The sequence below is a fragment of the Phalacrocorax carbo genome, chromosome 2 (assembly GCF_963921805.1).
Source record: "Phalacrocorax carbo chromosome 2, bPhaCar2.1, whole genome shotgun sequence".
Taxonomy (NCBI): Eukaryota; Metazoa; Chordata; class Aves; order Suliformes; family Phalacrocoracidae; genus Phalacrocorax; species Phalacrocorax carbo.
In genome coordinates this window covers 48,902,779-48,974,867 of record NC_087514.1, presented here as the reverse complement: position 1 = coordinate 48,974,867, position 72,089 = coordinate 48,902,779, and positions in this window count along the sequence as shown.

The following is a 72,089-nucleotide window of genomic DNA, read 5'->3' as shown; positions in this document are numbered from 1 at the left end:
TAAAGACAGTGTTTTAAGTGATTGGCCTTTATAGTCTTTTTATGAGAGAAAAACAACATTTCCAGGAGTTAAAATGAACCAAATAAGAGACATATTTACACTTATGTTTGGTAAGCATAAAGGCTTAAGAAACTAATAAGAAGCAGACAATTGACAAATCAATGAAGTACATCTTGAGCAGATGTTTCCTTCAATTTGAAATGCCTATTTTATTGCTTATAGTATTGGAAGGTATGTTCCACCACTGGTGATGGATAGGAGCATACATCATGCCGTCCTGTTTCAAGAGTATATAATTATCTCTGTAATATGCATGCTATATTTTCAACATACTGCTTAAGGCTTAAGGTTTTCTTGTTGCAAGATCCACAATAAAATCATCTTAATATTGTCTTTTTTGCTCTAATATACGTAGGAACAATGAAAACATTAGGCTAACCTCAATTAAATGGCCAATGAATTAAGTAGCTGAATAATATTTGCACCCCTGGCTGTGGTATCCAATTAAAATTCCTATCAAATGAAAGAATTGATTAGTCTCTTCAAGCAGAGAGGTTTGCATCATGCAAGCAGTCTAAATAATTTACATTAGAGCTTTCAACACATTTCAAATGCTGTCATCTCTGCCTTATGAAACTCTTTATGGCATCCTAAGACTTGCTTTCATTATATGCACTGATTTTGCAATCAGTGGTGTGCCAGAAGTTCAGAACACAGTCTAAGGTCATAGTTCTGCCATTGAAAATAGTCTGGGAAAAGGTGACCTAATTATTTTGCATTTTATGACGTTTATGGCTATGCTTTGATATGTAGCCATGTGTATGCAATCAAATTAAGCATTAATACTAGCTTTGTAATGAAAACAATCCATTTTTGAACTTAAGATATCACTTTCTTATTTGCAACATCTTTGATTTAAAACAACTAAAAACACAGGACTTTGTCAAGATGACTACACAAAGTCTGAAGCTTATCATTACATTACTAAATTAATGCAGTAGATGACAAAATGAATTTGTGGAAAAATCATTTGCTATAATTATATTGGAGTGTTTTAATTTAAGCAATCACACACATATTTGGAAAGGCTCATTCAGACTCTTTTCCAGTAAACGATACAAAACCAGAGGGTGTAGTATCCTACTTCATAAAGTCCGCAGCAAGCAGAAAGGATCTTATTAAATTCTGACAGTTTTTCAGGAACAATGGAAGCACTGGTATGTTCATGAAGAGTTAAGGGGCCTAATTCCACTGGTAGACTTATAGCAGCTTTTAATGTAACTGGAGTATCTAAATGGAATTTGAGATGAGCAGAGAAGTTTTCACAAAATGAATAATTTATTTTTTGTTGTTCACCTGCACCGAGATTGGTGTAATGATGAGAAATTACTGCCTTTATGAGACTAACTTTCCCTAAGTCATTAAATTTTCAAACTCAAAAAAATACTGTTGTTCAACAACAAAAAATTCAAAACTTATCAGTTTTCACTTGATTTTCATTTATGCAGATATCAGCTGCTTCCCAACCCTCTTTGCATCCAAAAATGTAGAGGTAGTGTGTGGCCAAAATCCTTTGATTTAAGGATATTTGTTGATCCAAGCATGTTGACTTTTCACTGGTGAAGTCAGGCTATTCCAAAAACAAATTTCCTTCAAAATGTTACCAATATATACTAGCTGAATTTCCAGACACCCAACAAGAATTTGCCCTAAAAGTGGCAATTCAGATGAATCACCTGAGAAAATGTCAGAGTTTTTTGCTCCTTGCCCTATCTTATTCTGATGTAATTAACTTTTTTTTTTCTTTTAATGCAGTAAATCAACAACTTCTCTTCATCACTGCCCTGAGAGATAGCTTGTGGGTAGCAGAGGATGAGAGATCAACTTGCTCCAATCTAAAGGAAGTGAAGCAACCTGGGTTAATTGTCCTATATTTGTGTTAGAGTGTCCTTGGTTTTTTAGAAAAGGGTGAGTCCTGCTGTGTCCACTACCCCCAAGGATACTGTTGTGACTATCCCATCACTTGTAGTCTGTATCCCAAATGGGTGGAGGCATCATGACTTCTCCCTGAGGTAGATGGCTACATCCCAGAAGAAAAGCAGGCACAGGTGGACTGCCAGAAGGAGGGCAGAGGGCCTCTCGTCCCCACACCAAGATCAGCTAACTTGGCACATGCGTTAACTCATGCTCTGGCAGCACATTTGTGCAGTGGCTCTGAAAGGACAATGTTATAGCAAATGCATTTCAATGCCAATACACACAAATAAATGTGCACTTGAAATAAACCATTCCTACGTATTACAATATCTGCATCCGCAGAACAATTGTAGCACCTATAGAGCAACATCTGACATCAACGGCATAAGCATAACGCCTGACATCTATGGCAACACAGCAAAGGGACATCAGTTTAACAACAGAGCTCAAAGCACCAGTGCCTCTCAGCAGCTGTTCAGAAAAGCTAACGAGGCACTACATTATAGGAGGCATTAAAAAATGAATATAAAAATAACATTATATTGTCTTTCTATAAATCAGTGACTGCTGAAGTCTCATCCTGGCTACAGTACTGGTCACCTTCTCTCAGAAAACATTGTAAAGGCAGAGGCAGAGACAGCCTGGAGAGGAGTGATGAATCATCAAGGGCATCTTAGAGATTAAGAGAGATTGAGAAGATTAGGACTGTTTACTTTGGAAATAGGAAAGAGGAAGTGATCAAAGTATCTGAAGTACTTCAAGAAGTGTCTAAAAGACAGAACAGTGTGATTGGAAATTACTCTTTTCTATGTCTCAAAGCACAAGACAAGAATCTGCTCAATTAAATTAAAATGAGGGGGAATTAAAACTGACTCTCAGGGACCTGAGGGCACTAACAGGCCCTCGTGGCCCTGCCCAGCCTCCCAGCTACCTCCCACCACCCTTTCCATGGCCCAGAACCCCATTTCAGCTGAGCCTAGGTGCATCACTCCCTGCCCCAGTGACACCCCTAACATCTTTGTCACTGGATTGTTGTTTGTACCTCCTGGGCTGACCCAGACCTACTGCCTTGACCTCCCTGTTGCTCATGGGGCCAGTGGGGCCCATAGCTGTTACCATCCTGCGTTGTTGGCCTCCATTGTGACCCAGTGTCCCATCAAGCTGCAACTACCTTCAGCTCCTGGTCCCATCCCTGAGGGCACTGTCTGCCTGCAGGACACCCTGACAGCCATCTCAGGCCATCTGGAGCTGGGAACCAAGCTCATGGGTCCTGGCCTGCAGGCTGCCCAAAGGCAGCCTCATGGAAGCCCCCCAGGGCCATCAAGCCCCTGGGGGGTGGTCAGCATGCAGAGGCAGAGACCAGCCCTGCTGGTGTCTGCATGTCCCCTCTGCCCACCACAGCCCAGGCTCCCTGCTCCTGATGGGCCACCACACCTTGTGTCCACAGGTTTCAGGGTAGACCTGCCCCCCTTGCTGGGGAGCATCACCATCCTGGTGAGCGTGGGCCTTTTCACCACCGTGGCTCACATTGTCCTGCCCCAGAAATTGCCTACAGGCCCACAGGCTGCCCAACACTTTTTAAAGAACGTGTTTTGATGCCATGGCCATCCTGACAGCATCATTACTGAGCAGGGGTCTTGGTTCACAGCCAGATATTGGAGGGAGCTCATGGACCTCCCCAGGGATCAGCCTGCCTCTCCTTCTCCTAGCCTGCATGGTGGCCACCCTTGGCTCCTGGCTCCCCTTCTCATAGGGAGCAGCCCTGCTCTTGCTGCTCCCTGGCAATACATAAAAAGAAATAACTAGTGCCAAAACATATATTCAATTTGCAGAACTCACTGCCAAATGAAAATGTTGATGTGAAGAATTTAGCAGGTCTCAGAAAAAGGAAAGACATTAATCTGGGTATCCGCACTTAATTAAAAAAAACATTAATTTTTATGGAAGAAACATTAGACCTCCAGGCTTCATCCAGCTTCCATCAGAGGTAGATGGGAAGATGAGATATCTTGAAGGGAGGAGGTTGTCTCACAGCTTGCTGTAGAGGAACTTCTTTGAAGTTTCCAGTACTGGCAACCACCTGATAGAAGATACCAACTAGTAGGTGTGTCACCTCTTATGTTGACAACTACAGAACCAGAAAGTGGACAAAAACTGTAATATAAGTCACCTTCAAATGGTCTATGGTGCCCACATGCCCGTATTTTCAATAAATGAACTACTTGCTGTGCACTGTAGTTTTGTAAGGGTATAGATTTCTGCTGGGAATTCCTGTTGGATTTTTTTTTTTCTTGGGGCAAGCATTCTCCAGTCCAAACGCTGGGGCTGTGTAGGTGCAAATATATTATGTCATGGAAATATGAATTGAAGCTGAAGAAGGTCTAAATCCTCTTCAGGCTACTTCCTCTCTCCACCACTCTTTACTTAGACTATCCTGTAAATCTTGGTCCAGAAATGATCACGTTTTTAAATCTCATGTTATACTATTAAATGCAGGTCTGCATTACTAGCAGACTAAAGACGCTGGAAATGCTTTAACAAAACTCAAGCTTTTATTTGAAAAATCTAGCTTAGTCACCAGAAATCGTACAAGACTCCATGCCTCACTTGATGTGTCAAATTGACATGGCTGTATTTGACTCCAGATGTCCAAGTTACATTGATTAGAATGATCTCAGGTATCCCTCCGCTATACTTTTTATCTAGATGACCTCTAGAGGTCCCTCAACCATTCTGTGATTCCGTGATACATTAAACAATAATAGTTTAAAAACTGAATCCTTTACAGATCAATGACTTTTCTACCTACTCTTTGTTATGAAAACCATTAACCTCTTTGTTTGCAGAATAAAGACTAGGCATTATTTTTACTCCATCTCTGCCCAGGCCACTGCTCTCATGGGACTTCCCTGTTCTTAAAAAGCAGGCCTAGAGGATAGTGTTTCCCAACAGTAGAAAGTTTGCAAAGTGAACAGAAGTTTGTTTCCTCTATTAAAATGCATTGCTTCTGCCCTGTAGGACCTGAGAAACCCTGCAGGACCTTAATAAATTGTTGGAATACTTTATATTTGCACTTTTAGTTTTCAGTCAATTGATATGCTGTGCTTGGTTAAGATTAAGATCTAGTTTTCATTTGTCAGGTTTTGGCTTTCTTTTATGTACCTAACTCCAGTGTTTAAAGTCAAATTTATAGTAAAGTTATTCCAACTGTGAATTGCATTATTTTCCTTCTTATAAAGATGGACTAATTATTAAATTAAAAGGAAGCACATTATTATTGCTGTATATCTTGAGAAGAGGTTTGGATTTTGGTCCTGTAAATCTGGCTGTCACAAAGGTAAGCGATTATTTTGTCAGATCTTAATCAAGTTTCATTTGTATGTCTTCTTCAGGCACATTTCCCTTTTACTTGATGGTATAAAATATGAAGACAGGAGGACAAAGAACTCCATAAGTTTATGTGTAATATACATTACATATAAATGAATTCTACCAGAGTAGACAAACATATGGTACTTGGTTTGCCAGAGCAACGGAAGCATCTCTGAAGGGAGCAGTGAAAAACAATGGTGTAACAGGGAGAAGGAACATGACCTATTTGTATTCCTGCTTGCATTAATTAATACTAGAGGCCTGAGGGGAGATAAGAATCACAGTGAGACTCCTTGAGTTGTCTAAGAAACATTTGGCTTCATAAGCTTAACACGCTTTACCAGGAAGAGGATGTCTGCACATGGAACTTCACCTAAAAAAAATGTGGGAATTAAAGGAAAATAAAACATTTTCTGAAGTCGTTGTATAACTAATATAACTTATTTGATATTCTGTATTTCCCAGATCAGAATGATAACGTATAGGCTTTTGGAGCTCAGCTTTGCTTTTGCTCATATATAGTAAAATTCTACACAACTTACCAAGAACACCCACACAAGTATCTGTTAAATGGCAGTGAGAAAAAGTTCTGAAAATCAGGCTCAAATCCTGACAATTTTGCAACAGCATTTTTCTCCAAGTAATTCTCTTGCATTGAAAGTTTCACTGAAAACAATCACAATAAATGCAAAAGTCAAACTGGAGCTCTAAAAGAACAAATAACAGTAATTATTTAGCACTTTTCATCAAAAGGTCAGTGCAATCAAGACTTGCATATTTTTTCCTCCTTGATTTTTTTTCCCATGACCATGATGAGAAGAGAAGTCCTTTCAGCCTTGGTAAATATACACAGGAAGATGGTTATCTTTTGCAAAAACTTGGCAAACTGGAGCAGGACCTAGTGACCCTGGATGATTAAGTCTTGATGAATCTCTCAATAAAGATGCTTGAAAGGACTCTACTAGGGAATACTCAGAACATGCCTTAGGTGGCCCTAGACCTGAACTAGATTAAATTTCATTTAATATCCTCCTTACCTTGCTTCATTCTCTTATTCTCAGTGTGCCATATTAACAAGGATCAAGGCATAACAAGAATACCTAATACTCTGTAGCATAAAGATTTTACTGATACTATGGAACTTTTGACATACGCGGACATGACTTGGGCAAGCTATGCAAGGTCTTCTACAAGAATTTTTGTATATGTTCCAATAATAGAGACCTTGAATTTAAGTTACAAGAAGCCTTTTCATAAATAATATCTACTGATTGAAGGCCTCTTTTTGTTTGCATGCATTTTTGTCTGAGCCCAAGGCACACAGGAGAAAAAATAAAAAGGTTTGGGGGGGGAAATAGGAGGAAAACAAGACAGAGATGGGGGTGGAGGTATCACAAAGATTTTTGTGAGATTATTCTGATTTCATGCAGTTGTTTTTCAGTTGCACTCAACTAGCCTGTCTGCAAGCTGCTTTAGAGAGCAGGAATGCTTTTCCCCTACTCATGTTTGATTTCTTATGCTGGTTGTACTGTCAAAACATTACATACATTGGAAAACGCCAAGAATAAATGTGATGAAGGATATTACCATGGCAAGAAAAATCACAGTTAACTTCCAAGAATAGTATGGTCTTTGGGGATTGTTTTAGACAACCTGTAGAAATGAGGAAGAGATTGTCCAAATATATGAATTTTTAATATCAAGGTGGGGGTTTTTTGAGTATTTTGATTGTCTCCATTTCAAATGCAGACCATAGGTTATTATTTAAGACCTTTAATTTCACAAAAGCAATACATTACATAACAAATACTTTTCCTTTAATTACCCTCTTACACTGTATAACTATCAAATGCACCCAAAATAAGCCTGCAACCTCTCAAGTCAAAAAATGAGACCATAGCTCTTATGTTTAGTAACACTGCACTCCACAGCCTTATTAAAGAGCATAGTTTCTTGTGGTATTAAAATTTAGTCAGCAGGTGTCAGTTTGCATTAAATATAGTCCCCCTAAAAATCGTATTTGGTAAGGAATTGAGTATGTTCTTAGAGATGTTACCTAAAGGAAGTGCAGCATTTCAAGTTAATGTTTTATTCCTTGAAATATTACAACTACAAATATTAAATTATTTAAGAGTAGTAATTATGAAGTGGGTATTATAAATAACAACATATGGCATCGCTGTGAGTACAAGGCTGAATTAATTCCTGAGGCTCCGATGCCATTCATAAACCTCTCAGAGTTTATGACTGCAGCTGAGTTCTTGAGTGAAATACAGCGTTGTGTTTACTCCAGGGCTATCTATTAAGCTCCATGTTATTCAAATGTATTCTAGTGTTGATCTTCATGCTTTGCCTCTGAATTGTTCTCGCCCAATCATTAACACAAGCTTGTAACTTTTTCCTTTCTTATGAGTCCTCAAATTTTTCATGAGAGAGAACACATCTGAACAGAGACATTGCCTTATTGATGCCACAAATCACATATTCCACCAATTCATAGCATTTCAACATTCATGTGTGGAGTAAAGGAAGCAATTTTATATGGAAAGGAAGATTTAGGGACTTTTAATTCAGTTTTTCAGCTGGATAAGAGAAACCAATTCTGGGTGGCCAGCTGGCTTTCCACGCATCAACATTGATTCATGAGGCCTAAATAATGCTATTATACTGAAATGACCTTCTTGAAATGGCTCTAAACATAAAGCCTCTGGAAAGAAGTTAGCTCATCAGCCTAGCAGAGGCAGCACAAAAAGTTCCTGATATGGGGACTCAGATGGATACTTAAGAATTCATACTGCCCGGACAGAGTTGTGGTACAAATCAGAGCATTAACTAAGTTGTACAAAAAAATGTAATGTGAAATATTGCAGCACTGGCTATCAAGATGGTAAGAACTGAAATACCATTTCTGAAAATTTTTAGTGTCTTCTGAGAACTGTGTTAAGGGTGAATGTGGCTTTGCTAAGGCAACATCTGTCCTGCTTCATATTTATTTCAGAAACATTACAGGAGGCCTACTGTAAACCTAGCAGAAGGAATGTGAATTTTTTCTACTGAACTGAAGGATCTTGGGTTGGGAGAAAATTAACGGAGTGCAAGTTGACCACAGCAGCAACAAGCATTCAATTTCTAGTTTATGAAAAAGTAATTGTTTACTATTGAGCACCAAAAGTTTGCTGAAAGCAATAAAAAAATAAATGAAAGAGTAATTTCCCTGTTCTAGAGTAACTTAAAATCAAGGTGACAGATGAACAGTGACAAGCATTTTTGACTGGCTTCTGAAAGATAATTTAGCATGCTCTGTTCCACTGAAAAATTTCAGTAGGACATGCATGAATACCTAGGCTTTTGATGAATGCTTTCTTACTGCCATTTCCCAGTTTTGAAACTCCAGTTTGAGTATTCTCTCATTATTTTAGCTTCTGACCGTTTTGGCAAATTAAACATTCCTGGGCACATTCCCAGAAATTAAAGCCAACTGGTATCAGATGGCCCACATCTCAGCTAATTCCTCAACCTCCAAAATCTGGGGCCTGAGGCAAATAACTTATGGGAAAGGATAGATCCCTTGTATGCTTTATCTCCCAAACTATATCTGAGCATTATCTGGGATACTGCCAGTTGGCATGGATCAACTGATCTCTCTTATGGTATCAACACACTGTGTCCAGAGCAAAGAAAATATTTACAGGTTTGGGGTGAGAAGGGATTTGATGGATGTAAGTTGTCTGCATCTGCAAAGGCATTTATCCTCCTTGCCCTCTGCACTCCTTACAGTAGTACTTACTGTCTTTCCACTGTAAAAGAACACTCCTAACACACACTCACCCTTAGCATTTCAGGCTGTAGTCCTTCTGGCTTGTCTAGCATCTCACACAGAGCTCTTGGTGTACTTCCCAGCTGTGTGCTCTAACAAGCTGTGTGCTTGTCAAAAAGACCCCCAAACATGTGGGCCATTCTCTACTCTTTTCTGGTTCTGTCCACACTGGTTACCTTCTGTGATAGTGTGTGAGAGGCCTTCCTGTGGCTGTGGAATTCTTTTCAAATCCTGTTATCTACAGGAAAATTCATTTTTTTTCAATCTTTATTCTCTACATGATTTTGGGCCAACTACCCTGTGTAACCTTCAGTAGCATCTGTTAGATTTGGAACACCTCTGAAGTGTGGCAGTAGAGATTGTTCCCTTCATACTGTATCTCCACTGTGTAACTATGTCTACGCATTTGTCATTTGATAGCCTATATATGCATATGGACTCCTGTCTACCTTGGCCTTTCTCATTGAGTACAGAGTGTCTGCTGTAGACCATAGGTGCTTTCCTTGGTCATTCATCCCAGGTTCTGATGCTTTCCTACTGTAAAAATATCTAGACTGCAGCATTTGGTTTCATTGATCAGCTTAGACATTGCTGTATTCCATGACCTGCCCATTAAATAATTTGCATTTCATGTATAACATTTTAACAAGTAAAACTGTGCTCTTAGAAATTCTGTAAACTGTGCTGTTAGAGATCTCACAATGTAAGGAATTTTTTTCTGTACCTCAGCAAAACTTGGCAAAGCAGTCAGCCCTAGAAACAAAACATAGCATGTGTAGTTAATCATTACACTGTTTAAAATAATAGCCTGTGTTCGGGAAAAGGTGATCATCACCTAAAATCCAAAAATTTGTTTTTCTATATGCCTAACAAATCAGTGTCATTTACCACAACACAAAAGGAGAGTCTGTGTTTATTAATCTGGATCTATGCAATAAGTCCTAATAAATAGAAGATGTATCTTGTTAAGAAAGATGAAAAATTTCTCAAACATTTCAGTATTAAAGGAGGCATATGTTTTTCAGGTCTCTGACTATAATGCTAGAGCATTGGGAGATAACTCTGGAATACTGGAAGTCTACAAGCATTGATAATACTATTAGGGTGATGAAGATTTCTTAAAAAGACTTTTAACTAAACTAACAGTTTTTCCAAGAGCAAGGGTCAGAAACTTTATGGAATTACTTTTCTCCTTTGCTAACTTGCAGTGAATAGTAAAATTCTTCCCCTGTATTGTCCTATTTCTATGGCTGGTTGTGAATTGCTGCCCTAAATAATGAACTAAAAATATGAGTTCATTTCTGTGCTGCATTATGAATGTGTTATTGTCACAGCATGTAATTACAATCATTCACAGTGCGAACATGAGGTCTGAATAGTAAATTGTCCTGAAAACAGTCTTCTCCTGTGAATTTATGAATTTCCAAGCTTACTTCTCATGATGATTAATACTGTATCACCATTTAACTCTCAGGTCATTCAGCAGAACAGCCACCATACCTCAGAAGTCATGGACATGAAAAAGCACTTGCTGCACAATGAGAATAAGGTCTTATGACAATGTAATTAATGGATATTATCCCTTTATAGAATGAAGATGCACACAATAAATATAAAAAATCATCAAAAAATCTTCTACTACTGCTGCTAAGAGGAAAATTAAAAATGGGATTGTCAGGGTAAGAAAAAAATGTCTTTATAGTGTCATTTGATACCATTTGTACTGGGAGGAACAGTTTTCCATAGACAGGGAGGAAACATCTACAGAGCAAGAAAAGAATAAATACTGCATTAGCAAGACATTTTTGCACCAGTGGTTGGAAGATTTGTACTTTGCAGCACTGAGCATTCAAGTTTTAAAGAAAAATCTGTTCCTATTAATCTGTAATGACAATGTCTACCTCACAGTGAAAGATGCCTTCAGTGAACTTTGAGGCAGGAAATTTTCTAATTTTTTCCTTGAGCTACTTTGCTATAGTAGTGGTTCTATACAAAAGGTATTCAGTAAAGTGACTTACCTGAATTCTAAACTACATCCTTGATGTTTAAAAGAACATGAAATTGGCTATTGCTACACTTTCTCCAATTTTCAGTGTTAAATTATTTTTCTGATAAAAATATGGGTTTTTTAAAGTTCTTTTCCCCTTTTTGATCCCTCTTGCAAAATACAGATTCTTTTTTTCAGTAACCTATACAGCATCAAACATGCACACACAGAATGAGAAAAGCCATTTTGTATGAAAGCACTTCACAGTGTTTTTTTAAATGGTTCCATTGCAACAGAAAATTTTCAGCTGTCATCCTTTCAGCAGACAAATTTTTTTCCCTGGAGGTTAATAATTGCATGCATAGTTTCTTCTATTTTTGATTTTTTATTAATTTGATGTGGATTTTTAAAAGAGACTTCTGTAAAGGAATGCAAGGAATATGTTTATCTGTTTTCAAATTATGCTATCAGTATGTTTAACCAGAGATTTGCTACTATGTGCTCGTTTGTCTATAGATTTAACAAGAATAGCCTCATAGAATGCTCAAACTGCTGAATCTAAATGAGGTTTTAAAATTACTCTTATTGTATGTCTATACGACTGGGCCTTAGCCCTTGTTTGTTGTGAAATAATAAGATTGTCTGAAGCAGTGAAATAATATAGGTACAGAAATCTGATTAAATATTTTATAGTTGATGTGATTTGCAATCTACATGTTATTTAAATGAAGCCAGTCTTATTAATTCTTCTGTAACTATTACAATCACCAAGCAAGAAAATAATAAGTCAATCTTTTAAGCATAGGGGTCTCTTCTATTTATGCCAGCATGAAGGGAATGAACAACCCTAACTACTGTTGAAATTCTATAATAAAACAATAATGCACACAAAGCTACTTTAGTATCTCACTCTCAGTGACTTCAGTGGGAGTTAGGCACCTAAACTCATTTGTGGGTTTGCCCTGGCGTTATACAGGCAAAAGTACATTAATCTGGGAACCAATATACTCCATTGGGACCTCTGCTTTTGACATCTGACTTTACCTCATTATAAGAAAAAAAATTAAAGACTTGTTCAAAATACATATTTTGAAGCAGTGTTTCTTTCTATGAACCAAGGATCTTGGGTGTTTAATTGCTATGAAAAAAGTAATGCCTCTAAGTCACACTCTCTGACCCGCTTGTAAGATTATGGTATTTTAGTACTTTTATTTCTATTCTTCTCCAAAATTTTGAAATTAAAATTATCATTAAACATATTCACTTAATTGTTTCAAGATTCAGAATCCTTTGATTCAAATTAATCTAAAGAAGACTTGAGTTGTTTCCTTTTTTCTCTAATACTGGATTAGGATTTCCTCCAACACTTCGTCCATTATTCTTGTCTGTTTATGCATGTTGTGCTAATTTTAGCTCTGTCTAGCTTGCTTCTATGCTGAAAAAAATCTCTTAATTCATAATTCAAAGAGCACAAAGACAGCAAATACTAAAGTAACTGTACGTGCAACATCTATGATTAATTATAGTTTATTCTCTCTACAATCTCATGCTATGAAGAATGAGAATTTTTCTCACAAAGAGGAGGTTGCTACAGAGATATTTATTTTGTTTTATTTTTCCTTTGTTTTCTTAATTGATTTGAACAGAGATGGAGGTTTCAGCATGTAATACCACTGCAAATCAAAGGCAAATTCAATAGCAGATACTATTGAAGAGATTCTCTAGAGTATCTGAAGCCTTAACATAAGTGAAATACTGTGACTAGGGCAGAAATGTTAAACAGAGAGGCTACATTTTGGCTTTAGCACAAGTTGTAAGCAGGAATGTCACTCAAGGCCGCTGTGTCTGCCATGGTGCAGTCTCACTTGGGCCATGGAGGAAGCAATCTTCACAACTCCCATGGCACTCCTCTGCTACTTCTCATCATTAGATTGAAGTGATATGGAGGTATTGCCTCAGTTTGTGTTGGCATCATTTCAGCACTAGTTTTCTGTTAGTACCTAGGTAAGTACAGAAGTTCAGAAAGTAACACATGCTGCCACCTCCTTCTGGAATATCAGAACTACATGAAACTGCATCAGCTGGCGGGTTAGCTTAGGATAACATGATGAGAGAGTCCACTTCTTTATAAAACATTATAAAAGAAAGAGTGAAGTGATAAAGCAGCCCTGATTTGTTCTCTTCCTTTAATGAACTTCTAGATCAAAAACGAAGTCAATGTACTTCAAGATCATAAGCTATATAGACAGTAAGTGACAGATTCTACTGCCAGTTGCTATTCACTTTGAGCAGTAACTTTTATCTTAGATAATTCTACTGATGCTGGAATAGTGTTTGAGATACTTAAGGATAACAGAATCCTGTATTAATGCAACACTGTTCCAGATTCAATCTGATCGCTTCTGTTAGTCACATGTAATATTTATGTATCCTCTGTAAGAGATAGTAGGCAACTATAAGGCATGAAAAATCTGATTTCAGTTACACTGTATATGCAGGATAATCTGTAAAGTTTGCAACAGAACAACTTGTTTCCCTTGGGGCCTGACCAAGCCTAGCCAGCCTTATTCAAAAAAGATCCTCCTTTTTATTCTAAAGTGAGGAAGCCTCAGAGCTGCAAGTCCCTAAGCATGTCTGGCAGGCAAAGCATCATCAGAGGGGAAGGAGAATGAAAAAGGCCAGACTGCTCTGGGTAGCTGCGACCAGGAAGATCTACCTCGAAGCAGACTCTAGAGAGAAGGGCTGTAGGCAACAAACACCTCTGTATCATTACTGAATCTGTAAAATTCCCAATGCCTTGTTATTGTCTTTGTCTATTTAAAAATTACTACTGTAGAAAAAGAAACTGGATATGAGGAAAAAAAACCAATGAGACTTAAGATAAATCTTTAATAATCCCATTTAACTAACCCCATTTAGTCATTGGGGTTTTTTAAAATTACATTTGATGCCTGTAAAAGAAGGAAACTAGCTCAGGCTTTTGAGGAGACACTTAAGAAGTGGTGTTCAATAGGTACTTAGATCTTCCTAAGCAATAATCAATAAAGATTTGCAGCTTATGGAACCGTAACCTGTCTAAAATGTCTTTATATCTAATGGAAACCTTTCAAATCCTGCTGCCTAAGTATGGATACCTTCATGTAACAATAAGGTGTGGGAAGGAATGCTTAGCAAAGAAAGCAGTCAAATAAGAAAGTGGATTTATTTCCTTTTCCATAAAGATTTTGACACAAAGTATGTCACATTTATTTTTATTATTTACATACTCTTTGCCATATTGACATATGAGAAAATTTAAGTCATGTAGGATATAGCAACGTAACTTCTAAAGGCTAATTTACTACATTTAGGAAAGAAGCATTCAATCTTTGCTGAAGTGGAAAGTTTCATAGATCTTGAGACAATGTAAAAGTACATATAATTTATTTTTAAAATAAACTTTTAAAATTTAAGACTGCATTTAAAATTTTAAAATAAATGTGAGATTTCATGATGTACTTTCCAGTATTAGAAAAAAAATATTAGATCAGCAATAATTTGGGTACATGAACAGTCATTTAGAAAGCTAAGAGAGCATCACCTAATTAGGACAAGCAAAGCCCTGTTATTCTTTTTTTTATTTCATTATCTATTACTGATGGTGTTGACCTCCCTACAAAAGCCAAAAGCATCATCTACTCGTAGCTCAAAAGCTGACATTGATAGACTTTGGATCAAACATTGTTTGAATTCAGGTTTTAATGGCCATTGGAATTCAATACTTTTTGGTTGTGTTTTGGTTTGGTTTTGGTTTTCTTTTTTTCTTTTTTTCTTTCATCTTTTCCTTTTTTCTTTTCCTTTTTTCTTTTTTCCTTTAAATTTTATTTTTATTTTATTTATTTATATTTCATTTTTCTTTTCTTTTTTTTTTTCTTTTCCCTTTCTTCTTTTCTTCTTCCACTTCCTTTTTTAAAGGGAACCTCATTCTAGCTCAGTAAAATCCCAGCCCTGCCAGTATGTATTACTCTCTATACCTGGAGAAAACAGCTTTTACATATCCTTCTGTAAAGAGTAGATCATAGCCTACATGTTGTGAAGAGATGTATAGTTTTGAATGTTTCATTGCTTGCTCAAAAGTTTAATGCACAAAGTTCATTACTTAATTTTTAATCAGTGTAGTTTTGTGTACACATGTACACATGTACAGAGGGAGCTTAAAAATATCTAAGAACTTATAAATAGGCTTATTACTTACTTTTGTGCTTTATGCATTGTATGCTGCATGTAATCTTGCAAATATCCCAAGAGGTACTGAAAAGTTAAAGTTGTTGGGGACTTTAATAGAAAACACAAAAGCTCTGCGTTTTCAGAATTTTCTGTGGTTTTATGTGTAGAAGAAACTCAGACAGTTTTAAAAATCTGGAAAAAACATAATTCAAAACTTTTCGTTCCACTCCAAACCATTTTGAGTGAAGAAGCTGTTTGTTTACAGGATTTCACCACAGCAAACACACAAATAGTGATACAGAATCCATTTCTCATTAACCTCATAAAAATTGTTGATCTAGGAGATTAACCTGCTTCAAATGCTGGCAGGAGTTTCTTTCAGAATAACATTTGAAAGAAAAAAAGGAACTCCTACTGTTAACTAGTATATATTTATCAAGATTATCTGATATGGTGATATACTCACTGTATTAACAAACTTAGAGGTCAGAATAAGTCAACTGAACATATATTAAAATATGCACATTAAAAAAATAAAATTTAAAGTTTGATTTGAGTTGACATTTGCAGATAGTAGCTGGGGTGGAGGTTCTAAATTTTTTACCTGACTTTGTTGTTTTTCTTGGTTGTAAATATTTATTGCTGGGTTAAAATCCTTTTTATCTTCTCCAGTTCTAAAAACCACTCCCTTGGAGAGTGTTTTAGTGAAAAGTAGCTGTTCTTAAATGACATAGAAGGTGCAGAAATTGCACACAACAGCAAATAGATAGATTTTTATTTCTAATATCAGAAATACAAGTTTTAGTTTCCAGTACTTGTTTAATCCTGTCTCTAACAAATATATGGTGTAATTAATGAAATTAATATGTAGACAGCATTGAAAAGAAATAGAAAAAACCCAACCATTACCTGAGTAAACATGAAAATTTAATTGTGAAAGAAAGAAATCATGCATGAAATATCTATATTACCCAATCCTGGTTGTTAAAAGGTATTTTGTATGACCAGTTTATCTAGGCTTTCTCTGTAGTGAATGCAGCATTTTATTGATCATTCCCAATAAAATTCATCTACCTCAGAAAACTTTTTAAGATGGGATTAGTTGCCATCTGAAGTTCACTGGCTCTCTCCCTCAACTATAGAGGGATTCTAAACAATTCCCCTTAAAAAGGTAGTTAAGTTGTATGAAAGTAACTTCTCCTGTGTAACTTACTTGTTCTTTTGGCAACTAGCTTGCCCTGAGTGATCCTCAATGCACACATAATGCTGTTGTACAGCTATTTGAAGATGTGAACCACTTTATGTGGTATCAATGTTTTAAACACTTTGTTGCTATTGCTGCATGTTGTTGGCATAAAGAGTAATAATATGGCCAAAATAAAACCATGGTGTTATTAGTTTTATCAGTGCCTATACAGTTTTTAGATTCAACCTGTGTATCTGCAAAGAACTGTCAAAACAAATATAAGGCAGCTCAGTAGAAAACTATGCACTTATCTTCCACCTCCCACCACAAAAAGGAGACAGACAGACACAGACAGACAGGCTGATAAAGAGTAAATTACATTAAATAATTTATAAAGGTAGAATACTGAAAAAAAAACAGGCTGAAGAAAAGCGAAGTTAAGGAAAAATTCTAGCATGTCACTTCTGTATGGCCTGACTACCTTTTTGTGTTTATAATAGTAAAGTCAGACAACTGCTAAAAGACAGCTCATGAGATCCCAACAGATGTGATTTAGACACATCGGTTTTATTCATTTTAATGGAATTTGGTGGTTTAATGCTCAGCTATTTGCTTTTTGTGTTTAATAAAATCATGGATTTAATGAGCAATCAGTAGAAAAAATGTACTTAGATTTAAAGAATATAAATAAAAGAGGGAATTGTAGTAATTTAGAAATTGTTTTAATAAAGTTTTTGTTATTATTATGCAAATACTTAGAAAAATCAATTCCAATTGGTTTGTAAACAAGCTAAAGATGGTGAAAAAACCTAATTATAACATCTGCAGAAATAATCTGAAAAATACACTGTTACTATTCTGAAATCTACTCTGAAATAGTACTCTGAAATCAGAAATAGTAACAGAAGCTTTGAGATCAAACTGGACAGTAAACTAGTATGATAATATAATGCCTGGTTTGTGATTCAGTTTAAGGTAAAAATGGTTCTCCAAAATGTTGCTTTAAAACGTCTCTCTCTCTCTTTTTTTTTTTTTTTTAACTATAATCAAGAATGAACAATTTAAGGAAATACTTTTAAAAGTTTTACCAGGATAAGTTGTCTGGACAAGGATGAAGAATGATGTGATGATTGTTTAAAACCATCAGAAGAGCTAGTTGACATCATACAAAGACCTGTAATGTGTACAAAGGGATGAAACTAAGACATGTAGGCCAAATGACTTGAAAACCTTCTTAGCTCAAAAAGAATTACTAAACTATGGAAATTCCTCTTGAGAGAAGTGTTTATTTCTCATCACTTGAATCTATACATTTAAGACAAGTGTTGTGTAAAACTTTCTAATAGTTATGAAAAAAACTAATTTCTTCATGATAAACATTTAAGAATTAACTAGTTTCTTAAGTGTTTTCCAAGATGTGTATGAAGAATTCAAAGTCAGAGGCTTCAGTTTTACATCTGTACAAAACATGAGCATATTCCCTAACATTAAAGCACCAGTGAAAAAAACTTATATTTTTAATCAAATTTTCATATTATTTTAATGGAAGCATTCAAATTCAGCAGTAATAGTACAAAAAAAAAAAAAAAAAAAAGAAACCACATCTGAGAATGTGGCAGCTAGAAACCTGCTATACTATAATCACAAATTTAATAAAATCCATATACATGTAGCCATTTATCTTGCTGGAGGTTTGCTGGTTTTCTCATTTCTGTTTCTTTTTTTGAAATAAAGGAATATTGTTTCACTCAGATGAGTGAAATCCTATGGGAATGTAATGGAATAAGTATTGCTTCAGTTACTGATATTATATAGTACTAGTAGACTATAATCTTATTATCAGGTCAGTAGAAGACACTCTTTTTCCCCCCTTACTGAGTGAATACTAGAAGCTAACTACTGCAATAAATCACCTTTTCTCAGTGTAGCAAAACCAATACGTATGAGGTCAAATGCATCATAGAAAATGCCATAAAAAATTGGTAGCTTACTCATGAGATATGTTGATTGTATATCTTACCAGCTTCAGTCTGACTTCATTCGCTTTGTCTTTATAAAAAAATAAGCATTTGATTAAGATCTCAAGAGGCTTTTAATAGAAATTTTCTTTTTGTTCACTTTCTCCTTAATATTCCCCAACACTTACTGTCACTGCATCGGAAGCATTTTAAACTAGCAATATGGCACATATTGGGACACATGCAAAGGCAGAGGGCAGGTAACTTTTGTTTGGCATAGGAGGAGGAGACACATAATAACCATAGCCGGTGTTCACTGGGCATAAAATAAACCCTGGTGGCCTTAGCTGCAGTGAAAGAGATCAATTAAACAGAAAGAACAACATGCTTCTGACTCAACAGTCTATTTCACTTGTTTTGTCTCTATGGCTTCAAAATGTCCTCGGGTAACATGAGTGGCTCTCATCTGCAATGAGGAGGACTAAAATGTAAGCGAGAATACCAGTCACCTAACTGAAGCCATCTAGATTTACACCAAGCTGGTTAGGCTAGGTTGGACTAGACTAGAGTCACTGTCTCTCAAGACACTTGTGGAATCTCTATGGATTACTGAGGGAACCTGCACATCTAGTTTACATGAGTTTAGCCCAGTTTTGGCATCTAAATTTAGACAAATATAATCTAACCTGAGCTATTTAATTCAAACAAAGGATGCAAATTTCCTTTATTTCTATAAAGATGGGAACTGAGGATTCAAGGATATCATCATTCTACTATCAGTATATAATTCTATGTAATTAAGTTTTCAAGAAGAAAAAAATTAACTTTCCATTTTATTGTGTTTGATTTTAGTCAACATAGAGTAGCTATCTTCTTATGGAAGGGCTTTCAAAAGGCTTGATAATTTTGTACAGGTTTTTGAAATGTATCCCTAGACTTTGCCTTACTGAAAACATTTTCATCTGTACAGACTTTTTGCAGATTGTGTCCTCCATGTATATTTTCAGTTCACATACAACTGGAATGTGAATATCTCAAGTAGGTCTTGTTAAAACACACTGATTTTGCTTAAGCTACATTACCTTGGAGTAGGGGAAAGAAACCTTGAAGAGACAACTACAAAAATTATTTTTAGCAATCAGATTAAAGTAAACATATATATATTCTGCAAGGTGCAAATCATTTAAACATTTTCTCTCTAGCTAATTTGCTAATAGTTTCTTTCTCAGCAAATAAGTATGCATAACAAGTTACATAGTCTGGAAGGCCAGCATTAAATTCTTTTTTAAAAAACATTAAAATATATACACAAAAAAAGGATCCACTAAGCACACTGAAATATACTGCCTCCTTCTGCAAAGAAAGCCCTACCTGTTTCATTTCACTGTGATAGATGCAATGACCTCTACGAGCCAGGTTAATTTGATGCAAACAAAGCGATAGTCATCATAGAGCCATCAGTGTTCAAATATGCAGTTGGTGGTTAGTAATTTAATGTACCTGTCAGAAAACTAGATCTAAAATATTAATTTAAACCTTACAAAAACATGTCATCTCTAAAACAAAGAATAGCTCCTATCTAAGCTCCTTAAGTACTGAATGAGCCTTGTTTTCTGGTAGGGGGCATTAGAAAGCTTTTAAATATAAAAACATGTGACCATGGGGTTCAATATATTATCAGATTAGGTCTCCCCACCATTACCCCAGGTTTTATACACACGAAATTTTTTTTGTTAACAAGATTTCTACATATGTGCATGGCCTGTATTCTTGTTGAACAATGAACCCTGAGAAGTTTTATCCTCCTGACTCTATTCCTAGTTGATGACACAATCATGTTAGCTATACCTAAATCATATGCTGAATAAGTGCCAGGGTTTGAAGAGTCCACTCTGCAGGAGAGAGTACAAAACATGCCTGAGGTTTATTTGTGAGAAATAATATATAAAGGCATGTGATTATAAAAGTTATATGTGTAGCATACAGTATGTAGTGACAATAAGTACTCCTGAATGTTTCAAGATCTTTCAATATTTTTACTCTTCTTTGTCATAGGTATTTGTATAGAAGTAAGATTTTTTTTAAAGAAGTTTGTGAATAAATACAGGAAACCAATTTTCGTCTGACAGACAAAAATTTGACTAATCAGAAGATTAAACTATCACCAAACAGATTTTTTTTCAGTGCTTTCTGAAAAAGGTAAGCTGGTTAAGTAATAGCTAAAATAAGACTTCATTTGGGCACTGCAGGGTGGATGAGAATGAGGACAAGAGAAACCATGAGGAAGTAGTAACCTTGGGCAGAAGGCATGTTGTTGGCTATTTATGTCATTTGTGAGGTCTGCCATTAAATATCCCTCAGGAAGTGAACTTGATTGCAAGGTAATCGAGTCCAAATGGCTTCTATTCATGCAAACCATAATGATTAATAACTCATATGTGAAAAGAATCCCAAATTAAGTCATGGCCTTATTTGCCTCTAAAGAGAGAGACAAAAGGTAGTCATATGATGTCTCAAACTGAAAAGTCAGCAATATGAGTACAGCTTACTGCTCTACGTGTCATTAATATTGAACATTCCTGATATCTGCATGCCATTCTAGAGCTAGGAAGTCATTAAACGTGAGTTAGAAAGAAACCTGCACAAAATTCAGGTTGCATTGTTTGAAAAAGCAAAGTTCTTGGAGATGGCCTCGGTGTTATGCAAATTAAGGATGTTTGTTTAACAAGTTTCCATGTGAACCATAACTTTGAGAAACTCAGAGTTACCAACTATTTTTATACACTTCATTCCTGAGTGCAACTTGCACATATTTCAGTTATTATAAATAATATTTTTCTTATTGTCCTGGTTTCAGCTGGAGCAGAGTTAAATTTCTTCGTAGCAGCTAGTATGAGACTATGTTTTGGATTTTTGCTGGAAACAGCGGTGATAATGCGGAGATGTGTTAGTTGTTGCTAAGTAGCGCTTACACTGGTCAACGACTTGTTCAGCTCCCCGTGCTCTGCCGGGTGCACAAGAAACCGGGAGGGGACACAGGCAGGACAGCTGACCCCAACTGACCAACGGGATATTCCATACCATATGACGACATGCTCAGTATATAAAGCTGGGGAAGAAGAAGGAAGGGGGGACATTTGGAATAATGACATTTGCCTTACCAAGTAACTGTTACGCGTGATGGAGCCCTGCTTTCCTCGAGATGGCTGAACATGTACCTGCCCATGGGAAGTGGTGAATGAATTCCTTGTTTTGCTTTGCTTGTGTGCATGGCTTTTGCTTTACCTATTAAACTGTCTTTCTCTCAACCCATGAGTTGCCTCACTTTTACTCTTCCGATCCTCTCCCCCGTCCCACCAGGGGGGAGTGAGCGAGCAGCTGCGTGGTGCTTGGCTGCTGACTGGGGCTAAACCACAACACTTATATGGCCACAATGGATCGTGTACCTACAATATTAGACTAGTACTTGGCCATTGTGGGCCATTTGGATGAAATTTTTTAGCAGTTCTCCTGAACCTTGCACCGATAACATTATCTCTAGGAAGCTGTAACAACTGAACACTGATATTTTATTGATTTTTGTATGATTGGGAATAGGAAGAATTTTGTGTTGTTATCTCTGAAAATAGCAAAACTGTATATAATTTAGAGCACTTAAATATGTTGCAAAATGCTAGGGGAAATCACTGGGTATTTAGAGCCTTCAAATTAAAAACATATGATACAATTAAAATATATTTGAAATATAACAAGTTTTCAAAAGATTCCTTATTTTCCTATGATTTGCTAATCTATCTCGCTTAGCACATGTTCTCTGAGCCTAGTAAGTGCTAGGTAAAATGTCAGGCAGCATGACATTCATTTTTCTCATGATTCTTGATACTTAAAAATGCTATTCAGAAGGTCAGAATTCTGAGGACATATCATTAGAAAGAGTCAATATTGATACGTTTATATTAAACATTAATGGTTTTGTACTTTGAAGTTCTTTCTGACTGAAAACCCTTAAATTCCATTTGTTTTATTGCTGAAAAATCAAATTGAAAAAGATGGAACCCAATTCATGAAGAAGAGCTGCCTGGTAGATCTCACTGAATTTATATTTATTAGTATTTTGTATTCAAAACCTATTAATATAATATATAAAAGCAAGAAAAAGAGTTATATTATGCTACCTTTAAACATCACGAGTCAGGATGTTTTTAAAACTAAGCTAAATCACTGTACATTTTCTTATAGCTTTTTGTCCTATACTGATTTTATATTTTTTTTTCAGAGGTACCTTCAGCATAGCATGAGTAGTCATACCACAATAACTTGAAAACATTAACCTACACTTTTAGCTTTAGAATTTTTTTTTTTTAATGTGTGTAGGAGACAGGGAGATTGCAAACTGAACCTCTATTTTTCAAATATGGCTGTTACAGAATGTAATGTTTCATAAATTACAAAATTTTGTAGGTTATGCAGATGATCTTTTTGATATGACTCATTCAAATTTATTTCCAGTATCTTATGATTTAAGACCACTTGTCTATTTCAACGTGCATCATTCCAACTTTTTTGTGGTTCTCAGTGTGGTCCAGTTTATAAACACTGAATTAGTGTCTTCAAAATAAGAAAATCAGAAGGAAGTAATCTGGGGTTTCCATTTGTTCACTGGATGATCAATACACTCTTCAGCAGTCTCATGTCATTTGAGAAGAATATCTTGTGAAAAAATCTATTCAGTTGGGACAAATTGTAGCGATGTTTCCTTTCAATCCCTTGCAAATTCCATCTTCTATAGTTTATTTTGTTTACATATTTTGTTTGACTGAATGAGAACTGAAGAACTTATCTTTCAAATAATCAATGGCTTCATTAATCACCCACTAGTCTTCCCTAATGTTTTTACATTTAAATAGTTTTCAGGAATAAAAATCATTAAATCTTTGTGTTAAACTGCATTGGTTCAGTTTTTACTAGGAAGAAATGGTGTCAGAAATTTTGGCATCTTACATAAGGTCCCTCAGGGTGTTATTACAGAGCAGTCTGGTAAATCAATCTCTGAAAGAAGTTTTCACTTTGCGAAATCAGTTGCTGTTAATCAACTCATTTTACACATAATTTGCAAAAACATGAAGTGGCAATAAAGCAATGGAATTTCAGATCTCTCAAAGTTGAGTATCTAAGCTGTATCTGTATGATTAAAAAAATAAATTAAACAGTGCCTTGCAATGCAGTTGTCCATATGGTTAAATTGATAGGATGGTCCTTGGCATGGTTTTGTCCTGGACCAGCTAGCACTCTTCTAAACAACTCATTTGCTTTGGGATTTAGCACAAGCTAGGGACTGTTCCAAAAAGTCAGTCTGGATATAAGTTTCTAGTCTGGAGAATAAGAAAAGTCAACATTAGAGACATGACCCTTCTGTGCTGGTTCCTCTCAAGTGCCAGAGAATGGTCCTTAGCATATTTAGTTTACTCGTACAGCTAGAGTTCTAGTGTGATCTAGGAATGTAGATTCCCACCTCAGTCAGTGGAGAAGGACTAAGTGTCTTTAATACTGCTACCCACCCCATCTCCAAGACCTATCTTTACATAGAAAAAAGTACTCACTGAAAATATGTTTCTCTTCATTAGAAGTAACACAGATAACTAGATTTGAAGAAATGCCTAGCTTGCAGATGGCTAGAGTTTGCTAACTACATCCTTACTGGTCCTACAAAAGTGGAAATGGGAGTTTAGGAGTATTATACACAGGAAGAGCTATCTGTGTGCATACATAAAAGAATTTTAAAGATCCCTTTAGGTTCAGTTACTATATTGCTTCTGATTAATAACATCACTACTTCATATTTAGGTTTACCTATCTTCAAAACTGATCTAATGCTTGCCAATTTCTAGTTACATTTTGTAATTTAGCATCATGAACACAAGGGGTCTGTACTGGGACCATTGTACTGTTTAATACCTTCATCAATGACATAGACAGTGGCATTGATTGTACCCTCAGAAGGTTTACAGATGACACCAAGCTGAGTGGTGTACTTGACATGCCTGAGGGACAGGATGCCATCCAGAGAGACCTGGACAAGCTCGAGAAGTGGGCCCATGTGAATCTCATGAAGTTCAACAAGGCCAAGTGAGAGGTCATGCACATGGGTTGGGGTGACCCCTGATATCAATACAGGCTGGGGGATGAAAGGATTGAAAGCAGCCCTGTGGAGAAGTACTTGGGGGTACTGGTAGACGAAAAGCTGCACATGAGCCAGCAATGTGCACTTGCAGTCCAGAAGGCCAACCGTATCCTGGGCTGTACCAAAAGCAGTGCGGGGAGCAGGTTGAGGGAGGTGATTCTGCCCCTCTACTCCACTCTGGTGAGACCCCACCTGCAGTGCTGCGTCCAGCTCTGGAACCCTTATCACAGGAAAGACATAGACCTGTTGTAGCGGGTCCAGAGGAGGGCCACAAAAATGATCTGAGGGCCAGAGCACATCTCCCATGAGGACAGGCTAAGAGAGCTGGTGTTGTTCAACCTGGAGAAGGTTCCAGGGAGACCTTATTGTGGCCTTTCTATACTTAAAGGGGGCTTAAAAGAAAGACAGCGACAAACGTTTTAGCAGGGCCTGTTGTGATTAGGACAAGGGGTAACAGTTTTAAACTAAAAGAGGGTAGATTTAGATTAGATACGAGGAAGAAATTTTTTACAATGATGGTGGTGAAACACCGGAACAGGTTGCCCAAAGAGGCTGTAGATTCCCCATCCCTGGAAACCTTCAATATCATGTTGGACAGGGCTCTGAGCAACCTGATCTAGTTGAAGATGTCCCTGCCTATTGCAGGGCAGTTGGACTAAATGAACTTTAAAGGTCCCTTCCAACCCAAACTATTCTATGATTCTATTATCTTTGGCACTATCACTAGATAGAAAAAAAAAATAATTTTTTTTCTAAAATCTGTTGTGCTATGAAAATGTGAAACTGAAGCCATTAAAAAAATCTCCAAAATGAAGTAATACCACCGATGTAAATTGATCATTCCTTTTTCTCTATTAACTAAGCCTTTGTTGGTTCAACAAAGAAAATTACTTTTAGTGGTTTAGTTGCACTAAATAGGAATTTTGGCTGAAAAAGTAATCTCTTTACAGTACTGGCAAATTACTCTGTGTTCATGTATTAAATGGCTAATAATCTGAAACAGACATTGTATGGTGTAGTTCATGCTCTGTTGTGTCCAGTAGGAATGAGAATGTCAATCCAATTGATGTCTGAAGTTGATGTCCAGAGTAGACCTTGGAATGAAGGAGTATCTATCAGGGAGAAGAATGAGAATGAAATTATTGTCCTGGGTAAGCTTGAAGCAGTGATTCTGGAAAATCCCAGAGAGATTTGACATGTCCACATCAGTGTAGCAGATTGGCAGAGGCACAGGGAGTTAAGACTGCAAAAAAAATTAACTAAAAGAAACTTGGAGAGAGTAAGAAAAAGTGATGGGAGAATAACTGGGAAAATGCCTCTACTTTGTGTTACAGTACTATCAACAAACCTGAAGAAATCAGAAGTGAAAACACTGAACATTTCTGCTTTACTCTCCTTTTCTCAGATGGGTCCCAGGTATTCTCTGATATCCTAGACCTTTTCCCAAGAAGGCCCAGAAGCTTGCAAAGCACAATGCAGAGAGTGCGGCAGAAACTGCCACATCTGTTGGCTGCACTCAGGAAATTGTGCTGTAGGCCTAGATCTTACAAAGGCCTCTGCTGAGCACCAGCTAAAAGGGTGCTTGACCCTTTTAAGGAGTACCTAAAAAAAAGGCTCTAGGCACACTGGGTCAAGGGCACCCAATTATGCTCCTCGGAAGCTGCTAGAGCTTCCTCAAGTCCACACCCTCGTAGCTCCCTCATGAAGGAACCTCAAAAGTTCAACAAGGGGACATGCAAAGTCCTGCACCTGGGAAGGAACAACAACAAATATGCTGGCAGCAACACAGCTAGAAAGCAGCCTGGCAGAAAAGGACTTGGGGATCCTAGTGGACACCAAGTTGAACATGAGACAGAAATGTGCCCTTGTGGTAAAGAAGGTGAATGTAATTCTGGGCTGCATTAGACAAAGTATTGCCAGCAGGTCAAGGTAGATGATCCTCCCCTTCTGCTCAGCACTTCTGAGGCCACACTTGAAGAACTGTGTCCAGTTTTGAGCCCCTCAGTACAAGAGAGATGTGGAGAGAGTCCAGTGAAGGGCCACTAAGATGATACTGGGGCAGCTCTCTTATGAGGAAAGGCTGAGAGAACTGGGAGTATTTAGCCTAAAGAAGGGAAGGCTCAAGGGGGATCTTATTAATCAAATTGCAAAGAATCACAGAATCACAGAATCACGGAATGGTAGGGGTTGGAAGGGACCTCTGGAGATCATCTCTTCCAACGCCCCTGCTTGAACAAGCACACCAAGAGCAGGGGCCACAGAACCGCATCCAGGCAGCCTTTGAATATCTCCAGGGAAGGAGACTCCACAATCTCTCTAGGTGGCCTGTTCCACTGCTCTGTGACCCTCACAGTAAAGAAGTTTTTCCTCATATGCAGGTGGAACTTCCTGTGTTCCAATTTGTGCCAATTGCCCCTTGTCCTGTTGTTGGGCACCACTGAAAAGAGTCTGGCCCCATCTTCTTGACACCCACCCTTTAGATATTTATTAAGCATTGATAACATCCCCCCTCAGCAGTCTTTTCTCCAGGCTGAGCAAACCCAAGTCTCTCAGCCTTTTCTCATAAGAGAGATGCTCCAGTCCCTTGATCAACTTTGTAGCTCTCGACAGGACTTTCTCCACTACTTATCTGTCTTTCTTGAACTGGGGAGCCCAGAAATGGACGCAATACTCCAGATGTGGCCTCACCAGGGCAGAGTAGAGGGGGAAGATAACCTGTCTCGATCTGCTGGCCACACTCCTTTTAATGCACCCCAGGATACCATTGGCCTTCTTGGCGCCAAGGGCACGGTGCTGGCTCATGGTCAGCCTGCTGTCCACCAGCACTCCGAAGGTCCTTCTCAGCAGAGCTGTTTTCCGGCAGGTCAACCCAAAACCTGCACTGGTGCATGGGGTTGTTCCTCTCCAGGTGCGGGACCTTACACTTGCTTTTGTGGAATTTCATTAGCTTCTTCTCGGCCTAGGTCTCCAGCCTGTCCAGGTCTCACTGAATAGCAACACAGCCTTCTGATGTATCACCCGCTCTTCCCAGCTTGTATCATCAGCACATTCTCTGAGGGCCCACTCTGTCCCTTTGTCCAGGTCATTGATGAATATGTTGAACAGGACTGGACCCAGCACAGACCCCTGGGGAACACCGCTAGTGACAGGCCTCCAACCAGACTCTGCTGCACCATTGATCATTGACACTCTGAGCTCTGCCGTTCAGCCCGTTCTCAGTCCATCTCAATGTCCACTCATCTAACCCACACTTCCTAAGCTATGAGGATGTTAGGGGAGACAGTGTCAAAAGCCTTGCTGAAGTAGAGGTAAACAACATCCACTGCCCTCCCTTCATCTGCCCAGCCAGTCACGCCATCATAGAAGGCTATCAGGTTGGTCAAGCATCATTTCCCCTTGGTGAATCCATGTTGACTGCTTCTGATAACCTTCTTTTCCTCTACATGCCTGGAGATGACCTCCAGAATGAACTGTTCCATCACATTTCTGGGGATGGAGGTGAGTCTGATTGGCCTACAGTTTCCCGGGTGCTCCTTCTTGCCCTTTCTGAAGACTGGAGTGACATTGGCTACCCTCCAGCCCTTGGGCACCTCTTCTGTCCTCCATGACTTTTCAAAGATGATGGAGAGTGGCTTGGCAACAGCACCCACCAGCTTCCTCAGCACTCATGGGTGCATCCCATTGGGGCTGATGGATTGGTGAGGATCCAGTATGCCTAAATGATCTCTAACCCAATCCTCCTCAACCAAGGGGAAGCCTTCCTTTCTCCAGATTTTTTCTCCCACCTCTGGGGGCTGGGATGCCTGAGGCCCATCCTTAGCAGTAAAAACTGAAGTAAAGAAGGTATTCAGTAACTGCTTTCTTTGCAACCTGCATCACCAGGGCACCCACATCATTCAGAAGTGGGCCCACAGTTTCTCCAGTCTTTCTTTTATTCCTCATGTATTTGAAGAAGCCCTTTCTGTTATCCTTGACATCCCTCACCAGATTTAGTTCCAAGTGGGCCTTGGTGTTCCTTGTTCCATCTCTGCATACCCTGACAACATTCCTATATTCCTCCCAAGTGGCTAGTCCCTTTTCCCACATTCCTCCTTCTTCCATCTTAGTTTTTCTAGAAGCTGTTTCCTCATCCATGTGGGTCTCCTGGCTCCTCTGATTGACTTCTTCCTCATAGGGATGCACCTATCTTGAGCTTGGAGGAAGTGGTCCTTGAATATTGACCAGCACTCTTGGACCCCCCTACCTTCTAGAGCCCTAACCCATGGGATTCCTCCAAGCAGGTCTTTGAAGAGGCCAGAGTTAGCTCTCCTCAAGTCCAGGGCTGTAACTGTACTTGTTGCCCTGCTTTTACCATGCAGTATCCTGAACTCCACCATCTCATGGTCACTACAGCCAATTCTACGGCCAACTCTACCATCCTCAACTAGACCTTAATATTTGATAGTATAAGCTCCAGCAGCACATCTCACCTCATTGGGTCCTCCACCACCTGTGTCAAAATATTTTCCTCGGTGCTCTGCAGGAACCTCATGGATTGTGCATGCCTCGCTGTGTTGCTTTTCCAGCAAATATCAGGGTGGTTGAAGTCTGCCACAAGAACCAGGGCCTGCAATTGTGAGGTTACTTCCAGCTGTCTGTAGAAGGCTTTGTCAACTACCTCTTCCTGATCAGGTGGCCTATAGCAAACACCCATAACAGTGTTACCCATATTTGCCTGCCCCTTAATTTTTACTTATAAGCTCTCGACTTGCTCTCCTTCTCCACCCCTAGGCAGCTCTTGATATATTCCAATTGCTCCCTCACATGAAGAGCAACCCCACCCCACCTTGCCTTGCTGGTCTGTCTTTCCTAAAAAGCGTGTAGCCTTCCATGACAGTATTTGAGTCATACAAGCTATCCCACCATGTCCCTGTAATTGTAATCAGACGATGATCCTGCAACTGCACACAGATCACTTGTTCCTCCTGTTTTTTCTCCATGCTGCATGCAATGGTGTATAGGCATTTCAGAGAGGTAATTGAGGGCACAGGTTTCCCTGGAGGGGTGCACAAGGACCCGCTATAGCCTTGCACACCCTTGAGGTGGTTGGTCTCCTGGTTGTCATCACATGAGGCAGCTAAGGCACCTTTGTTGCTGCTTTGGTTGGCCTGGCTTATTCCCCCATTGGATGTGATGTCATTAGCATTGCCACTTTGGACCCCGCCCCCTGAGTCCTTCATTTTAAAGCCTGCCTCACCAAACTGGCCAGGCTGCTGCTAAAGATTCCCTTGGCCCTTCTAGACAGGATTCCATCCCTCCTAAACAAGCTATAAAAGCCAAAACCCTCATCACAGCGCCGGCCACGTAGCCAAGAGTAGATTTGCATTATTTGTTTATTACCAGTTTTCTCCAGCTGGTAAAATAATACAGCCAGGCTCTTTTCAGTGGTGTCCAGTTCCAGTGACGGGACAGGAGGCAATGGGCACAAACTGAAACACAGAAGGTTCCATCAGAACATCAGAAAACTCTTGTTTACCCTAAGGGTGACTGAGCACTGGAACAGGTTGCCCAGAGATGTTGTGGAGTCTCCATCCTTGGAGATACTCAAAATCCATCTGGACACGGTCCTGGGCAACCAGCTTTGGGTGGTCTTGCTTGAGCAGAGGGAAGGACAAAGTAACTTCCAGTGGTCCCTTCTAACCACAACTATTCTTTGATTCTGTGACTCTGCCCTCCCTGCTCCCATTTAGATGTAGCATGATGGCAAACCTACTGTGCTAAGCAGACAGGTCCTCTATGGTCAACAGCACAAATATAGCCCATCCAGAGAGTTTGTCTAAATCAGTTCCTCCAGCTGCATGGTTCCAGGATGGATATTAATCTAACAAAAGAGTCCAGATTGTACAACTCTGATCAATGGTTTTCTACACTATTTACTTTAACTGCATGCCTGTAGGCATTCCATATATAAACACACTCTATAAAAAACCAGAGATACCTATATCTGTGTGGGTTGTCTGTTTACCAGACATTGTGATAATTACTTAATGTTGATCTGCACATATCACAGGATTCTTAAGATTCTTCGAGCACGTCTCATTGCAACATCTTATTTATGCTGTTGGAGAGCTTCTAAATGTTTGACAAATTGTATTTAAACAAAGGCTTTTAATAATTTCTCCTAGTTCTAGCCACATAAAATAGCTTAGGATCACTCAGTAGTCAGTATAAAGAAATAAACATGTCTAGAGAATGATCTAATTGTAAGGAGGGTACAATAAATTATTCTCTACAGATACATGTGTCATTCTGTCAATTACAGCAGAATGGACATTGGTGGCTGCCTTACTTTTGACATCCAGTTCTTAGATTTTACATGACTACAGGAAAGTGAGAAGAATTCTAGCTCAGCTATCCACATACAGATGATGGAAGTGATGAAAATTAAAGAAAAGCTGAAAGAGCACTTTGATCAGAGTATTAGGAAAATTCATTTTGTTGAGGTATTTTATTCAACAAGTATTGTCCTTGTCAGTCAGGAGTTTCATTGTTCTTTGATCAATTTAATAAAATAATTCTAAGGTGTCAAATGTTGCTCTCTTTGCAAAAACAGTAATAATAGATAGGCTACAAACTTTATATGGCTTTGGAATATTGTTTTGGGCAATCCATTGGAAATACTAACTGGACAGTTGGCACTTTCCAAGCCAGACAGGATATGTAAATATTTACACATAGTTGTTGGCTTGTACACTTTTCTATGAGTAGAGCATCTTTGCTCTATTCATGGACTGAAACTCGACAAAGAAATATCTAAATAAAAAATTAGATTCTTACCTTAATGGTTTATTTTTCTTGTAGGAGGATGCAGTAGCAGCACCAAAGAGGCATGGATATTATTTTTGCCATCTAAAAGTAGGTAATGCTTGGAATATCTGGGTCAAAACCTTTAATTTGTATGGGTTTTTTCTTCTATTCTACTGTTTCCTTAATGTTTCACATAAATATGGTTTCTAATAGAGAATAAATGTGGGCTTTCTTATGACAGGCTATTTATAACCTCCATGATACCATAGATACTTTTTCATCTGTCATCCTTTGTAGTGTTTGCGCACTCCCATCATGGCGCAGAACAAGGACTAGAGACAAAGAGGAAAAAAAACACAAAGAGATTAACACTTTAGCATGAAACATGAGAAAACAGAATACAGCCCCCAGAAGGTTTAAGATTCTTCAACTTCATTGGCTATAATCTCCACACACCAGCAGCATAATCCTTGTCAGGTCTTGTGGACACATAATAAGAAAGGGAAGTTTTTAGAAGGGTTTGGAAGAGGACTGTGGGGATGCGTTTGTAGATATCTATGAGACGTCGTGCAAGAAAGGAAAACTTTCAGAAAACTCATGAGCAAGAGATGTTTTATATGTCAGTCAGATGCATAAAGTGATGTTTATATGGTAAAATGGAGATAACCTGTGAAGGATTTCAACAATCAAAATGTTTGTGTTTGCTGTGATAGGGAACAAACAGAAGTATGCAAAGAGACCATTGAAACATCAAGGGAGCTGATATGTTCAGCAGTATTCTGCAGAGTCATGTATCGACAGGACCACAGAAAAAAGGCAGCTGTAGTAAGCATGGAGTAAAATGACAACATCAGGTTCAGGGTTTCAGCTACATGTATAGATAGAAAAGGCTGTATCTTACAGACATTCTGCAGAAACCTAGATATTGAACATCAGTCTGCAGACCCCCACTAAAATTGCTATCAGTATTGCCAAAGTAGCCATGTGAATGGTAGCATTCTTCATTTCAAGAGGAAAAAATTTCACGTGGTAGAAACAGGGATTCTGACAGTCGCTAAAAGTAACTTCATCTTTTCACATGACTCAAATGTAAATCTTGCAGCAAAAACTGGTGATACTGCCTGGCCTTCAGTTCATCGACCTTGTGAACACAGAGCAATTCTATGATGCCATGACCTTTTTCCTGTATTTCTTACCAACCCAAATTCATATGGAGTAAGAAATAGCCATACAGTTTTTAAGTTAAAAGTCAAAGACACTTGGTTCCAAGGACGATTTAAAAGCCTGTCTTCCAAGAATTAGACCTTCCTGACATTTTTCCCAATGTCATGTTCCTCATACCTTCTTAATTTTTTAGCCTTTCCTTCATGCTTTTTCCTATTTCTTTCCAGCCTTTTCTCCTTCTCTTTCCTTCTTCCCTTTGTAGAGCTCATGTCCAGTCACACAGAACCAATTTGTAATGCTTATATCAGCAAAATTGCCATTCACATATCTGTCTGTTTGCTTAATTGACCTTTTTTTCAATCTGTTCTCATTCATATTTCATTTACTTATTCTGATGCTGCCTCTTAATGTGTACATTTTGTCCTCTTCTGTCTTATCAGCAACAGATACCACAAGTATCTGTGTAAACGTCTATGAAAACATAAATATTTTGCTGCAACGCTAAGTACGAAAACATCTTGCTGGGTTTAAAAATGATGTTGCAGAATGAAACTGACAATCAGCTTTATTCCAAATGAATCAGAGACCTGTATGTCTCTGCACCCTTTTCCGTCCATTTAAAACACAGCTGCATACTTCTCTGGTGTGCGCTGGGATGAACTGAGATGAATCACCATCTTTTTATCAGTGTTGCATGTAAACCTTTATTTTTAGATACATAAAAGAATTATGACACTTACTTCTTTAGAAAAATAAATAAAATGCATCCATTACAGTTTTAGTTTGTATAAATTAATAAATTTTATCATCTGAGTTTAAAAATAGCTGTAGTATAAAAATAAATATTGGAGTCTTGATAAAAGAAATTGGTTTTTAGATGAAGGAGACAGGGCTTTCATGAACAAGGAATGAGAAATGTTTCTAAGCATAGGAAGAGACATGGAAAAAATAGCAAAGTGAGAAGCTCAAAAGGCAGAAGATCAGAGAGAGGCAAGAAAAGAGCAAGTGAATGGGGGAAAGAGGGGGGAAAAAGATCAGAAGCAGGAAATGTGAACAGCAATTTGTGGTAAAAGAAAATCAAGTAAAGCCTAGATAATGAATGTAAGACAGGGAAGAAATCATGGTACAATGGTTTTGGCAGTGCAGTAACATAGTTATGAGCATATAGACAAAAAGGGTGTAGTCAATTTAATATAGGCAGCAGAGGATTTACCTAAATTTCCTTACTTATACTGGATCACCAAAAAAGACACTTTTCCTGTATTTTTATTTACTCTACATGTCTATGGCACCAACTGTGGAGCTTATTCCATCAGTATTTCAAGTGTAGTCATAATATTTCTTGATGTGTCTTATTATCTTTAGATACATCAGTACATATGACTATAGATTCATAGTTTATAGTTATTTAATAAAGAAATTATAACCATAAAATTTTTAAATGCTGCATTTTAGTATCATTCACATGTAAAAAAAATTTAATTGCCTCTAATGCTAATGTACACTTCTAGTGCTAATTTGGAACATTTACAGCAGCAAAAGCCTTGATGTATTTGATGTATGTCACACAGACATACTGACACACCCAGAGCAAGTAATCACTTTCAGAGTTAAATCCAAGCCAAAACCAGTGTGAAATGATCACCTGAGGTATTCTAAAAAGGATATGCAATGAAATTCCCCAATGCATGTACATAGAGATAACCTTATGCAAAAATGTGAAAGCACAAATGGATTCTGGATTCACTTTTTTGAGATTGGGCTATAAATCTGGCATAAAAAATAAGTGGTCGTGCCTCAATGGAATTCATTGAATTTCATTTGATTTTCATGCTTTGGTGAAAATGTTGCAAAAAATGCCTGTTCACATACTAGACTTGTCCTGTTACTTCTATTCTCTTGATATTTTTATCCAATAATTTTGTTGTTTATGAAGAACAAAATTTAGGCTTAGGGCAGGAAACACAGCAATTATGATTTTTTCCTAGTACAGCTGATTCATTTCCAAACTGCAAAAACTGAAGGGGCTGACATCTGAAACATATCTTCAACCCTCATGGGCTGTAATCACTTCTCTGTCTTCTGGCTGTAATTCACAGAAGTGTTAAAAATTCTTTCAAAGGGTAGCAAAATATCAGAAAAAGTGTTAATAGGCAAATGCATCTCACATTTCAGGGTGGGACACTGACAAGTGGCTGTAATCAGTGACAGCAGGAGTAAAGAGTTATTGAAACAAATAATTGTGGTCAGTTCTTATGCTCCTGCCCAGATGAAAATCTGCAGATGCCAGTCCAGTGGGTACCATGGAGGAATAAATATTAAAAGAAAATGTACTCCCAAAAAGTTGGAAAAATCCAGAGCTACACATCATTGTATGACAGAATTGTCAGTATGCTATTCAATATTCAGTATGATGCATCTGATTATCTGTGGTCTATGTTCAACTGTATCCAATTACAGATATGTCCTTCATCCCATACAAATCTGATGCTCTCACTATTTATTACTGTAAAGTACTGACACCAAAAATGCAGTATCAAAAATCTAAAGCTGTGGGAAAATCAACGGTAAAGAACTGAATCGTGTTTTGAGCCTTCAGTTGTGAAATGCTATGTACTTTATTTCAGAAAGGATCTTTCTACCGTCTCAGAGATATGAGAACAGAAGCAATTATTTACATAATATTAAGCTTCAAACCTACGTGTACCATTATTTCAAAAGATTACCCAGCAATGCTACTTTCAATTACAATATTTGAAAGATATGGTGCTAGAACAGGCACTCCTGTGAACAAACAACTTGTGTCCTGAAGGAAAGGGAGATGTGGTTTCATTGGGGAAACCCCTGACAGCTTTCTGAGAAAGAGATGACAAGGTAGACGCAGTGGCTCATTGGCAAACAAGCCAATGGTTACAGAGTGCTTATGTGACCCCCGTCCTCTCCCCCTGGAGAGGTCTCAGGACTTTGATTGTTCTTTTCTCCAAAACTATCATTTGTGTAAGGGGTTGCAAACCTGTCTGTTCATCTCAAGAAGTGACTGCTGCGTGTAGGGTCAGACAGAGTTAGGAAGGGTGTTTGAGCCTCAGCGTCTGCAGTACATCAAGATTGCAGCACTGCTGCCACTGGAACTGCTGCTTCATTACTCGATCTCTGAAAAAGGCTATGTCAGAGGGGAGCTAGAAACTTTCACTGGAGTCAGAGCAACATTGCACAGAGGAATGTGCAAGATAAAACAGCAGGTTCTCTGTCTGAACGTGTGTGCTTATCTCTGGTTAGCAAGGCTAACAAAACTGGACTTCTGTTTGCTGTTGGAAACATGAGTAAAAGCTCATTGAGCTTTCTCTGCCTGCAGAGAAATGAGAATTTATTTCTTCTAAATTCCTATTTGGCTACTGCCACTCATGCCTTCATCATTCTGACACTGCCTTTCTACAGCGCATTTTGTCTGGGGCAACATTATTTAATCAGGAGATTCAGTAAACTGCAGTGAAGGCACTTAACAGTCACTTAACACGCTGAATATTTTCACTGTTAAATTTAAGCTCACGTTCTTTATAATCCATGTCCCAAAAATATTCAAGAGGTTTAAAAGCTCAGATATTAATACTAGGAGTTTACAGTATTAATTGCAGATAGTATTTTAACATCAGAAATGCAAATACGCTTGCTTGAGTTTCAAAGACATTAAGTAAAAACTTCTTAGACACAGGCTATATATGATTAAATATTGTCACTAAATAATTTTGAAGCAATAATCAACACTTTGCTATACATATGTAAAATCTAACATGCAGATTTACAATGCTTATTCTGCTTTACACTTACATGAATCAGCCTTCTATCTTACTGATGGATGTACATAGAGTAAACAATGTCACCTTCAGATTTCCTTGTGAATGTGCTGTATAAACAGCTTGGCCTTTCTAAAATATATATGGCTTTATTCCTAAACAGAATTTCATGAACTGTTCACTACTGAGCTTTGCATTCTGAAACAAAAAATAATTCAGTGCACTGTTAATTTCATATGATTTTGGGAATATCTTTTTAACTGTTAGCTTTCCTCACAATATTTTAATGTCCAAATTTAGGTTTAATAATTTATACTGGGCAAAAACCCCACAATATTATTTTTTATTAACTGCTTAAATAGAAAATTTAACACATTAACCCCTGATAAAAATAAATTTGAAGGAACAAATCTTACTTGATCACGAAGAATGCTTTCTGTTACAGGGGTTACTCTTTTTTCTCTTTCATTTTTTTTTGGGGGGGGAAGTTCTGGATTAAAAGGAAAGATCTGATGTGTTTGTTTATGCACAGAAAGTAGGAAAGGACAGCAGAGGCTTCTCAGCATACAAGTGAAATTTCTTTCCTGCTGTAAGCACAGAATTTTTCAGCTAGCTTTTAAAGCTCTCAACAATTCTGGTTAAGGAATAGTACTCTGTTGTGGGTGCATTCTATTTATGTACATCAATAGATGGGTACATTATACAAATATTCCCTTTTCACCTTTTCTTCCAGGAATAAACTGTACCAAGAAAAAAAAACAAACACCTTCTATACTAACATAAACACACCTCCATTAATATTTATCTCTTGTTTGTAGAGGCCCTGCATCTTCAAGCTGTTCATTCCTCACACTGTTCTAAAATTATAGTTGATACCTCTGTTAGTATGCTTATTTCTGTAATGTGAAATTATGATGGCCATATGGAACTCGAAATTCCATATATTTAACTATATTTTTGATGCTTTGGACTTCAGTCGTTGTAAATTAGGAGGTCCCAAAATAGCACAGTATTCATATTGCTCTTTATCTGTAGGTCACTCATCCTTACTAATTATAGCATAAGTGGCTTATTTTCACTACGAAATAAACTCATGTTTGCCAGAGGCCAGCACCAATTTTAGCAATGTTTAAATAAGCTGCATAATTTTACTATTTCTAAGTGAAAGTCAAAGACCAAGAGGTGACTCTATTGTCATTTCTAGAATTAAGAGGACAATATCCAAATATTTGAAACCCAGCAGAAAACTGGCGCCCTCTGTGTAACCACAGTTTTCCCATGGCTTGTGATTCAACAATTCTGGCAGAGCCCAGCAAACAATGCCTGGGGCTGTGATCAGATTGATGAAGATGACTTAAAATGATGTCTAGTCCTCCCATGATCACAGAGTGGTCCATTGCTTCTGAGGTGACTGACCAGCCAAGGCAATTTCTTCAGCTTGGTCTTACCTACATCTTCTTCTCCCCATTAAAAGAAACATTAAAAATTTAGAAATGCTAGTTTTGAGCTCTATCCTGAGTTTTTAGCAAGTAACTTGGATATAAATATTAATGTTGGCTGATAGTTCTGATACTGAATAGCATCGCATTACAGTCAGTGGAACTAACCTTTCCTGTTCATTTTTCTGCTGGCCTTGAATGTGACCTGTCTTGTAAGACTGGTAATGGTCGAAAGGGGGACCAAAGCACTTTATCTCTTGCACCACCATTTAAGAATGCTACCGCTTCTAGAGGAATGGGTTTGGATATGAAAACTCAGACTTTTAAAAATCAGTTTTGAACATGGTCATGAATAAACTCTACCTTTTTGTCTCCATGCAGTTGCCTTGTTGACTCTCTGCAGGGCTTTGGGCCAGAACTGATGTTGCACTAACACAGAGAAAGATGCCAAAGATGAGCCTTGGCAGGCAGCATCCCATGCATTCTGGTAGTCAGATTCTGGCCGCACCCGAGAACACGTTTCCAGATTCATTGTCTGCATTGACAGCAAATGGCTTTTGGATCGATAAAGGCTCCATGCCAGAATGCAGTGTAAGCATCAGCAGAGACCATGCTGACACAACTAGGAGCAGAAAACAAATCATTTTTTCATCATTATAAGTAGTGATCAGAACTGCATAACTTTAACTACTAGTGTGGTATGGTAAATACCCTAGGTTGGAGCCTAATCAAAAACCAAAGACAGAACAGAAAACTAAAATTCAGGCTGTCAAACTAAAGGAAAATAAGGGAGCTGACTTAGGTCTGAGACTTCTGGGTCTTTGCTGTGTACTAGCATGCGTCACAGTTGCTAGCACTTTATAAAATGCATTATATTATATTCAGTTGTTTAACAAATTATGCCCAGTCACCTAAGCCATCTGGAGATATATATATATTTTATATATTTATTTTTTTTTCTTTTTTGCTGCCACTTGGCAACTTGTTGTTTTAAAATGCTCCTTTGGCAGACTTTACTGCTAAATAGATTTCAGCTGAACTGTTCATAGCTCTTAGCAGGAGGAACTCTACTGCACACAAACCAGCAAGGCATGCTTATTAAGTGTCTGTCACAATAGGAAACACTGCCCAAACTATACTTTTCTGTTCATAGGCAATTTTGTGTGGTAATATTTTTGATGAGCTGTTGTAATTGGAATGGATGCATTTTGAACCTAGTCCTCCAAATATCTCAGAAATTTCATGTGAGTAGAACTACATAAAAGAAATGCGTAATAGTGCTATACCCTTAATACTATGCAGACAAAAACCACTATCATGGGTGGTAGAATAAAGTCAGTCCTAAAGAGCTCTCATGAATACCACCTTTCCCATCTTTGGCAAAAAGGCTGAAGGATGCTATTATTAAGACTGCAATAGTTTTGTTTCTTTTCTCTAAGCTAGAATATGAATGGTCACAGAACCATAGAATATCTTGAGCTGGAAGGCACCCATAAGGATCATCAAGTCCAACTCCCTAAAGCACTGTAAAGTAAGACACTTTTTTTCTGAATTATCGTTTTGGTTCTCATTATCTGAATAGGGCATATAGCTTAAAAATAAGCAAGTTGTTGCTGAAATGCATGGAAATCATGAATTGTGAGGTACATAAGTATCATTTTATGTGAAAAAGAACTTTTTAAATTTTTAATGAAAACCCATCAAAAAGTATTTCCGGTATTATATACTTGATAGTAACACAGAAAAGTTCAGTGGGAAAAGGAAACGAGCTTTTTATTAAACTGAAAAATATATTCAGTCTCCTTGTCATAAGTGTCTGCTGCCACCTCCAAACTCTTTCTGCACATGGGCATTTCCTCCAGATTCCTTATGTGTACCTGTGCATAGCTTTTGATGAAGCATTTCTTAGAAATTCTACATAAAAAACCATCCATTTTAAGAGCATTCAAACTTACCTACAGATAACACCGATTGCAAAAGACACTTTGGAAAGCACAATTTTGATTTAATGCTGATGATTTATCATCAGATTTTTTTCAATCATGTAATCTCCTAAAAAGTATTGACAGTAAACCTTTCCTAAACACAAATAAAGATTCTGGAATGGAAAAAGTAATTGTACTAGAAATTATAAAGAAGACTGGTTCAAAGAACGTACATAAATAGTAATGGTGGAATCAATTTTTTGTGGCTGAGAGAATGTATTTTACCATATGACTGATCTTGGTAATCTCAATTATTATGGGTGTTCAACCTTCTTTTTTTTTATTTTATGTTACCCAGTTTGTCTTTACTATACACTTAAAATTTTGTTTGAACATTTAAAATATTGAAATATTGACCTTTATGAGGTGTAATAAAATAAACTAAATTAAAAGAACAAAACTGAAACTAAACTGAAGCCCATTTGTTCTATTCAAAATTCTGTTTAGATCACACTATCTTTACAGATAACAAAAAAAAATTAACTCTACAGAGCAGTGCAAACATTTTAAACAGATGGGAATTGAAATAAAACATGACTCCTTCCGCCCCCGCCCCACCCCCCCCCCAAGTATATAATGGCTTATTTTCTGCTCTTTCTTTTTTCACTAAAGAATTAAGAACTAAATCCTTGTATCCAGGCAGCAACAAACTTTAGCAAATTTCTGACTTTAAACTTGTGACTCAGGTCTGCCTGTAGTTACTTTAAAGCTTAGTTCATTGTATACTATATATGATAAGCATAATAACGACAAGATGTCAGCCCTAAGGCTATCCTGGAACAAGATTAATGCTGCATTTAGAAATTGTGAAAAGTGTTTATTTCACTGAAAAGTTATACTGCCAATGACATAGAAAAGCATTTTGGATGCTGTTGCTTTATGATTTGAGATTAGAAAAAACCAAATTGAAATTGTTTAAATCAATAAAAGCTAGCAGACAGATCTGCAATGATGTTTCTAAGCAGTTACTTTACTTCCTGGGCTCGCAGTTCTGGGTTATCAAGAGATGGAAGACGATAAATGGTATAAATTATGCACAGCTTCCAAGATTTCTGCCTTCCTTTTAAAGATTTTAAAAATTTACTCAGCTCTGAATCCTGGCTGCCTACAGCCTATTATTTCCTAATCCAAACCATGACTATGCAGCAGGAGAGTAGAACATGTTTAAAGCAATTTCCTTTGATGCACCAAACAGTTTCTTCTGCTCCCATCCTTGTTGGCTGGGATTAAGGCTTCTGTAGGAACAAAAGCAGCAGCACGTAACTCCACTGCAGAGAGGGGTCCTTTCCAAAAGCAGAGAGAGCAGAACTTCTGTATGCCCTAGGTATCATCAGCAAAAAAAAAAAGTAAGTTGTCATACATAAAGCTGGAGTGGTGGTTACTTAATAGGTTTATGTTTTCAAACTTCTGGATGCCTAGACCTGTGAATTCTGCTCAGCTCCGTTATGTAAACTGGCGGGATCTGGCTTGATGTTGTAGCCTATTTTCCGCCTACATATATATACACACACACAGGGAGAATATACATATGTGTATAACCCATACAGTGTAGAGGGTTATATCTATATTTATCTATATGTATTATAGCTGTACATACCTATAAGTATTTATATATATATGTATAAATATTGATACAGATATATAGACAGGGATATACAGATACAGCAATATAGAGATACAGGGATATACAGGTATAGAGATATAAACATATAGATCATTTATTTTCACTTGCAGAATCTGTTTTTCTACTTATTTTCATTATTTGAGTACCTGGGTGTTTGCCTCTTGTTTCCTTTTCCCATGGCCTCCACATTTGTATAATTTTCTACCATCTATTTTCTCACAACTGCCCTTCTCTTGGCTCAGCTGTTTAGTAGCTGGCACTTACATCGCTGGAACTCTCTTCAGCCTGGATTCCAATGGTACTGTTGACCTCAGTGTAACAGAAACTGCAGCCAAGGTAAAGTGACAGATATGGTTAAATCATGGTGTCCAGAAATGCACTTAAATTATTATAGTTCTTTGCTATTGATGCAAGTTGCTCACTAAGCAATGTCTTTCTTGGCCATAAACAGAACTTTTGCTGAACTGGCCAAGTGAAAACAAATGCCCATCTGAGTGATTTTAGTAATTTTATACTTCATATAAATACGGGAAACATTTTGTAAAATGGACTATTAATGTGTGAAGGGAAATAAGAAGGGATTTTTCTAATTAGAACATTTTGGGTACTATGACACAAAGCTCCTTTTCATGTCTGCTCTCCAGAGCCTGTTGTCGATAAGAGCTGCTCTGTGAGTTTTACAAAGTCTGGGGCTCTTCTGGATGATTTGTCTTTCATTTGACCAAATTGTCTTTCTTGAAATCCTGTGAAGAACTACTGAGATATCACACCATAGGCACAGTGACTTTTACAGCCTCTACAATCTCTGCTACCTATTCCTATCCAGTAAACCATTCTTACTTCACTGTTTCACAGTCCTGCTTTCATTACAGAGTGGAATCCACTTTCTAAAAGGTTACTGGTTTTTGTTAGCTAGAGCCTTAAATAACCACACAAAATCTATTAGTAAACCAGGATTTCTTTTCTTATTAAAGAATTAATAATCACCTACACCTTGCTTTCCCCTATGACTGTACAAGTCCATTTTAATTATTTTACAGAACGAGCTATTATAAATTATGCTGGTGCACTTATATGTCTGTGCCTCAGATGGCTTCTCTGAATTTTTAGTAGCAATGGGAAAAAAAAAGCCCAAAAAGTTATACTTGGCTCCTTTAAGTTTTCTCTGTAGGTAAGCAGTTAGCTGTAATTGGTTGGTGCAGCCTGCTAAGGGAAAATACTAAATCAGTAAAGCTTTCACTTTAGCCATGTCCCATTTTAGTCAGTGTTACACACTCCATGGGCTACAGCATTGAACTAAATAATTTCATATCTGCCACTTACCCTTCATGGACTCCCTGCCTCTGTCTGAGTTCTGTCTTTGGAGCACAACCAGAAAAAAAAAAAAAAAAAAGAGTTCACAAAATCACAGAAATAGATGTAGCTGGAGTTGGGATGAAAAAATTACTTTTCATCTTGGCTTTTTGAAACTTAACTATTTAAGAAGTTAAATGAGTTCATAGATGGAGATCTTTCACTGTAGTAAAATGAAGTAAGAGAGGATTAGATAAAGTAGTAAGACAGTAAGTTAGTACCTTCTCACAAGTCCATTATTTTCTTGAAAAAGCATACCAAGAAATGTATAAGTTCTTTGTAACATGGAACATTTTATGATCTGTCCATTGAGCAGAGTTTGAGTGCTAGTGGACAGCATGATGCGTACTTTCCTTCCATGATATTTCAAGGATGCAAAGGGGATTTGGAGGCATGGTTTGTGATCCATTTGGCCAACTGCAGATCTCCACATATGACCTACCCAAATGTCATGAACTGTTATTAGTGGAGAGAGACAGGTACTTTTAGGGATTGATTCATCCATACTAAGTATGATCTAAGCAAACTAGAATACCAACAATGTAAATGTCATAATTTTTCTAACTATATGGGGAGTGCAGAGTGACAAGCTGGAACACAGGTATGTGCATTGTAGGTATTTAAAATTAAAGGATATCTAAAATTAGATCATAGGAACCACAGCTGTGAAGCCCAAAGAAAGTGGAAGTGTGTTTTAGACATAGCTTTACACATAGCGTAAGTATTATTCCTGTACATCTCTCAGTTGATAGAACTTGACTTTACTGGTAGCTGGGCTTGTTTTTTTATCATTTTCTCTGACTGTCTTCTCATGTATGTAAATGGAAGCTCAGTGACATATTTGCTTATTGAAACATTAGACCTGTAAATTCTTTTCTAAAAATAACCAAATAGGCATCCTGACAGTCCCCAAAACTGGAAAACTACCTTCAAATTTCAGGACAGCTTCTCCAGAACAGAGAGAAAATTTTCAGCATATTAATACCTCAGAAGCTAGGGAAAAGGTAGCAGCACAGATGACCATCTCATTTATCTGGTGTTCTGTCAACTGATATTGGCATGATGTCACTGAGGGTTTTTGGAAATTATTATATAGGTTTCTTTGGCTACACTAACAGAGCAGGATATTTTTTCCTGCCTTCATCTATCTCTCCTCTCCTTGTGCCCAGTTTCTCTTTCCTGCTAACAGAGGCATTGGTGTAACTGAACCGCATCCTTTGCTCAGCTTCTATCTTGCTGTCCTTTTTCTGATGTCGTGGTTTAACCCTAGCCAGCAACTCAACCCCACACAGCACTCGCTCACTCCCCCCTACAGCAGCATGGGGGAGAGAATCAGAAGAGTAAAAGTGAGAAAACTTGTTGAGATAGAGTTTAATAAGTAAAACAAAAGCTGTGTGCACAAGTAAAGCAAAGCAAGGAATTCATTCACTACTTCCCATGGGCAGGCAGGCATTCAGATGTCTCCAAGAAAGCAGGGCTCCATCATGCATAACAGTGACTTGGAAAGACAAACGCCATCATTCCGAAAGCTCCCCCCCCTTCCTTCTTCTTCCCCCAGCTTTATATACTGAGCATGATGTCATACAGTATGGGACATCCCTTTGGTCAGTTGGGGTCAGCTGTCCTGGCTGTGTCCCCTCCCAGCTTCTTGTGGACCCCCAGCAACTTGCTGGTGGGGTGGGGTGAGAAGCAGAAAAGTCCTAGAGATTGCGGAAGCACTGATCAGCGATAATGAAAACATCTATGTACTATCAACACTGTTTTCATGACAAATCCAAAACACAGCCCTGTGCTAGCTTCTATGAAGAAAATAAACTCAATTGAGGCCAAAATGAACACATCTGGCTTGCTAGCTAGCTTACCACATATGTCTTAGCCATTTCCCTATCTGGTCTATCCTGACATTGTCATGAAATCACATGACCCTAACAAGTGAAGCCTTTCCTTTTTCTTTGCTCACAGAGGGCACAAAATAAGAGACTGCAAAAATGGACAGGCAAAAAGGGCTGTGGTTTGATTCCAGTTTGGATATGTCAGTACAGGTTTGTGCAGAAGGCTATTTATTGTTCAAACTTAGCTAGAGATAAAGGTGTTCTACAGAAAGTGCAAAGGTGCAAAACTGGCCTGAAGAAAATTAATTGAAACATGATTTGGTGGAGGTTAGAAAGTTAATTGGTGAAGCAATAAATTCTGTGCATCCATGGAGAAATTCTCCTTACCTAACTCTGACTGCCTAAAAAGTAGGTATCTGGTGTGCCCTGTTTTTTCAGGCTCCTTTTAACACCAATGAAAAGAAACAGAGGTGTCCGTGGAGCAGTTCTTTCTATTCCAAGGTATGTAGGGAAAGTCATCAAGGTATTGCAAGAAACAAAGTAATTCAGTAGCACAACCTAAAGTTCAAAGGCAAAATATCTGTGTGACATCATGCACAGACAACGAAGTGCCATTTTCCTCTGCAATCAAAGCGCACTCCCCTGCATCTGTCCAGCAAACCCGCAGTGTGGCTATATGAGATATTAGCATTAAAAATACTGAGTTGTAAACAATAACCCAGTCCTAAAGTTCCAGTAATTTAAATGGAAACCAAATTGAAGTCCCTATTTCAAAACCAGTCTCTCAATTTTTAAGGACATCTGTCTCCATTAGCTTATAAGGTTTTTATTAATGTAAAGAACCCTCTGCCTCTGCTCTTGTTCTAGCTCACTGTTCAGTATCAAGTAAACTACCGTGGTTTCACACAGATGCAAGAAATGTTGCAATTTTTCAGTATGTGCATGACCTGTAAGGTCATTGTTTAATCTCTGATGTTTATGCTGTTGATTACAGTGTACAGCACTAACACCACAGAGAGAAGTTCTGCAAGCATGTAAATGAAGTCATTTCTCACTTCAGTGCTCTTCTTTCCTTCTGAGTGGCTCAGAGTAAGAACTTTAAAAAGAAAATAATCACCTTGCACTATGAAAAGCAGACATGTACTTAATTCTGTTATTTGTGCCACACTATCAATCATTGATTCCTCTCTAAAATTTAATTTTAATAACGTCCCTTATTCTTATATATTACCCATCTATCTTAAATATTAAATCATTATTTCATGTGAATCCTCCTATACAGTCTACACATGCAAGTGCTTGCAGAGTTGGGTTTGATTATCTCAGAGCAGAGAAGATCTATTTTCAGTTCAGATCATTGAATGTTTGTGTTTTCTTGTCTCTTAGAGTCTCTCAATATTCCAGGGAGGTTACGGACAACTACCTGGGGGTTTAACTTCATTATAGAAAAATCTCAATCAAATGGTTGGAAGTTGCATTTAAGACATCTTTGTGCAACAGTGTCAACAGGGGACCAGTAATAATAATTTGGTGACAGAAAATCTATAAAACACATTAAGCCAGTTTCAGTTCCACTTCTTTTTCTGAAGTCTTGTTACATTCACAACTGGAGTCGCAGAGACAAGATCAAAACTCGAGGAACAAAGCTTACCTTAAAGACTTTACTGATAAGAACTTATAAACAAAAGGTTTAAAATTCAGCATCCAAACTAAGCTTTACTAGTTCTGTAAACACTATTGATTTCCCTCAGATTCCTGAGAAATATTTAATCCAAACTCTATTTGTCCTATGAAAATGAAGTGTCGGAGTTGATCCATATTTTCACTTTACAATATTGAGGTCCATAGGTTAATACACTAAGTAAACTGCAAACTCTGGGTTTTTTATTCACTTTGTAGGCTACAGGAAAGACAGGTATTTTATTCTTTTCATCACACGGTCTTGCAGCAACAGTATTTTTCCTGCACAGAATCTAAATATGTGGTTCTGCATTGCAGCAATATTCGACATCATGTTTAAGTTGCATTCTGTTTCTGTGATAAAAGCTTAGGTCGTGATATGAGCATTTTCATTTCACTGCATAACTTTAGGATTCTGCAGGGAAAAAAATTCCCCACTAGTTTCTTTACTTTTTTTTCAGGTGTCATAATAGTAGGGTATAAAGAAATGCTCTTTTCCTACAAGAAAGCCCAGAGAAACATGAATATTTAAAGGTATATTTCCAAAATAAAAAATTATTTGGAGTTTTATATCAATGAATTTTATGGAAAAAATTCTTATTTAGCTTGAAGCAGGATGCACATTAGCTCACTTCTAGCTAAGCCTCATTTATAAACTATTAATGGTTTCATTTACATTTTCTTCAGGAAGAGAAGAGACAGTCATTGCATTGATCTTTCTCTAAACTCTGAGATATTATTTAATAAATATAGTTTATGGTTTTGTACAGGATATCTGTTGAGTTTCGATGAGAAACAATAATAATTGCACAATAATCACGTAACAGTTATATTTATCTGAATCACATCTTACTGTCTATTTAAGTCTGCTGTATTAGCAGGTTAACTGTGACACATGTATATAGACAGCTTTAACCTTCATATGGACCACCAAGATATTGTCTAATAAGAAATATTTATTGTTTTTTGTGATGATTTATGTAGCTGGTTTAATATATATTTTTTGATTCATCCTGCTGATTATGAGACCTGTTTACGGGGTCTGTAAGGGTCATGGTCCAGTAAGCTAATCTGGTACTTATATGTCCTCTTATACTTGACTACAGGAGCCCATGACAGAAAGAGATTAAACTGAATGAAAAATATCTTCTTCAAAACAGGGCATTATTTATTAATCCAAAAGTAGATAGTGTATAAAGTAATGGATAGAAAAACAAAAGCCCATATGTATCTTTCTCCCCAACAGCTCCATCATCTTTCCAGATGCCTTTTCAGAAGTGGCTGAGGGAAACTGGCTGGTCATTTCTAACTCAGCTCGCAGGTATCATTGCCTTGTATCAGTGTTTCCCGATCCACTGTGTATACCCCCTCACCTCCACATACACACACCCCTTTCAAACCAACATCCTTAAGGGACAGGCACTCTCTGAGCCTAAATGTGAGCTGAGAAATATACAGTTTGCCAGACTTTGCATTGCCAGGCAGTCATCAGTCAATAGCTTTCCTCAAAAAATCTTTCTTTATTCTGTATGTCAGCACGTTCACTTTGCTTCTTTTTTGTTTCCTGTGGAATTTCGTTCTTTATCCTTGTCCTTTGATTTACCACCATGCATTTAGGCAGGGTAATACCTGAGAGGTAAACTGAGGCTCAGAGTTTATTTTTAAATTTATACACTTACAAGTCTATTTTCTCTAAATGAAGTTGACAGTTAAATTCATGCAATCATATATGATATATGAAAGGATAGTGAAAAAGCTTATTCTACACATATGATGAGTCAGTATTTCTAATCATGGGAAACTTTTAACAATCTGCAGTTCAGCAAAAGTAGCCTATGTTGTCTTTCAGAGTCACAAAGGACTTTTCCAGTTCCCTCAAAATGCATCTGTTGATTTCCAGGCCAATGTGAACTACCACAGATGAAGGATCCCCCCTTACTCCAGGGAGATGCAAATAGTCACGGCTCAAAATGGTGTGCATGTAAAATACAAACATATAAAGACAAAGGTAGGAAGATATTCAGAAAGGAGGTAATGAATACAAAGAATACCAACAGTCATTATGAAAACTTCTTTGTTTTTTGCAGGAGAGATATGGCTGGAAGAGGAATATAAAATGCTTTTTAGAAGAGAGACAGGAGAGAATGTAATGGATTTCAGGATCCACCCCTGTAGGAGTTCAGTCGTTTGAGATGAGACACAACTGTGGTGTACGTTAAATGGATGTGGTGTGTGTCATTCAGCTTCAGACTTCAGGAGCAGATCTTAAATATAAACGGGGCCAACGCTATTAAGTTAGGTGATCTGAAAAATTGGGAGAAAGAATTGAAAATCAATCTTCCTCTTCATAGACAGAGAAGGCAATGTGAAGAATGCATAAGAGGCACAATATGGGAAGTAGTTTATAGATTAAACTGGTGAGCAGTAGTGGCACTGCCTTTTGAGCAAGATGCAAATGAGAAAGCAGACCTACCAAGTATCCTGGGAGGAGAAGATTAAAATAATTTAGCTTTGTGGTCACAAGGAACATATCGTTGCCAGAGCTTCCCCATGTAAAAGCACCACTGAAAGTAATATTTTTTGTTGTATCTGACATGTGACTTCCCATGGAACAGAAGCCTCAGAAATTAACATTCTTGACTTGACTTCCTCCAAAGCAGATATGTTCTTTACCAAATGGAGTTGCAAAATAATAGCAGACTTTCACATGCAGATGTCCTCTATTCAAAAGTAATGCTTCTGTCCTTCTATGCATGACAAAAATTTTGCCTGAATATGCCTATAATAAAAAAAGAGCAACGTGGTTCAAGTCTTCCTGTGCTTGCTGACTGAATTCCCTAAATTTCTATCTGCCAATGTGTTGTGAAGTAACATTTCTACCCGGTTCCCAATTTGATGATCAACTAATCTGACATTTTTTCAGGAGCCATTAAGAGAACCTATCTATTGTTAGAGATTGTAATCCATTAATGAAGGAGCAAGAGTCCCATTCAGTGAGAGTCTTCAGTTTCCATTCTTCTGTTATATACTAACTTCAATGTCATTATTTCTGTCATTCCTTTATAACCTTGTTTACTATTAGATTATTGATCCTATCTGCATTTTGAACTGTACTTTCAGCAACTGCCTTCACACACAATTGTTTTGATGTGAATTCAGATCTGATTTGGTCTGATCTATTATACCTCCTCAGATGTTATGGATCTTTTACAATAACATAGGAAGCTTCAAGTTACAAACTTTTTGTTTTACAAATGCTTTGTTTAAGGATATCTTTGGGTTTGAATGCCACTGATTTAGAGTATATTCTCAGTCCTGACATTTATAAGCTTAATTTTAAGAGTAATACCTAACATTTCAGTAACTGTCTTCTTACACATTTAAGGAAAACAATGCACATTCTATACAAAATCATAAAATAAATTAAAAGATCTTTTCTTCCTCCACCCGTATTGGCTAAACAGCAATTTCTAGGAAGTTCTGCCTGAATTGCTTTTTCTGGTTTTGTTTGTCTGGATTTTTTCATATGAAAGAAAACATTAGCACATAGTTCAGTAGTAGGTAAAATGAAAGCTTTAGAGCTATTCAAGAGGGCACCACTGTAGACTGCTTGTATATAATCCACAAACAATGGTAGCTGTAGAGTGCAGCCATCTGGTGACTATTATAATGAAGACATGGGTTTCTTATAGGTATATGTAACTTCCTAAAGATAATTTCCTTGTACAGAAATGTTCAGACAGTTTCAGGTCTACCTCTTTCATCTTTGCCTTGTAAATTGATAAAGCAGGTACATGAGTATGAGAAGAAGCGGCTTCTTTTTATAGAACATGAGAAAATTTCAGGTCTACAGGATCCTGACACAGGTGTTCATTCATTGCATGATATAACTCATATCATATTAGCAGTTTATTTCTGCTTTATTAATTATTTTAAAGCCACATTCCTCAAAGTATAAGATTAAAGACGATGTGTTAAAAACCATTAAATAAGACAGTAAGTAAGAAAAACAGGTGTGTTGCACCTCCAAATAGTCGCTCTTCTTGATGAGGAAGTTTTATTCTCTACAGGGAGCAGATAAGGCTGGAAGGAAAAGGGAAAACAAGACACCACAAAGCAGGCAGTAAAATGAAAATAAAATAGAAATATCCATACTCTTCATGAATGGCTCAGGTATTTTGAAAACAAAGTTGGACTCCAGGAGCATAAATCCAAGAACCTTCTGAAATTTTATCGTAGTTTACCTATCTCCATCACTACTGCCTAGTATGGCTCTTCCATATAGACACTGGCAATATAACAGGAAATGCAAAATCAGATGTAACTCTTGAGGTGTGTGAATAGAGGCAGAAGAACTTAGTGCTTTTGTCAGTCCTCTTACTGGAGGGTCAAGGGACAAGTGTATTCCCAAGGCAAATGTTGTCAAATAGACTTCAGCTCTCTTGATAATAAGATGACATGTTGTGAACAACAAGTTAAGGATGGTTTGCACCTTAGGAAGAAAGGACAGCGTCTTTGCTCAGTAAGTTGCCAACTAAGTGGGAAGGCATTTAATTAAGGTAGGAATGCAACAGAACTGACAAAAACCAAGGCTTTTCTTGACAAAAGCTTCAGAACAGGTTTTATTCTCCACAGTGTTAAGAGACTACTAAAGGAAGGGCAAGGAGGTGTGTGAAAGAAAATGTTCGCAAGACAATTGAGTTTATGACTCTCAGGACTGGGATACAAGACAAAAAACCAAAACATTTCAGGAAAACAACTTCAGTAAACTCAGCATTTGTAGATAAAATACCATTGAAAATTTGACCAAGTTGGAGCTGGATAGTTCAAAGAGAATATGGATACAAGTGTCTCTTTACAGAGGAAAAGGTAAAAACTTCATGCTACAGGAGAACAACTTGACTAAATGCTCATTGTGCACAAACACAGGAAAGAGGCATACAGGTTATCTTCTTAAGTACAAGGGAAAAAATAAGCCATGAACACTAAAAGGGTGTTGGGAACAGCAAAAAGTCTGACCAGAAACAACACAGATAAATCTATAAATTTGGTAATAATTAGAAGATCAGGAAAGATAAAGCTGGTCCATTTTTAAGTGGGGAAGAAAAGCTATTGACAAATCATGCTGCAAAGACAGTGGTGTTTAAGATCTTCATGACACTGTCAAGAAGGCTAGCTCTCATCAGACACCTATCACAACCAGTTTCAATGACATGGGACTGTGGTCTCTGCCTGCTACAGAAGCAGGTTGGAAAGTACTTGCATTAGATACCTATTTTCTAGTCTGTTGGAACTGAGGAGCTGAATCTCATCTCAAACTACTCAAAGCAGTTGATGAATTATGAGCAGTTTCAGTTTCAGATTAAACATAAGGGGAAATGCTAACTGTTATCATCTTAAAGCCTATGAAAGGATTGTCCAGGTAGGTTGTAAAGTAACTCTCACTCGAGGTTAGAAAAAACATTTGTTAGGAATGATATAGGTACAGTTGATCCTGCCTTTAGCTACAGTTGAACTAGATGAGTTTTTCAAGTGCTTTGCAGATTCTGTGACTTTATAAAGTGTTCTTCTAATGGATTGATACAGAAAACAGGAAGCAAGCCAAGATCCAAATCAAATTAAAAAGCTGAAAAAAGGAAAGAAAAATTATCTAAGTTATGACTCAAGAAATAAAAAGCAGACTGGAAGGATCAAAGCAAACAAATACCTACCTTCTTTTTCATCTGTGTATTCCTTATTTTGATTTATCTTGTCACATCAACAGGTATCTCTTCACGCTGTTGCTATACCTCTATAAGTGCACACCCCTTTGCTCTATTTCCCTACTGCTTTTATCCGAAGTACTTTAGCATAGGAATCAGGTCTTCTTAAATCACATTCTGATTTCTTTTGGTCTCCAAAATACCTCTTTAAATAAAAGCAAGCCATTATACTTTAATATTTTTCTCAGGAAAAAAAAAAAAGCTGTTGATTTGAACTTTGACATCTCCTATGATGGCTCACCTAATTTCATTTGTTTAATATGGTGCTGGAGTGAGCCAGTATGATCATAATTCAGCATGAGAATAAAGACTTTTTATGATCTTCTCTCAAGGTTAGTCAATAAGCTATTTGAAGCATTATATCTGCAACCACAGGAAAAAAAGGTAGATTCCATGACTGATAAAATAAATCTCCTTTCTGCAAAATCTAAGATTCATTTATTATGTTTGCATAGACCCATTTCAAATCCAGTGAAGCCATCAAGTCAGTGGAGTGCTTGTCAAATAATAAAGACTTATTGCTGGTTACCCCAAGATACCTTGTGTTGTCAAAAATCTTGAGAGTTATGTTATCAATATTAATTGAAAGATTTTAGATTTATTCCATTTACTCACCATTTGTAACGTTGCTCAACTTTCAGATATTTCTAAACTGGATTCAAACAGGACCTGTCATGGTTTTCGCTGGGATAGAGTTAAGTTTCTTCACTGCAGCTGGCACAGTGCTGTGCTTTGGACTTAGTATGAAAACAACGTTGATTACACCCCGATGTTTGGTTGTTGCTGGGTAGCGCTTGTACTAGTCAAGGACTTTTCCAGCTTCCCATGCTCTGCCGGGTGCACAAGAAGCCAGGAGGGGAGGGGGCACAGCCAAGAGAGCAGATTCAAACTGACCAAAGGGATATTCCATCTCACGTAACGTCATGCCCAGTAGGTTAACTGGGAGGAGCTGTCCGGGGGTGGGAGGAGTGGTGGCGTGGGAACAGGCAGCGTCAGTCAGCAGGTAGTGAGCGGTTGTATTGTTTGTGTTTCTGGTTTTATTTTTTCCTTTTCCATTTTATTATATTATCATTATTGTTATTATCATAATAATAATTATTATAATTATTATTTTTATTGTAATTATTAAACAGTGCTTATCTCAACCCACAAGTTCTTTCGCTCTTCTGATTCTCCCCTCCATCCCACAGGGGTGGGGGGAGTGAGCGAGTGGCTGCATGGTGTTTAGTTGCCGACTGAGGCTGAACCACAACACCATTATGTCTCTCCAACTCTTACCTCTCTGTGCAACAGCCTTTATATTTTTAACGTGCTGATATCAATGCCTCTGCCATCTCCCGAAGTCTGAATGATTACCTGAATTGTGAATCACAAAGCAAGTGCTACCAGATTATATTCATAAATTGCATGTAACAAAGATGATAAAGGAATCAAACCTGATTTTTTCTCTTCAGTTCAGCTTCTACTTAAATAAGACAAGGCTATAAAATAAATTACTAAAATATCCAAAAAAAGACATTTGGCAAAAGGTATGGGACAATAACTATGGAAACCTAGTTGCTAATATGCAACAGTCAGTTTTTCTGTTTGTCTGTGAATCTGAAATTCATGCAAATGCAAACCTTTAATAATGGCCACCTTCCAAAGGTAGGTCTTTATTTATGCATCTGCAGTAACAATACAATAACTGTGTTCTGTAGTTATTTTAACAATAGCTTCATTCAGTGATCTGTATGTTCCTTCTAATTAATTATTTAAATATTCTGTCAGGTGCTGCAGTTAAGTCTTAATAATTTTGTAAATGGGTGAACAGAAAGAGAGTTTGAATGACATGATCGCATCAAAATGCACGAGTGGCATCATCACAGAGAACAAAGTCATGGGTGTATGTCCAGGCAGATTTTCTGACCTCTAGTGGCTGTGACACTGAACTCTAGAGAAACTTTTTAAGGTAAATATTTCATTCAAATATATTGGACTCATTCACTGCCAACCGAGGAAACATAATACAACCATGCTTAGCTTTTGAAAACACTAGCAGTTCTTTTGACGTCAGTGAATTACATGTGTATATACCTTGATGTAAGCCTGCATTTGACTGTTGTGCTGAGACCAAGACCTTACCCATTCTAACAGAGACACTTCAAAAACATAACAAATTATGTTTCATAGTAGCAGCCTGTAACATTGAAGCCTACAAAAACAGTTCTCTCTTTGATATAACTAATGCCCCCTCTCCACTGTACATCATCTTTAAAGAACATTAAAACCGGTGCAATCCACTCTAAGAAGAAAAGCATATCTATTGCAAGTATTACACAACTTACGGTATACAGAAACATTCATGGTTCAAATTCTGTCTTATTGTTGCAGATTTGATGTTGTAGTTCAATCCTCAGCTTTCTGAAGCACATCATTAAAAGTCAGAGTCCTCTCATGAATCATTATAAACTTTCCTAGTTCAGAATAATTTGTATTGGTAAATGTATTGGCCAAATTATCTCTTAGGTTTATGCATATTAATATGTCACTTAAGACTCTCCAACCACTATGGTACCAGATACCTCTCAGAGAAAGAGGGACACAGTCTCTAACCCAGAAGTTTACAGCCTAACTAGACAGAACAAACAAAGGACTGCAGAGAAAACAGGGCTGAAGATGAAGTGACTTTCTCAGGGTCATGAAATTAGTGGCAGTGAGGAAGAGACTCCAAGACTTCTGTTTCCAGTCTTCTGAGCATCTTATCTATTTTCTAAATAGTTCCTCCATTTGTTTTTAAATTTCAGCAGGAGATTATAATTTATATTCAGATCTGGTATATGCAAGTAGAATAGTACTGATTTGTAAATAAGCCGCGATGTGAATTTGCCTGGTGAGTTTAGCTGCGATACAAAGCAAGATATAAAAAATGCATATACTTCACAAAACTTGATCTGAACAATCTTCTCACAAGTTTCTTTTTTTCTTCTGTGATGCTCATACAGCTGTCAGACCCTGTAATGTTACTAAGCAATGCAAACAAAAGAGAGCTATAATTACGTTTGCCCCAAATAACAGTAAAAGATCAATATCACATCCTGCTTGAGTGTTATAATACCTAACACCACAGCTAATGCTCAAAAAGGAAGAAAGGTGTTATCTTCAGCCTTATCTTTGTCCTCCTTCCCAGGTAGGAGGTAAAAAACAAGTCTGTAAGAATAGAAATGTTTAATTAAGTGAAAGAAAAATCTTGTGAACAGCAAAATGCTCAACTCACAAAAGAAGGTAAGCATATCCAGCATTTTGCTCCATCAAACTTATGAAAGCCATCATCAGGCGGTTAGATTAATAGGAAAACAGCTGCAGCTTTTAAATTAGAAAGTACTTACACCAAGGCTACTGTTGTAATGAAGGAGAACTTGTCAAAATATGTCGTCTCTATGGTTGTGCTCAGCTTTTGCAGTGGTGTTCTACCTACCTTCATAGCAAACTCATCACCAATTAGAAACTACTTCCACCCCTTCTGTGTCACTTCTGTGAATGTGTTGCAAAGATATTTTGTTGTTTAGGACATTTGACTCTCGTTCAGTCTGTGGACTGCAAAAAAAAGTCACAGTGGAGGCAAAGATCCTTGTCTGGTGTGCTTATGCTTTCATGAACAGGCTTGATATTTTGCAAGCTCTTGCAAAACTCCCAATCATTCAATAGTCCATAGACTACAAGTTGAAAATCACCATATAGTTTAATAGATGCAAATAAATTCCTCAAGAAGCTGCAAGTTGAAGCCATTGTTATTTGTTTATTTCTGCCAATATTGTCTTTTTCTGTCACATATTAGTAGAACTCAGTACAACAATTATCTCTGTAGTAGATCTATAGCTCTCTTTCTGCCAGGGCTGCTGAGAAGGAACTGGCTACCTGATATTTCTATTGACAGGGATTGGTTTTGTGTCAGGGAAGTTCCCTGCAGGAGAACTGAGATTAACTCATTTTGCACTACATATATGGTACAAGGGAATGATGGGCAACATATGATGTTATGGTAATGCAGTGATTCTAAAGTAACCGAAACCAAATCACATCACATAATTATGCAGTGTCATTATCATGATATCTGTGTTATTGTCTTTGATTACTGTATGACCTGGCCTGGTCTTTTGCCTCTTTCGTTTCCAGTAAAGCACTGGGGTGAAGGAGAGGCAACACATTTGTGGAGTAATAGGAAATGTGTGGGTCATGGGACAGAAGTCACAGAGGCTAGGGAAAGTGTTCCTGCCTTCTGTGGGGTTGGGGAAGAGAGGAATGGGCTCCCTGAGCCCCAGAACTGCCTCAGACTACATCCTCCAAAACAAGGAGGATTCCATTCCAGTTGCTGTTGTCTTAAGTCTTTCATAAAAGTTCACAGTATTGTTTTAATGTGTTCATCTAAAGCTCACCAAGTTGAGAACATTCTGTCCAAGGATAAGTCCAAGACACTCTTACACTCCCTGCAGTCAGCTTGGTAGCAGACAGTAATAAGGAACAAAAACTACTCGCACCCATGCTTCCCAAAATGTTAGAGATTACTTGCCCAGCACTTCAAAGCTTGGGAAATCTTTATGCTATTGTGACACTTCAATGTATTTTTTAACAGAAAATATTCATATTTTTCACTCATCAGAAAAACAAAAAGTTCAGAAAAGCAAAGTGTTATCTTGAAATAGTGAGCATGACTCCTTGATATTGCAGTAGTATGCTGAGCCCTCAAAAGAAGACTGAGGATGTGGGATGAACATCCTCTGTTCCCTGAGCTTCTGCCTTCTGATCCTTTTTGCAGTCAGTATTCAGATTACAATCTAAAATTATATATTTTTTGCTTATTAAATGTTTTATAATAAGCTTGCTTATTTATATTCTCGGTTTGATAATGTCATATTGTATTTGATTGTCTCCCTTTATCAAACAGACACAAGAAAAGGAAAAAATATCTCTTACATGTGTGACTCCCACGGATCCTACACTTTCTACTTTTTAAAGGCTTAACCTCCTTTTATGCTTTTATTCTGTTTATTTCTTGCTTGTTTCCTCTTCTTTCGTCTTCCTAAATCTTTCTCTTGTATGTCAGTCCCTTGACTCTTCTACTTTCCTATTTGAAGTCAAAACCAGCAATATTCCTCCCTCTTCATCCTACTCATTCCTGGTTTTGACCTTGTGTATAATTCAAAAGATGCTGAGTCTTTCATGCACAGACATGAGATCCAGTCTGGGTTAGTCAATACATTGCTAGAGCCCAGATGCTGCAAATAGCAATATAAGCAAGATCCCAGGTCACACGTCTTCACAGTGTGCTACTGAATCGAGGCTCTGTGATACTGATATGAGATCAGTTAACAGTGTTAGTAAAGCCTGAGTTCTATAGCAGCTAACATTTTTCTTCTTGTCCTGAAATACGGTATAATCCTGGTCCTTTGCCCCATATGTGTACACATATGTGTACGCACAGTTACACACACAAATGTAATTCAGAAGTTGGGGGTATGCTGCTGTTATGTCCTCCTGACTTTGGCATATAGCCCTCAGAGTAACATGGATGTGACAATTTGGGAGGTGAAGGAAGGGCATCACACACTGAGTCCTAGGGATTGTGACCACTTCATGAAGGACTTCAAAGGATTTATCAGGTGGCCCCAGCTGTGTCTCCAGGACTGCCCTCTTCTGGAGCTGAGGCTTTTTACTCAGGGCACAGGAGTCCTCTCCTGAACTCAAGCCTGCAAACTTTCTTTCTGAGAGGAAATCAGTCTTTAAAGGCACATCAAGCAGCAACAGCATTGCCCAACTTTTTTTATGTGAACAGATCATCTATAAAAGGCTGGTATTAAAACCCTCATCAGTGACTGGAGGCAGTGTCCTTACCCGAGGTTATAAAACAGGGTTGAACGGGGTAGTACTTTCTACCCTGACTGCTGAAGCTGGAGCACTCAAAGGAAATAAAATATTTCAGGGAAAAAAGATAAATAAGAATATTTATATATGCCCAGTGGTGAGGGTACTTATCTGCAAATAGGCAGATGGGAATTCCAGCCCCTGTTCTTACCACAATCTTTATTTTTATGCAGAGACCGCTTACTATAACATACAGAAACAGCCCTGAAGTCAGAACCCAGAAGCCAGTCAGAGCACTGGCTTCCTAGAAGAGGTGAAGGCCATAATCTTTCCTTACCCTCTCTCTGATCTTGAATAATTTGTGCCATAGTGTCATCACCTCTAGGCAGGCAAACTTTTCCACTATCTCCTTCCTTCAAATATTGTCTTTAGGATGTCCTTCCAGGAAATTAGATAGGAGTTTCAAATCACTCAAGCAGAAGGAGGATGTAGGTCTGTCTTTCCCTTAGTAAATGGAATAACCGTTTTCCTAAGCAGCAACCACAAGTGGTTTTTTTATCAATAGCGTGTCATCCATCTACATGTATTCTGGGAACACCTAGGTCTACTCCAAGAACATGCACCAGATAAAATTTAATGTGAAACTGAGGCAGAAAAATGCCTGAATCTTTGATCCTGTGTGGAATTAAGTGGCAGAAGGTGGCAAGCTGGTGAACATGACATACTTCTGCAAACGCACAACAGCAGCAACCTTGAAAATACAAATTTGAGCAGTGAATTACATGCAACTGAGTAGCACATAGATTACACTTCATAATTTTAATCTTAAATTGCATCTGAGCCTTTCTGTAGACAACCAAGTCTTTCATTGTAGCTGTCTGTAGCTCAATATATTAAATACACATATTTTCTGTAAGAAGCAGAGCTGGTTAAATGTATTCTCCTGGAATAGCTGGACATCAGAAGACTAGAATTGGCACTTTCCACAAGAATACATACATTCCTTCAGAGTCATTGACAGAAAGCAGCAGGCAGCAGGGCTATCCTGCTTGTTGCCCTGGCAGGCAGGTGGTTTGCTTTGTTGACCAGCTCCCAGCCTGTCCCACTGGGCAGCCAGGGAGACAACCAGCATGTTAGCTTGCCAGCTTTTTGGCTGCTTGACTGACAGATGGACTTGCAAGCTGCCTGGCTGGCTGCCTGCCTAGCCCTCCTTTTGCCTGCTGGCGGATTTACCTGCTGCCCAGCTCCCCAGCTGCCTGGCAGGCTGCCCAGTTTGCCTGATCATGGGTGAGGTTATGGGCCCAAAATAGTTTGTTCTGCAAAGCAGGAGACCGCAATGTTGGTGTTTTGTTCTCATCCAATTTGGAATGTCCCATGAAGCAGAAATTCCCATCCTAGCAAGCTTTAGTAATCAGTTTACAACATTTATCCATGTATTCTGTACTGGCAATTATGAGTTCCTAAGACTGAAGACACACCTCACTGGAATTATTTGCATAACTGCCTGACTTGTTTTTACTCCTCAGATTGGTTTTCACAGATTTTCTTTAGCAGAGTCAGAAAAGATTTTTAGATGGGCTTGTAATGTCATATTAATCACTAGGTCTATTTCCACTGAATTAAGCTACAAACCAAGCCATAAAGTACTAATAAACCCTAATATGGACTCATGAAAAATAATAATTATGACAGTCTTGGATATGTGGCCAATATCTGTGCCAGGTGGACTGAACTTTTTCTTATTTACAAAAAATGAAGAAAAAAATCTACTTGTAAAGATGGCAGGAGTCTGTCTTTTCTCAGAATACCGTACATTTAATAGTTCCAATTTCAGTTTAATCATACTGTCTTAAAGATTTCACTCTGCTTAAATAATGAAAAAAGGTGTTATAAAAATTGCATGAAATCAGCTTGCCCCAGGACAGGTTCTGTTGGATGTAATTACATATGCTTCAACAACTGGAGCAATGTGTTGTGTGAAAGGCTTTTAAGGTGACAGAAGTTAATTGTGCAGGTTTTAAGGTAAAAAGAAAATGGAGGGCAATGACCAACACCCTGAGAAGAAGCTGTTCGATTTTTTTAAATCTCAAGAGTAAAGATGTTATCAAATTATACATGAACAAAAAACAGTGGTAAATAGGGGTTACACTTTATCGTATGCAGGAAATAAAAGAAGACTCTCACCTGAGCGGAAAGTATTGCACTCCAAGAAAGCCTGTCAGATATAAAGTTCTTTATGATATACCTACATCTAAAATAGGACAGTTGCCTATAAAGCAGTCTATCATATTTCCCTAGTGACACTGGTCTACAAGGCAGTACAATAAGAAATATCACTCTTTTTTTCTACAATACTGGTAATGACAGTACATCAGATTTGAAGTGCAAGGCTATAGAAAACATTCAGGCTTCCTTTTTCCAGCTGGAATACACATTTTTTTGAAAGGACCTTCTGGGTGGCATTTCTCTAATGAACAGTGAACTTGCTTTCCCAAGCTGTGTCAGATTGTCACAAAGAAGACAAAAGGACTGTCCATGTCTGTAAGTGGTTTATTAAAATTAAAAAATAAATTAATGAAAGACCCAATAAATGCTCTCAGCAGCTTATACTGTGGATATGCTATAGCAACCCTTTATAATATAGAATACGTGGTGCATAATAAGTCCTGTTCTAGCTCTTGATTAATATATTTTCATTTCATATTGACTTTCAGATATTTGCTATCAGGTCTCCCTTTATGCAGGAGTCACTAGAAACACAGTAGGTTTTTTTACTAAGCATGATTTCTTGAGTTACAGCCCTTGTTCAAGGATATTGCTACCAGTATGTTAATTGCTACTAATAAATTAATTATATTGCATTGAAATACTTAATAAAATAGAGGCACACTCAAGAAGTGAAGGATTATTGTTGAATTTTAATGTTAGATTCAAATATATCAACTTTACTGCTTATTCTTTCCTGTTCTATGGCCACTTGATTTTGATTAGCTGGAAGCATGCTTAAGAAACTCCTACAGACTGCTTAGAAAGACAGCAACATTTCACAAGAGAGAATGCAAAAAACAATATGCCATTCACCCACAAATCTACCTGACAGTCGTTAGCAAATCTTTACATTTATTTTTTATGAAAGGTTCTTAATTCTTAGCAGTTCTCCCCAGGGAGCTCTGACTTCTCCATAACTTAATTTTTTTCCAAGTCTAGTCTATTCTTTTTTCTAGTTTCAATTTTATCCTGTTTTCTCATTACCAGTGTTAGTGTAAATACACCTCATAATCCCATTTCTCCATTAGTATACACAGTGTGTGTCAGTCTAGACCCTAGAGACAAAGAAAAGAGCTTCTGGAGCAGAGTTAAGGTGTTAATGCCCAGCTCCCAAGTCAAAGCACTCTTCACAGGGACAGCAGCCTTCCTTTCATCATGACCAGAACTTAACAGTTCAGGTAAGGCAACACCCCCAGAGCACCGTGACTGCCAGGCACTGGAAAGGAAGTCTCTGTTACAATATTGAATTTTGGTGCTTAAACTCTTCTTATGTCTTCTTTTAGGAATATAAAATGACTTAGAGATGCTCCTCCATAACTGACTGAATGAATAATTTAAATATGGGCTCCTTCCACTCGTTGCGTAGCTTGACTCTGAAATACCTTCCATATGGCTGAATGCTCAACAATTTTTTTGTTTGTTTAAATTTCAGTTCCCCTTTTATCCTTGTCTCAGCAAGATGAAGTATTTATGTTCAAACTAGTCAGTTTCTATGCACAACTGTATATTCTCAAAGTCAATAAAATACCAGGAAGTTGAAAAAGTTGCTATATCCAGTATTTGAGGTTGAAGGGGTAAGAAAAGGTGGTTTATATTTTTGCTAAGCTTGCAGTCAAGCAGATAGAACAAAATTTAAAGAATAAAGGACCCAATCTTACAGAAACTAGTTTCTTTTTATTAAGATGAACAGCTCTGTGGAGTTCTGCTGCCCACAGATTCAGTTTTGTAAAACTGTTATGTGAATGTTTTATCCCCAGACTCAACCCAGATGTAAATAGCATGCTGGAAAAGATCCTCTCCAAGGTATATGAAAGATAAAAGCATATATCTGTTCTTACCTCCAAAAACTACCTTGTAGCTTCACAAAGTACACATGCATTTTTGCATTTTTCATGCTTTGTCCCAATCTTTGGAAATCCTCACACTTAAAATGGAGATGACTATGGTGAAAATCTGCAATTCCAACTGTGACAAAGTGCTGGGGAAGAAAAGTTCTATATTATATAACTCTTATCATAATATCATGATATATCATATATATATCATCACCAATGATATAGTGACCAAACCTAGAGGTCTTGCTTAATAAGTTATGTCTCAGTAAATGGTTTCATGACCACAATGGAAAATATCTCTCTCACTTTTTCGGTAATTATGGGTGTGTTTTTACATAGCATGTACAGTTGACCTGCAGCTTCTACCTGGAGGTGTCATGACTGTCATGTCAGTTCACTGGCTTGCTTCTCTGATGGAGTTTTTTTATTTTTTGCCTCCTTCCCTAATGGAATACAGTTTTTAATGAACTTTTGGCTACCATAATGATTACGGGGTTCATTCAGCCCGCCCTTTGCTTGCAGACTTTTAGTTGCACCGATACGGATCAGTGTGGGAATAGAAAAGGAAAGCCATTAAACAATGAAAAAAACAGAATTAGTAGTTCCAACAAAATACATTTTATAAATCCTTGATGCTTATTATGACAGCACAGTTAGTCACCAACTTGCTATGTTGGCGTGATGTTATGCAAAAATGCAGGGACACGGTGATATTTTCTCTCTTCACTGGCTGAAAGGCAAAAATGAAACCCTCCTGGGCAAAATGTCCCTAATAAACATGGTGTTGACATTAAAGTATGACAGAATGACAGGCACAATGGTAAAGAAAACTTGAATCACTCTTACTGCATGAGACATGATGAAGGTAATGTATGAATAATCCAGAGAAGGTTATGCTAGATAAAACAGCTTAATTCATCTTTGTCATTTTATGCGTAACATGCATATTGATTCAATTCTAGCTTCTTAAAAGTTGGTATTTGAATCCACTGAAAATCTGCTAGATCAATTGGATTGGCTGCAGGGATGGGGATTCCCAATAGTTTATCTAATATGCAATCACTTTCTTATGAAGCCCATTCAGTATGTGGCTGATGCTTCTTACAGAAATTGTTTGTTAATATTTTATTACAAGTTTTCCATATTTTAACCTGAAAACTTGAAAAATAGTTATTTGTCAGATTTGTAATGTTTTAACCTTTTATTTTTTCATTTTGAGATGTATCTATAATAACCGTAAACTTTTAGCTTGGTAGCCTTTTATTTTAAGAAAGGGAAAACAATGCAGGTAGAAAGGCCATGAGCAAGTTATCTCCAAAAGATCCCTTTATTTACCGACTTTGTAACACGCTCGTATCAATTTTACTTCAATATTGTGACACTGATGTTCAGCTACTTTACATACTGTAATATGCAGCAGAGAGAAAATGAAGGTGCAGATAGTATGCCTGGTCTGTAGCCAGCCTCAGTAACCAGAACCCACTTCTGAAAGCCTGTATTAGTTTAACCTTTACTGCAAGCAAAATACAATCATACCAATAGTGGTGCTGTTTCTTCACAAGCCTATGTGGAAAGATGTTATTGTCCGTTAGCTGGCAAAGAAGTATCACAGTACATCTTCAGTTAGATGACTAGCTGAGAAATCCATCTATAAATAAAGTCTCTCCTAATTCCAACAAATGAAGATTCTTTGCAGTTACTGAAAAGTAGCATTATTAAAAAAAAAAAAAGTATCTCAAAAAAAAGCAGGGAAACAAGAAACGAGAGCTATGTATATGTTTTTAACTTCTTTGTGATAATGTTTTTATTTCTTCTATGAACAGCAGACATAAATCTTATGGGAATCATAGAATAATTTAGGTTGGAAAAGACCTCTAAGATCATCAAGTCCAACCACCAAGCCAACACCACCATCCCTCCTAAACCATGTCCTGAAGTGCCACATGTACATGTCTTTTAAATACCTCCAGGGATGGTGACTCAATCACCTCTCTGGGCACCCTGTTCCAATGCTTGACAATACTTTTGGTGAAGATATTTTTCCTAATATCCAATCTAAACCTCCCCTGGTACAACTTGAGGCCATTTCCTCTTGCCCTATCACTTATTACCTGGGAAAAGAGACTTACAACCACCTCACTACAACCTCCTTTCAGGTAGTTGTAGAGGGCAATAAGGTCTCCCCTCAGCCTCCTCTTCTCCAGGCTAAACAATCCCAGTTCCTTCAGTCACTCTTCATAAGTCTTATGCTTTACACTCTTCACCAGCTTTGTTGCCCTTCTTTGGACATGCTCCAGCACCTCAATGTCTTTCTTGTAGTGATGGACCCAAAACTGCACACAGTACTCGAGGTGCGGCCTCACCAGTGCCAAGTACAGGGGCACGATCACTTCCCTGCTCCTGCTGGCCACACTATTCCTGATACAAGCCAGGATGCTGTTGGCCTTCCTGGCCACCTGGGCACACTGCTGGCTCACGTTCAGCTGGCTGTCAACCAACACCCCCAGGTCCTTCTGTGCTGGGCAGCTTTCCAGCCATTCTTCTCCAAACCTGTAGCCTTGCATGGGATTGTTGTGACCCAAGTGCAGGACTTGGCACTTGCCTTGTTCAGCCTCACGCAATTGACCTCTGCCTGTCCAGATCCCCCTGTAGAGCCTTCCTACCCTCAAGCAGACGACACTCCCACCCAACTTGGTGTCATCTGCAAACTTACTCACGGTATACTCAATCACCTCATCCAGGGGGATGACTAATATCATTGATAAAGATATTAAACAGAACTGGCCCCAATACTGAGCCCTGGGGAAACCCGCTCATGACAGGCCACCAACTGGATTTAGCTCCGTTCACCACAACTCTCTGGGCTTGGCCATCCAGCCAGCTTTTTACCCAGCAAAAAGTACACCCCTCCAGGCCATGAGCCACCAGCTTCTCTAGGAGGATGCTCTGGGAGACAGTGTCAAAGGCTTTACTGAAGCCCAGGTAGACAATAACCACAGCCTTTTCCTCATCCACTAAGTGGGTCACATGGTCATAGAAGGAGATCAGGTTGGTCAGGCAGGACCTCCTTTCATGAAGCCATGCTGGCTGGGCCTGATGCCCTGGTTGTCCTGCACTTCCCTGGTGAGCTCACTCAAGATCAACTGTTCCATAACCTCCTCCAGTACCAAGGTCAGGCTGACTGCCCTGTAGTTCCCCGGATACTCCTTCCGACCCTTCTTGTAGATGGGCATCACATCGGCAAGCCTCCAGTGATGTGCGACCTCCCCTGTTAACCAGGACTGCTGATAAATGATGGAGAGTGGCTTGGCGAGCTCCTCTGCCAGCTCCCTCAGTACTCTTGGGTGGATTGCATCTGGCCCTGTAGACTTGAGGGTGTTCAGGTAGCTCAGCAAGTTATGAACTTCTTCCTCCTCAGTTATGGGGTGTTTATTCTCTTCTCTGTTCCTGCCTTCCAGCTCAGGGTCTTGAATACCCTGGGGATAACTGGTCTGACTATTAAAGACCAAGGCAAAGAAGGTATTAAGTACCGCAGCTTTTTCCTCATCCTCAGTGGCAATGGTCCTCCCTGCATCCAATAAAAATGGAGATTCTCCTTGGCTCTCTTTTTGTTGTTAATGTATTTGTAAAACCATTTTTGTTATCTCTTACAACAGTGGCCAGACTGAATTCTAGCTGGGCTTTTGCCCTTCTAATTTTCTCTCTGCATGACCTAACAAGATCCCAGTAATCTTCCGGAGTTGCCCGCCCCTTCTTCCAAAAGTGATGGACTCTCCTTTTTTTCCCTGAGTCCCAGCAAAAGTTCCCTGTTCAGCCAGATATCTCCTTTCTTTTAGAAAAAGAGAAATGTGGTAGAGTGGTTACATTTCCACTAAGCTTGGGTAAATTTATTCAGCCAATTATTTAGTTACTTCACTTCAGCACCTACAAAGCACTAGAGGCATTCCAAAGCCATTAAGCTGTTCTTGTTCTCTTTCACTCTGTCTCAATTAATATGGAAGTAATTTATGCCAAGTGGAACAGCTTTGACAGGAAAGATTGACCAAGTACCACCTGATGGTTTGCTGTCTTCAACTGTGGAAATATTTTTGCATATTTCTGCTGGCATTCAGCAAGAAAGAGAGGATATGAAATTCAGTTTCCCAGTGTTAAAGAAACAAAAATCAAGTTTGTCTTTGCTAGACAAGAAAACCCTGATCTATACTAGTAATTTCCAGAAATAAAATCTTTTACTCCAAACATCTCCAACATATTTATCATATGCAAAAGGCTGCCCTTTTTATTTCTCCTTTGAGGCAGAATCTCAGAAAAAATAAGGGAGTGTTAGAAAAACAACATCCTTTGAGAAGTTTAGCTCTACATCATTTCCCTTCACTTTAAACAAACCACCATCTTTTCTCTACCTCCTTTATACCTACCTATATCTCACCTGATCAACAGGTTGGTATAAACCAAAACTAAACCAGGCAGGGATACTTCACTTCTTGTCTGTCTCATGATAATGCAGAGAAACACTAAACACTGCACCCTGATTTTAAACCTCTCTCTCCTCCCATGATTTCATTCTAGCCTAGTGATAAATGCCTTCTAGGACAAAGATGGGTTTTATCCATATTATCGGTACATATGATAATACAATACACACACATTTCTTCCTGTTTTGTGGTTTCACGTTTTCTTCCTCTCTTCTCCAGACCTGAGCAAAACCCATGCTCAGAAAATAATAAACAGATTGCTAAATTGTTTTCACTAGATCTTTCAGAACCTCTTTCCTAGCTTCTCTTGTTATTAAAGGTCTTTCCAGTTTAGAGTGTAATAGAAAATTTGCATTCTTTTGTGTATGCTCCTTTAGTGTAAGAGCTGTTGAGAAGTTAATAGCATATGCCTGGAAATCATCCACTGAAATAACTAGTTCAAACATCAGTGTATTCACTCTGAGCAGAAGCTCCATCCTAGCCCTGAGAAGCTGTTTGGAGGAAACTTCAGTTAAAACCAACACCATTAATTTTCATAGTATCAGCATTTTGTAACAAAACACTTTTTCACAGCTGTCACTAGTGAGAATAAATCCAGAATGAGGCTTTAAGGCAGTTTGGAAAAGAATGAGTAAAAGGTTGACCCACAGGAAGTTAAGCTATCCCAGCTCTAAAAAAAAAAAGAAATTCTGAAAACTTGGCAAAGCACTTAAAGTGTTTCAGACCTGCTCTAGCACGGGCACATTTACCCAGGGGTAAGCTGATCACTGTCTTCGATGTGTCCTTTCCAATTCACAGAAAGCTTTTTCACTCATGTTTTAAGGAGAGCAGCCTGTGCCTTTGCATCAGCTCTCCTGGTGCAGATTGCTCCAGGCCTCACCTCCTCATTTCTGTGTCCATAGCTTCCCATGCTATGGTTATGGAAGCTATATCGGCCCCTAGGATAGAAATGAATCTTAGAATCATAGAATTGTTAAGGTTGGAAAGACCTCTAAGATCATGAGGTCCAACCATAAGGGCTAAACATTGCAAGGTCTATGTGGCAAACCCTCTACAGCTTGTTGGATTTCCATGACCTGACTTTATTAGAATGGCAGGGAGGAAGGTCTGAGGATGCTGTAGCCCTTCTGTAGGCACTGCTGGTGCAGAGCAGGAGCAGCCTACACTGTCTATCACAAGGGAAGAGGAGATGCGCTGCTGCATTCAGCCTCTAGCACTATTCATTGTGGCAGTAAGGATTGTTTTTACCTGCGGAATCTCCTCCATTTGCATTGAGTCATTTATCTTCAATACAGTGTAGATAACATTCTCAAACTATCAAAGGTAGGTGTAAATCTATGAGTGTTTTGGCATAAGGATGATGGAAAATCATTTAATTATGCTGTTTGAAAGTCTCCACAGTACAAGCCTCCCCACAATCAGCACAGTAGAAATACTTTCCTCTGAAATTAATATCCTTAAATGCAGGATATAAAAATCAGTGACAAGCAACTATTAATATGGAACCTATTATATAACTAAGCCTCTCAGTGCCTGCCCTGCTGCACCAGAGAAATCAGGCATTTCTTATGAGAAAATATAAAGTTTATGAAACAGGGAGTGCTTAGTCTTGGGTTATATTGATCTTCAGTGGCATCAGATAGTTGTCTCCAGTGTTTCCTGTTTTCAGGCTGTAGCCTGAGAGTATGTCAGAAGCTGCTATTTGGTTACAATCAGTTCACTGCTTCTAAGTTTTTCCCAGGACCAAACATTTAATTTGCAATCTGAAATAAGAGTCTCATTTTGATGGTTAAATAGAATCCCCTGTGATGGGGCTAGAGTACTAATAAACATGTCTATCCATATACACATCAGTTTGCAAAATAAATATTGCTTTAGGATGCCAGTTCTTTTGTAGATAATATTGGCCTTTCACTTTTACCTTTTTATTTCCATGCGTGCCTGAAATTAGCAATGACATACCAAAAGGCTGTTTCATTTCTTGTTAGTAGAAAGGCAACAAGAGAGTGTAATTAAGAATCACTAACCTGGATAATCTTCCTTTCAAGTAGGAACAGCTTACAACGGTGAACTCATTTTCCCGATATGGACCGTGGGTAAGTGATAATCAAGAAATGAGTTACTTACAAAGACAGTTAAGCTATGTTTCCATGCAAAGCTTAGTCAGTCTAAGATGCTATTGTCACCAAACCAGAGGTCTTCCCTTCTCTGCATGTATTTTAACTACCTTTTGTAGTTCCACCCTTCCTTTTCACTGGCTCTAGCACTCATTAGAGCTTTCCTGAAGCTGATTCAATCCACAGAATAGAAAACAACAATTCATTTAAAAAAAAAATTAAAAACATTGACTTTTTGCAAGGTTAGTGAATTCGATTAGCTCACAGTGGAGTTCACAACAGGTGCAAAGCACACAGCAGCAGGAGCATGCAGTCAGGAGTCGGAAGGAAAAAGCAGGAAAGAATGACAGTGGAGGGAGATCGCCATACATCATCTGGGGTGAGCAGTGGGATCTACTCACCCTGTGCCAGGGAACCTTCTTCTATAACTCCTGCTGAGGCCGCACAAGGTATGCAAACCGGAAATTGAAGTGTTTTCTTACCAAACTTTCTATTTTGCTAATCAAAAAAAGGAGGAAAAGGCCAGACTAGGCAGGAGGGTAAAATACAAACATAAAAAGACCACCTTTGGGGATTTTGGGGGTTTGGTTTTCGGGTGGGAGTTTTTCTGCATACAAGGACTGGTAAAAATTACAGACCAAAAAAAATTTTAGAAACTGCCACAAAATATTGTTATGTTTTTTGTACTTTCCTATTATGTATGATTTTAGGGGATTCAGTAAAACAACACTGACCTTCAGGCATTTTCTGAGACAACTGCTAAAGCTAGCCATTATGGTAACTTTCAACTGTTATGGTAAATCATGGGTTTATTTGAGAAGTAAAACGTCACCATGGTAATGATGTCAGAAAGTGAGAGCCAGTGTTTCAGACTCCTCCTTTGAGCAACTCTACACAAGTGAACAAAATTAAGACAGGATAATTTTGGTTCATTGTTTCAACAAGTGCTGAATGATAAAAAGTATGTGATCCGACATGCCAGATCAATGTAGAATGCACTGTCGTGTGATGTCACTAAATATATGTCAACATAGTTGGGTTTCATCTCAGTTTGTGCCCCTGAAAAATTCAATTGACCAGTAGTTAATGAACAGATAACTGCCATATTGGGAAGGTTTTGAAGAATATTAAGTATTTTAGCTCTTGTTCTCCTACCAGGAAAAAAATCACATTGGTAAGACAACAGAATTTTTGTTTATCTTAAAAAGACCTTGTCCAGAATAAGAAAAATAAATTACTATATGTTTTAGTTGCAGTGGGTTTATATTTAAATGTTATACAAATATATATTTGTGTTGTGGAAACATAGGTCCTGTGCCTGAGAACACATTGGAAAAAAAGTTGTTTTTCCAATACAAGGTTACCTCATTTAGTGCTTTATTTGCAATATGAGACCTAAATTAGGCTGTTTTCTGTGTTTTAATTTTGCTCAGCCTGTGAAGTAGCTGAGTAATAGTTTGCTGGCACTGATTTTCCATATAAGTATTAAAAACATAGGTGTGTGCTCAAGCAGCTTTTGTAGAGCATATGCTGTTTTATTTATTCTTTTCCTGTGACAGGAGCTTACCCCATTCACACTACTATATGAATGTATGTACCAGTTAATGGCAACATTCGCCTTTAAGGTAAAAGAGCTCCGCCTTCCTATTCAATTTGCTAGTGAAACTCTAGGGAGTGGGGCGGGGTAGAGTTTCTGAGTTCTGCTTGTCCTGCCAGGAAAGCAGTATGAGTTGCTGTTGAAGTACCTGTAAGTGCCAGTACTTAAGCCTAGTCCAAACACTGGACCATCCCTTGGTGAATCCTGAGAAAATATTTCCATCTCCTGTATGTCCAGGTCTCATAAGAGCAAACCTCTTCACAAAGCCTGTGAGACACAGGCCGAATCCAGGTTACTAGGGAACTACTGAACTACCTCATGCCTTGGGCAATTAGATAGTCATCACAATAGGCCTAAGGTAGCTGAAGTGGGTCCTGGTCCAAAGCTGCTAGGACTGGGAGAAAGTGATAAGGTAGAAAAAAGAAAAGAGGCAGGGAACCCTCTTTTGAGCTCCCTCCCTTGCATCAGTACATGAGTACTGATGCAACTCCTGAGGATGAAGAATTGGAGAATAGTGTCCTGCCTACTCCTACCTTTTTCTTTAAGCTGGCTCACCAAAAAAAATGTTGAAAAGCTTATTTCCAAGAGTTTTGAATCAAAGACATCAAGATGTATTAGTTCAAATTAATTAAAGGTCTGAATATGAAGTAGAGTATTTAAAGAACATTAAACAGTCATGTGGGCAGTCTCAGATATATAGTGGAAGTATTTCACTTAGTTCCCTTCAAAAGATGCTCACATGAGGATTCATTGCACTTTAATACACTTTAAATATAGATCTCAAATTAATTTGGCTACAAGGTAGACAAGCCCTTCATTGACCATAAAAACCTTCAAACCAATGTGTTTTTTCTGAAATGATTGTGATGTTGCAGAAAAGGTGGCAATGGGCCTCAGAAATGTGGATGGCACTGTCTAAGGAATTTTCCATTGCACAGAAGTGAGAGAGTTGCCCACAACATATCCAGGATTGAAAGGTCAGTGCAATGCATCTTGATACCAGGCATCCACAAATACCTGCTGCTATGAGCAGGTAGTGATCTCTCATCACTACACATTCATACCCTTGTATGAAAGGTGTATGGTTGTGTCCTGCTATCCTCAGCTAATCTCATGTTGTTCTTAAAGAGCTTTCTGTCCGGAACCCCTTCAGTGCTGCCTCACACCTCCACTGCCCCTGGATCTCCACAGATGTTCCTGCGGTCTTTAGCCCTTTAACATTCATAGTTACTTCAGTCTTCCTCTTGCAACCTCTGACCCACTAGTGGTGCCTCAGTGTTTGCTGCAGCTCAGAGGCATCTCCATGTCCTCAGGCCTTCAAACACTTACTTGACAGATGAGTATTTAATGCTATATATAAGATGTTGAAATAAATGGTAAATGACAGATAAAATGTTGAAAATAACATGCTACTTCAACACTTCATGCTTCATCAGCGTTTTATTTCAACACTTTACACTCAAAGTGTGAAAATGATAGGGTTTATCAAGGGCATTTTCTTTGAATAATGTTAGCATGCAGGGTTGTGATATGAAACATGCACATTACTTGCAGTTACAACGTGATGAATTTTCAATTTGAAAAATTTGCCAAACCCTGTTTACTTTCATGGTCCTTTTATACCAAGGATGTCACAATAAATATTTGTAGACTCAGCCAGCAATGAGAGGTCCTTTCTTCTCTTAAAAAAACGCAGCAATACAGACTGACTTCAGCAGACTTGGTGACTGCTAAATATGAGACTCTTGTATGTAGTGAAAGGCTGGAAGAAGAACTAGAGCCAGTGATTCAAAGTATTAGAACTGAATAAGGTACTTTCAGCAAACTAGTCAATGCGAAAGCATTTTTGGTGATTG